The sequence below is a fragment of the Phoenix dactylifera genome, chromosome 11 (genome assembly GCF_051530095.1).
Source record: "Phoenix dactylifera cultivar Ajwa chromosome 11, Ajwa_hap1_PhDact_Kaust_v1.1, whole genome shotgun sequence".
NCBI lineage: Eukaryota > Viridiplantae > Streptophyta > Magnoliopsida > Arecales > Arecaceae > Phoenix > Phoenix dactylifera.
Genome location: NC_143200.1, coordinates 4,548,995 through 4,611,182, shown reverse-complemented (window position 1 = coordinate 4,611,182; position 62,188 = coordinate 4,548,995). Strand labels below are relative to the sequence as shown.

General features: G+C 38.0%; 5 protein-coding genes across 13 annotated transcripts; 3 read left to right on the top strand and 2 right to left on the bottom strand.

Moving 5' to 3' along the window:
- Positions 1–2,447: 2,447 nt before the first annotated feature.
- Positions 2,448–4,332, top strand: LOC103707876 (uncharacterized). The gene is made up of 5 exons (XM_088706555.2): positions 2,448–2,538; positions 2,625–2,919; positions 3,030–3,241; positions 3,351–3,438; positions 3,615–4,332. Exons 1-5 carry the CDS (start codon positions 2,530–2,532, stop codon positions 4,154–4,156), a joined length of 1,146 nt encoding a protein of 381 aa, XP_088562681.1. The 5' UTR covers positions 2,448–2,529; the 3' UTR covers positions 4,157–4,332.
- Positions 4,333–26,999: 22,667 nt separating this feature from the next.
- LOC103707847 (F-box only protein 6-like) lies at positions 27,000–41,214 on the top strand. 6 transcript variants are annotated; one of them, XM_088706550.2, is made up of 4 exons: positions 27,000–27,079; positions 33,234–33,439; positions 36,839–38,076; positions 40,765–41,214. In XM_088706550.2, exons 2-3 carry the CDS (start codon positions 33,339–33,341, stop codon positions 38,049–38,051), a joined length of 1,314 nt encoding a protein of 437 aa, XP_088562676.2. In that variant the 5' UTR covers positions 27,000–27,079; positions 33,234–33,338; the 3' UTR covers positions 38,052–38,076; positions 40,765–41,214. The 6 variants fall into 6 exon arrangements, with proteins under 6 accessions (XP_088562676.2, XP_089782141.1, XP_088562678.2 ...); XM_089926015.1 differs by lacking the exon at positions 40,765–41,214 and having other exon boundaries at positions 27,062–27,079; positions 36,839–38,516; XM_088706552.2 differs by lacking the exon at positions 27,000–27,079 and having other exon boundaries at positions 33,275–33,439; positions 36,813–38,076; positions 40,765–41,063.
- A 148-nt stretch (positions 41,215–41,362) lies between these two features.
- Positions 41,363–49,361, top strand: LOC103707849 (Peroxidase superfamily protein). Its single transcript, XM_008792530.6, has 3 exons — positions 41,363–46,845; positions 48,358–48,549; positions 48,662–49,361. Exons 1-3 carry the CDS (start codon positions 46,639–46,641, stop codon positions 49,232–49,234), a joined length of 972 nt encoding a protein of 323 aa, XP_008790752.3. The 5' UTR covers positions 41,363–46,638; the 3' UTR covers positions 49,235–49,361.
- Positions 49,362–49,551: 190 nt separating this feature from the next.
- Positions 49,552–52,795, bottom strand: LOC149751596 (uncharacterized). Its single transcript, XM_089926016.1, has 3 exons — positions 52,334–52,795; positions 51,836–51,989; positions 49,552–49,819 (listed from the first exon to the last, which is right to left on the bottom strand). The coding sequence occupies exons 1-3, from the start codon at positions 52,529–52,531 to the stop codon at positions 49,743–49,745; spliced, it is 429 nt and encodes a 142-aa protein (XP_089782142.1). The 5' UTR covers positions 52,532–52,795; the 3' UTR covers positions 49,552–49,742.
- Positions 52,796–54,188: 1,393 nt separating this feature from the next.
- On the bottom strand, positions 54,189–61,851 carry LOC103707850 (protein NUCLEAR FUSION DEFECTIVE 4). Of its 4 annotated transcripts, XM_088706548.2 has the most exons (4): positions 61,060–61,843; positions 57,671–57,756; positions 56,448–57,385; positions 54,189–55,120 (listed from the first exon to the last, which is right to left on the bottom strand). In XM_088706548.2, the coding sequence occupies exons 3-4, from the start codon at positions 57,383–57,385 to the stop codon at positions 54,610–54,612; spliced, it is 1,449 nt and encodes a 482-aa protein (XP_088562674.2). In that variant the 5' UTR covers positions 57,671–57,756; positions 61,060–61,843; the 3' UTR covers positions 54,189–54,609. The 4 variants fall into 4 exon arrangements, with proteins under 4 accessions (XP_088562674.2, XP_008790753.3, XP_089782140.1 ...); XM_008792531.6 differs by lacking the exon at positions 57,671–57,756 and having other exon boundaries at positions 61,060–61,851; XM_089926014.1 differs by having other exon boundaries at positions 57,671–61,843.
- Between the last annotated feature and the right edge of the window lie 337 nt (positions 61,852–62,188).

The following is a 62,188-nucleotide window of genomic DNA, read 5'->3' as shown; positions in this document are numbered from 1 at the left end:
TCCAAATCCAAATCCAACCTACTATAACCCAATAAATAAATAATTTAATATTTATATAATATATAAAATAATTAATATTTTATTTAGTTATAATTTTAGTCATATTGAGTAATAGAACTGCAAAAGGTCACAAAGGGTACTATTTTGAGCAATTCCATACTAAAATTCCGAAATCTTTCATTAATCTCAAATTATCTAGACAACTCGGCCTTCATGATCCAACCTAAATTTAGCTTAAGATAGGATCAGGTTGGTTTGGGTTAGAGAAATTCAAACTTGACTTGGAGTTTGGTTAAGACCGAAATTGGATTGTGTTAGGGTTAGCCTTCTAGTGGAACGTAACTTGTTAGCCTTCTAGTGGAACGTAACTTTCGGAGTTGCAATCCAAATCCTATCCAAGGCATAGCCTTCTAGTGGAATGTAACTTTTGGAATTGCAGTCCAAATTGGATTGTTCTCACTTTGTATCAAAGCAATATTTTCTAACCATGTTCTTGGCATGTGCTCTTCCCTAATAGTATTAGTCATCCTATGCCTAACGTTATAATGATGACCATGTTGGTCTAGGTTAAAATAATCTCATCCCAACATACTCTTTGTCAGATAGTTGTAACCTCAACAATAATATTAACACATAAAAGTTTAGATCTTAGAGTCTAAAGTAAAAATCATGGCATCATACTACTAGATACCTAAACATGTGGAAAAGTACTTGCTTGATTGTACTAATCCTTGCTAATTCCTATAGAAGGAATAAATAATGCAGTATAGACAAAAATAGAGAATATAAGCATATATCATATTGGAGAATTTTATATTATCTTTATCATTCTGTTCATATGTAACTTTTCTTTTTTTTAAAACAAAAACTCCCTTGCATGCAGTATTGGATTTGGCTTTTAATTGTCAACTTATGTTTTATTGAAACTGTTTGCTGGAGATTTAATTTCACTCTTAGTTGATGTTTAAGACGCTAATCTGCATGTTTGTGTAATATAAATGAAAACTCATTATCATTGCTAAATTGCTAACTAGTTGAGTATTAGGTTGGTCATTACTCGGGCGTGTTCAAAAAATATTTTTCCTACACATTACTTAATGATTCATGATATAAGGAATGGCACTCATTTGTAATGGAGCAAATTAGCAAGTTATCTAGGGAGTTAGCTTCTAATCAGTCAATTTCTCACTTAAATTTTTTGACCCTAATACTGTGCATGGATGACACGCAAATATCGTGAAATGGTCCAATTTTTTTTTTCCATAAAAAAAACAAGGAGCCTAATAAACATAGCCGTCGATGACTAATATATAAACTTATTAACATTAGTGTATCCGAGGCTATTTTTGCAACATTACCTACAAACTATATGATAATTAATTAATAAGGTCACACAAGCAGCATGAAGCATGAAGATCGAAAATTGCCTTTTACAAGAGAATTTGGCCACCATAACTTTCATTGCAAATTTATATGTGTTTTCTATTCATGTACATTAATAATCCCAAATTTGGACGGCAAACCAATAGATTCCTTCCTTAATTTAACCTCAATACATCCAAGCTTTACAAAATAAGGTGGCTACTGCCGCAACACATTTCTCCAACATTTCATGCTGTTTGGCAAGGTCATACTAACAGACCCACCAAAAGAAAAGGTCACACTATTGGCATGAGCTAAACTAAAATTTACTAAATTAGAAACAATCTAGTGGCAAAACTATTTATTACTTTAGGAGACGTCAGTAATATTTTTGAATTCATTAAATCAAAAACTCCAAATTTTTGATGGCAGAGCAACAGATTACCTCACTTCCTTAATACGTTTTATTCTTTTTGGTATCTTAAAAATAAAAATCTTCAACTTAAAAAGAGAAAAATTATAGCTCTTGAAGCCGTTGAGTGCTTATAATTCCCCCTATCCATGTCTTCCTAGTCCTGCGGTACATCATAACATTACTAAAGCATACCCCCTTTTTTTCCTATACCGCAGAGTCAGCAGAAATGAGATGACATAGATGTGGGGGACAGTGTCATACTATGTTCATAAAATCTGTTCTGAATGATAAGCAGCAAAGAAGACAGTCCAATCTGTAACTCTATTCATATGTATGTATGTACAGTCAAAATAGAGCAGCAATCTATCATCAATCTTTGAATGTTTCTAAGCAATGGGTGGCCATCCCCGCTCTACGTTTGGAATCCACAAGTGTACCTCCTTTTTAATCACTAGGACCGTGAGATCTAGTGGTTTGAAGTGTTCCTGAGGGACAGAGTAGCGAGGCTCGACCACAACGAGGAGAACTCGCCAGAATTGCTGAGACATGGCATAGGACAAGGGCTCTCGGCCGTCTGTATGGCACGTGGATACACAGGCACATGGCACTGCTTCGTACTGACACGTCATCCGGGTTGTCTCCACTTTGGATCTCCAGCCCTCCCCTCAAAAAAAGAGAGTAAGCTAGAGAACAAGGAGAGGGGTTTTGTGTTGCAGGCGTTACGAACTCGGGCAGCGGTGGTCGGAGAATCCATGGGGGAGGTATCAAAATCGCTCATTTCGATCTCATTGTGATTTGTTATGGGTTTTTGTTGCTGGTCTTGGTGAAAAGATTGGATTTTTGGCAGGAGGAGAAGAAGCCGGAGGAGGGGAAGAAGGAGGCGGCGGCGGCGGCGCCGGAGGGGGAGAAGAAAGCGGCGCCGGAGGAGGCGAAGAAGGAGGACAAAGAGGAGAAAAAAGAGGAAGGGAAGGAGAAGAAAGACGGCGAAAAAGGTGGCGGCGGAGACGGGGAGAAGAAGGAAGGGGAGGAGGCGCCGCCACCGCCGCCGCCTCCTCCGCCACCGGAGGAGGTGGTGATGAAGGTCTACATGCATTGCGAAGGCTGCGCGAGGAAAGTGCGAAGGTCTCTCAGGGGATTCGAAGGTATGGAAATTGATCCCAGATTTCGCTTGCCTCTAATCTTGTTGGAGATCGATAAAGACGAGATTTTTGTTTTTATTTTTATTTTTATTTTTATTTTTTTGGGTGGGAAGGCGTGGAGGCGGTGATGGCGGATCACCGGCTTCACAGGGTGGTGGTGAAGGGGCGGAAGGCGGCGGAGGACCCGTTGAAGGTGGTGGAGAGAGTCCAGAGGAAGAGTCATAGGAGGGTGGAGCTCATCAGTCCCATTCCCCCACCAAAGCCAGAGAAAAAGGAAGAAGAGAAGGAGGAGGAGAAACCAAAGGTTGAAGAGAAGAAAGAAGAGGTAAAAGACTAAAAGAAACGACGACTAAGGAACCACTCGTCTATTTCTCTCTCTCGCACACACGGTGCTGTTCTTTTTCCTCTGTTCTCACCATTTTAGTGTTCTGTAGCCCCAAGTGATCGTGGTACTGCTCAAGGTCCTCATGCATTGCGAGGCCTGTGCCCTGGAGATTAAGAAAAGGATTCTAAGGATGAAAGGTTTACTTCTTTTCCCTTTCTTCTCGATCTTCAGCCACCTTTGTATAAATAACGAAAACTGGAAACTAGTAACTATGGACTCGAATTGCTTCGAATTCTTGTTCTAAGTTCAGCATTTTGATCGAGAACTTGGTTCCTTGGTCTAAAAGTTTGTTCTCCTGGGGCTCAAAGAACAGGGGTACAGGCGGCGGAGGCGGACATGACGAGTTCGACGGTGAAAGTGACGGGCGTGTTCGACCCGGCGCGGCTGGTCGCTTACGTCCACAAGCGGACGGGGAAGCATGCGATAGTGGTGAAGCAGGAGCCAGCGGAAAAGAAGCCGGAGGTGGCGCCGGATAAGGCCGACGGATCGGCGGAGGCGGAGGCCAAGGACGAGAAGAAGGCCGAGGCCGGCGAGGAGAAGGAGAAGAAGGAGGGCGGCGACGGCGAGAAGAAGGCCGCAGAGGGCGCCGGAGGCGGAGAGGAGAAGAAGGAGGCCGCCGCCGCCACTGCCGCCGGGGAGGGTGTGGAGAACGAGACTGGAAAGGAGAAGAAGAACGAGGGCGCAGTGAAGGAGGCCACCGTCGTCGCCGTCGTTGCCACCGCCGGCGTGGACGGCGCCGCGGGTAAGATGAGGAGGAATGAGTTCTACTATTATTACCCGAGATACCCTGTAGAGTATGCGTATCCACCGCAGATCTTTAGTGACGAGAATCCTAATGCATGCGCTGTCATGTAAAAATGTAGTCTTTCAAAAGCCCGTATCTTTATATTTGTTGGCGACCCTCAAACTTATCGACATTTAAGAGCAAGCGTGTTCGTTATGCTTTTGTTTTGTTACTTTCTATTTCATGTAGTCTTTTTTCCTTTATATAATTATATCCATCAAAATAAGCATAGAATTATTGGTATGCCTCATTAGTCATTAATGTTGTCATAAGTGGTAATTACAATCCCTTGTTGGTGTTATGATGTGAGTCACTTAAAAAGATCCAATATGCCTTTTGTGTTTCTGCAACGTTTCTTGTGTAGATTGAGAAATCTTTTTTAAAAAAATTTTATTTCTCTTCTTCTAGAATGATATTTTATTTATTGTGATCTTTCTAATGGTGAAATTTTGACATTCTGCAAGGCTAGATTGTTGAAGTTGCTGGAATTGTGATGTTGGGCTTATAATAAATGATAATTCACATACACCATTGGTATCAGAAGACAGCTCGTATGATTATTTCATATTTAAGTTGCAACAACGAATTATTTAAGCTGTGTCGAAGGAAAAAATAAAGTTGATAAGATTAGAGTTGCATGGCCAAATGGTTGATGCTTTAATTTTTATAAAGGAAGTTTTATGTTCAAGATGCTCCATATGTGGTTAGACGGTAGTATGAAGTAGATTGATATGGTTTGCATAGTCAATTATGAAGTTTAATATGCCGAGTATCTTGGTAATAACATCCAAACGTATCTAATATCTCTATTCGAACAAAGAAATGTTGTCTGTTTATAACCGTCGGGCCAATAGAGCAAATATTTCAATAATTTCTGGGCATTGCATTGAGCTATTGACAACTGTTATTTCTTATTTAGATATAAATTATTTTTAATTAAAAATAATAGAGAGATTAGTCCTGATATTCGCAGCATTATATTTAGTGGTTATTCCATTTATTGGTAATTTACAATTCCTAATTTGATTCCAAACATAGTATGAGAGAATATATAACCAAAAATCGATGATGGATCTTAAAATTTCATCCTATATACAGTTATTTCCTTTTATTTCCTCTAAAAAAAAAATCAGCTCTTCTCTCATAATGCTCCCAATAATTTTCTGCTAGGAATGGCTGATGAAAACATTTGCATACCACTTGACAAACAATTTCTTGTTCAGGCCCCTATCAACTAGTGGCATAAATAAATAAAAAAAATTTGCTTCACTGACTTCTCTCGGCAACCATTGTGAAACATTTTTGCAATAGTCTCATCCAGTGCGGGCTTCTTCTATAGAAAAAACAAGAGATTTTGGATGTGTGAGAATCCATGCGAGCATCTGTTTTGTTCTATATCGGTTATTTATCGGAAAGATTTTAAATACTTATACTTAGGAACCTAAAAAATACTTTATGGTTAATTTTTTTTGGATGAGATCTAGGTTGTGACAAATGGTATCAGAGCAGATCGGTCCATGGTCTATATAGACTAGGAAACACTACAATATATATTTTTTAAGACTGACCATATGCCGATTATGGTATATATGATTAGATTTGAATAAATTTGAATCTTTAGTGTAATGAAGATGTTAGGACGTAAATAGAGAGAGTATGTGAAGAGTCGTGTAGATGTGTGTTTAGTGCCATATAAGTTATTCACTAAAAAGATATTGAGTATTTATATAGGCATAAGAAACTTTAAAAAATATCTTCTTCTGACTGGTTTTTTTCAAATAAGATTTTGGATGGTGATATAATGTTTCACGCAACTAGTGAGGATAATATAAGAGCAGGCATAAAGATGCCTTTGCTCCAAATATAAGTATCCATCACAGAAGAGTATTTCTGGTGAAAGAATCAAGGATCCTACCAAAAGATAGAGTTGGTCTTTTGATTAAACTCTTATGATTGTATCCAGAAAACAACTAATAGATTTCATGGATAAAATCATTATGGGTTTAAGGAGGTGTCATGTCTCCAAAGAGGAGAGGGCGTTTTGATTTGGTCCTTTGTGAAGGGAACATCAAAAGCAGCGTCTGGTGTGAGGAGGCGCCGCTGGTTTGCTCAGAGTTTGTGCCATGCGAGGCCTCGTCGTTTGCTCTTCACGTAAACTTTGCGTCACCTCCCTTGTCTTTTTGTACTTTCCTCGACCACGTCCCTTCCTTTCAACCCATTTCATCCATCGTTTTCCGCGAGATCTCAAACTGAACCTAAAAAGCAGCAGTCTTTGGGGGATCAAGGGACAATGCAAGTCTAGTCTGGCCACCGACTTCGTAGCATTAACGGAACCGGTTTAATAAAGTGAACTCATTCTATGCAAGAATTCATTCAATAAATTATTAGTTATTACTTTACAAAAAAATATTTTTTTAAAAGTAATATGTAGGGTGAGATAACAAATTTTTGGATGACCTTATTATTGGATCTAAGTACTAGGTCGACAATATATAAATTTAAGATATCTCATCATATTTATTGAATGCCTGATTCCATATTTTAAATATCCAGTACATATTTATCTAGACTACTGCTTGCTTTATAGTTAGTTCCTCACACAAAATTGTTGGGAACCTTTAAATTTATATTATTTAAAAAAATGATACACATTACTTGAATTTCCATAATATATTTATTTATACTATTATCCATCTCATATTTAGATGGGCAAATTGTGAGGACATGCCCTGAATGGGCCGGATTGGGCTGAAGTCGACAGGCCCAATTGACTTCAGCCCGTGGCATGAGGAAAAGCTAGAATAGAGGATCACGATTGCAATCCTATGCTCCGTCTTTCTTGGAGCGATGAGGCCGTAGAGTCATGGCCAACTCCACAGGTAGTTAGAATAGCTGTCGGCTATCCCGCAGTGCTTATTGTCCGCGATCCTCGCTGGTGGTTCAACCATCCTTGGGCTTATCCATTCGGAAGCCTCTCTATAAAACCCCCCCCCCAATCCTCAGACTAATCCACCATCTTCTTCTTCCCTCCCTCCAGCGGCTGATGTGACGCCGCAACCGAGCTCCTCCGAGCCCTCTCCTCCCTTCTCTCTCTCTCCCTTTTTCTCTTCGTGCTCCAAGATCTCCTCTTTTTGTTGGAAGTGCCGCCGCCGCTAGGTTGCCGATCCGAGCCCCTCGGCCGAGATCCACCACTTTTGACTCACCGTTGAGCTTTCCTTTCCCCTATCCTTCCATTCTCAGCCAAATCGAGATTGTTCTCAGTTTCTTCCTTCTCGCCACTGCTGTCGGTTGGCCGTCAACTGGACGACGACCTCCGACCACCTAGGCCCGACCTCCCCTTCCAATCTCTCCTCTCTCTCTTCTTTCTCTTCCCCTTCCTCCCTGATTGTTTGTTCAATGGGATGGAGAACGTTTTCTGTTGGGCCGTGTCCATTGTAGGTCGAGTTTAGGCCGTATTCTCCCTGTTGAGCCGTGTCCATTATGAGCCAAGTTCAGACCCCATGCACTATGTTGGGCCATGTCCGTTGTGGGCCGAGTTCGGGCCCTGTTCATCCTGTTCGGCCATGTCCATTATGGGCCGAGTTTGGGCCATGTTCGTCCTGTTGGGCTGTGTCCATTGTGGGTTGTATTTACTTTGGATTTGTTCATCTATTGTGGGCCATATTTATTTTGAGCCATATTCACCTTGAGTCTGTTCATCTATTATGGGTCGTATTCACCTTGAGTCTGTTCATCTATTATGGGCCATATTCATTTAGAGCCCTGTTCATCCATTGTGGGCCGTGTTTATTTTGAGACCATTCTTTAGTAGTGTTTAAGTTTGACTTCTAGAATGATGTAAAAATAAATAATATTTTAATAATATTAAATAGGTGTACTCGAACCATTTTTGTCTAAAGTAGGATTTAAAGCGAGAAGTGCTAAGTAACCTAATGCTTCAAAGTGCATTTTCCAAATTATTTGGTAAAATAATTATTAGTGGATTATATTTTGTTATATGTTTTGTACTTAGTTAAGCGGGTCGGGCATGTTAATAATCATTTTAAAATTATGTTATATGTTATAAAATCTAAAAAATATGATTGGGCAAATTATGAAAAATTTATTTTGTATGTGGCATTCTCAACATGGGTATGATTTGTTCTAGCCTCGCCATGGGGAGTATTTGTTAGCCCTGTCGACTTGTAATCTGTGAGAAACTGATTTTGACACCGCACTACCGGTGATTAGAATAGTAGTATTTGGACACTGTTGCCATCGGTGGTTAATAATACTAGTTTTTGGCACTTTGTGTGACACATGCTACTAGGTTACATGACCATCACTACACAAAAAAAGTAAATTACCGACTCTTATTTGCCGACGCTTATTCCAAGCGTCGGCAAAAATTTTTCCCCGTCAACATTTGCCGACGCTTTTTAAAAGCGTCGGCTAATGACGACGCTTAAAAGCGTCGTCGAAGTCAATATGTAATTGACGTGACTTTTAACGACGCTTTTTAGCGTTGTTAAATAACGACGCTTAAAAGCATCGTTAAAAGCATCGTCGGAAGCCAAAAAAACCATCCCATTTTAGTCCCACATCGGCGGATCTGAAAAAAAATAACTGTTTATATAGACAAACCCAATCATTCCGCACGGATGGAATAAAGGTACCGATCGGGGAGGTTGTTTGAATTTCTGAATGGGGGGGGGAGGGGAGATGCAGACCGCAAATGGTATTTTTTTTTGCAAATGGTAATTCGCGACGGTAAAGAGCGACGCTTTAAAGCGTCGCTAAATTGGAATTAGCGACGCTTTTAAAAGCGTCGGAAAATATTTTTTCCACTGTAGCATAGGCGACGCTTTACGACGCTTTGGAAAGCGTCGGGATGGTTTCTACCGACGCTTAAAAGCGTCGCTAATAGCCAAAAAAAGCGTCGCTAATGTTCAAGTTTCTTGTAGTGCATAGCCTATTGATGTTGGGATTTTGATATTATTTTTTTATAAAAATGATAATAAATTTTTTAAAAAATATGTTTATTGATGATTTATTTTTCAGTCAATATTTTGTATTTTAATTAAATATTTGGCATGCTTTGACTCATATTGGGGTATTATGTTGCTTATTGGGCTAGTGTAGCTCACTATCATTTTTTTTTATATTTTTTTTTCAGATTCAAATGTATGATTGCATGGGACTAGAGAGTGCATTAGATTTTCTGAAGATATTTTCAGTTAATAGTGCTCTAGTCAGATTAATTAGAGTATTTAATTTGATTTATATTATTAGTTAGCATATGTTGACACATGTTACCTTGAAACTTTGTAAAATTACTTTGAATAAATTATTGATTAAATAAAATTTTAAGTTTTATTATTGCTTTGATATGATGAAGTAGCCTTGCATGCCTGTATAGCCCACCATACAGGCGTGCGACATTTGTTGCGCTATGGGTTCGGGGCATGACACAAATTATGAAAAAAAGCCTTATATGTATATTATTTTGTAAAAAACATTTGATCTTTCATTCCAAAATCAAAAATTAAATAATTATGAAATACCCATTTCTATTTACAGATTTTGCTATTTAAAGTGATAGTTATAGTCAAGCGTATGTTTTGAATGAGACTGTCCTCTGTGACCAAATTTTAAGAAACTATATCACAATTTAGATAGCCTTATAATGCAATGATTCCATGTCTCCTGAATGGAAATACATTAGTAGTTTGGCTTGATAAGTGTGATTGTCATCATTTCAATTCATATGAAAAATACTAGTAAATTAGTGAATATAAAATGGTTCAGATGTTGTTCTCTTACATCCTCCTATTTCTTAAGTGATGACTGTAAAGATGCAAACATTTTTTAACCCTAAAATTACTTGAAGCATTGACTACTAAGACATAAAAAAAGAATCCTATCAGAGGTTAACCTGAAGGAACAAAACACGAGACACTTTGTGTTGAATTCTGTCAAGTGCCGAGCAAGTAGGTAAACCAAAACCCAAGAAAGTATCAGTTTGATCCTCCATAAGAACCAATTGAAGGGTGATCTGTAGCAAAGGCATTATCAAAATGGGTCATTGGAAGGACAAGACCGATGACCTAGACATGCAAGTGAACACCTCTGCACTAGTGAAGGCCTGAGTTGTCTTCATCTTGTTAACTTTCTACTCAAGGATATGCATGATATTGCAAACAGCAACTCAACTAGTATGGAGGTATTCATGGACCATCACTTCTCTTTCTAGAGCTATTCCCTTCTTGTTCTCTAGTACAAAGGTGGTCCATAGAGACATGGAGGAAAGGTAGAGCATGGTTTGTCAGATTCATGAGATTCGTTTCTAGTCAAAATTTGCTATGATTTTGTAGGTTCTGAAAAATCCAATTCATTTTCATTTTCACAAGATCAAGTTGCATTTATTTTCTACCAAAAGCAATCCATTTTAAAACTTACTAGGCAAATATGCTCTATGCTTTAATTTTTATTTAAACAACAAAACATTTAAGCAGCAGCAGCAGCAATGGAGAGGGTCAAAAAATGTTATTCTGAAAAAAAAAACTTATTCTGAAACCAAAGTTGATGCTGGACAACTGCAGGAAGGAGAGGAAAAAAGGAGGAAGAAGAGAAGAGGAGGAGAAGAAGAACCAGGCTTCTCATCTGACTCTGGTTATGGCTTCACACTAGAGTTTCAGAGAAAAAAATGCTATTTCATTCAATCATTCAATAACCCTAAACAAGTGCATGGACCTATATATATAGGGTTAAGAAATAACAAAAAGACTCCTATCAAGAAAACAATCCCATAAAGGTTTCAAAATGACAATATGCTAACAAGCCCCTAAAAAGAAACTAGTCTCAGACTCTCAAAATAACGAAATATTAAAATAAGTCTTAAAGGCTGTCAAATAACAAAATATCTTAATAAGCCCAAATAACATAAAATCACTCCCACAACAAAATCAAGCTAGCTGGAACATCTTCCTGCGACGACCGTAGACCCGAGTGACGGGTGACTTAGCACTAGTGTCCGCACCAACTAATTGGCTCTTATTAGCTAGTTGTATTTTCAAAATCAGCTCTTTTATTCTCAAATACCATTTCTACTTGTCAAGTTTTGCGAGTCCATGAACGCAGCTGAGCCTTTTGGTGATTGTTCTGGATTGGGGGCAGTAGGAACGAGGTGTAGGCTTGTACCAAACCTTAACATCATGACTACCGCTCGTGGTCTGCGAGTCGACCGTCATTGTGCTTGGCCAATTGGTTTGCGCCATCGGAAACTACGGCGTAGGCTTGTTTCAAGGACACCTTCCATACTGAAAGATGGTGGGGCTTGCTCATCCATGACCTCTTCCGGGGGACCTGGTGAAGAGGTTGTGCTGGGGCCATTGGGAACCAGGAAGCCACTTTCAGCAGTTTTTGGACCTCCAAGTGTTGGCTTTTGAGTTGGTTGTGCAATAGGGAGCCTATTGTGGTTCAAATTTGGCCCGAGGGTGACCATGCTAGAGGAGTCGAGGGAGCTGCTGGAATATTGAGAAAGAGGAGAGCCGCCTCCCACGCGACGGCGTACCTGCACAAAGCCTCACCGGTAGTTCCGGTGAGGGCCCTCCGACGCCCAAGTTAGAGTGGATCTCAAATGGATCAAAAGTCTTTTAGGCGTTACCTGACGGGATTATTTATAGTCCCTGTAGAGGTGCCCAGGTGGCGGAGGTATGACCCGTTCTTATTATGAGAGGAAATGGCTTCAAGCCAGATAGCGCGTAGTTAGAGCTTGCGTGAGACGCACGGTGCAGTTCGTTCTTGTGAACGGTAGGTTGTTGACAGTTGTAGCAAGGTATGGCTGGAGTAGTATAGTGTTGTCCTTGACTGTCGTTGGCCAGCAATCAAAGCATAGCACGGAGGCATTGCAATGTACGGCCACGTAGGTAGGCTCGTGGATGCGGCCGTAGGCAAGACCGAGCTCGGTGAGAGGTCGCATCATATGTTTGGCGAGGTCGGCTTGTCGAATGCTGAGGTCGGCCTAGCATCTCCGATTCCGAAGTGCGCTCGTTAGAGCGCCTCGAGCCTGGGAGTTGGGGTGCATTATTGGATAAGGCGCCCCGAGCTCGATCGGGGCGTGCTATTGGATAAGGCGCCCCGAGCTCGGTCGGGGCGCATCGGCGAATATAAGAGCACCTTAGGCTTGGCTAAGACGCGCCGACGAATATAAAGGACGGCTAGGGCTCGTCGATGAGTATAAAGGGGGCGCTCCGAGCTCGGTCGGGGCGGATCGGCGAATATACCCGTGGTCGAAGGAGCCCTTGGGCTCGTAATCCAATAAGTTGGGCGCCCCGAGCTTAAGCTCGGGTCGTTGCTATAAGCATCAGAAATAGGTTAACACAGATCGTAGCAGCGAAGAGACCTATCTGAGGTTGGCTGAGCCCTCGACGAAGTCCAAGCTCCGATTGGCTCTTAGCGGGACCGAGGCCCGGCTCAATTGGTGCTGAGGTTTACATTTTGCGCCGCCCCCCCCCCCCCCCCCCCCCCCCCCCCCCCCCAGCCTATTTAGAGCTTCTAACTCCTATGCCAAAAGCACTGCGAAAAGACAATGCCAAGGCCACCATGACAGAAAGCATTGCCTCAGTAGCCATTTCTCTTGCGGTTTGGAAACTGGATGAGTCGAGCGAGACCACGAAACAAGACATTATAGGCTTTTGCAAGGGTAGCTGTATAATTATAGAATTAAACTGGCTCTCAGGATCGCTCTGTAGATTTACTTTAAAATTAAAAAAGATCCCCTGTAGATTTGCAGGAACCTGCCTCTCATGTGCATAAAAGGTGTACCCACAAGATGCTGAACAGTGTAAACCATTTTCATGCCATGAGATACAACAAAACTCAATTAGATATAGTAAGATGCTTTGAAAACATTTTAATACGGTGAGATGCACAAAATTTGACCAGATAGAGTGAGATACTCAAATTCTCCAATTGTTATCCACCTGCAAGCCCTTAGGTGGAACAATAATTATTTTTAACTTTAGATTAGTTATTTTCTGAAAAGCTTAATTCATTCATGGATGGATTGCATGCAATTCATCTAAATGGATTCAATTCAAGACATAGGGTAATATGCCATGCTACTAGATTGCATGTATGTATCCCACTCAATATATGCCAAACAGTGATAATCAATAATCACATTGACTACATAGGCTTGTATAGAATGAAAACACAAATATGTTCCAAATGGGAATGAGGAGCTATCCCTTTTCAACCTTGCAGATCTAATGGCAGTAATCTTTATTTGAATATTATTTGATCTTATGCCTTGGAAGCCAATGGAAAGAGGTGAATAAAGGAAAGTTAGAAAACAGAATACATAACACTAAATTTAGTCTCTGTGTTGTCAATACCTCAAGTTTCTAGTCGCACTACAAGAAAGGGTAGAACCCTCACTGGTTAACAATTCCAGGAAAGATTAAAAACTGCCGCCCATTATGTAATAACTGGGCCTTTTTAGAGCCCATGGGCCGGCCTGAAGAGGCCTAGGCCCATCGGCTTAGAGGGTGCCTTGCACATGCCTGCGAAAAGAAGACTTCGATTGAATCACATGAAAATAAGCCCTAGATGAGAAAAAATTGGTTTTTGAAGATAAATTCGTGCCCCGTCAAACCACATATGGGTAATGAAGCATGATGGAAGCCGACGAACCTAATCTCTACTTTTTGAACCATAGGTGGATTTAGTAAAATCAGTCCTTACCACAGGCGGATAATCTGTAATTATCCCAAAAATAGTATAACTAAATTTTGTAGGGCATGATGTGTGAGATGCTATGCCCTGCATTGGACTTTAACAAAATGAGAACAAAATTTAGATACCCAAGGATAATCGAACAATTATAGTTGACTGAACAGATGATTTCAGTTGCAATTTTTCCTTTAATGTTCAAGAGTACATGAACATTAAGATATCTTCTGTGGTACAATTATTTTAAAGAATCTTATAGAAGGTTGGTTTCTACTAATCTTTTAGATAAGTTTCCACTGGATTTTGCTCCTTAAAATACAGTAATAGCCAGTTACCAAATAAGACTCCCTATTGCTCTTGATGCCTCCTTGGAATGTACAAAAACATGTATGTCCTGGCATTTATACTAACTGAAAACATCCTGTGAACATAAAGCTTGTATCTTCCTGGAAGAAGCACATTGAACACCATTCACCATTAGCAATTTCTGCTCACAGTAAAGAAATGGCCTATAAAATACTAAGAATGATGTGTTTGTTAGCCGTGGAAGGGTAATATGACCAAATGTCATGGTTTCTTCAGCTGTGAGTTCATCCAATTCCTCTTTTTGGATTTTCAGCTGTAAGGATCATGTTAGAGAGTAGGCAACAGAATTTTACCTTCTTAGATATTGTGACCTTCAAATTTTAACTGCCACTTTGAAAAAGCTCAGAAAGTAGCTATCTTATAACAACTCTTAGATATTTTTATTCACACCTAAATTGAAATGGCTTCATCTATGTAGGTACAAGGTATCTCATCAAAGAGGGAGTGCAAGGTTATGACATTTTATTCCCATTGAAGTAAACTAAATATTCAGCCTTTGCACAAATTTAGCAAATTCATTGAAATGTACTTGTGATTCTTTAGGCTTTCTTTGCATTTGATTTATTTCTTTATTGTTCATTTGCATAGAGGTTGGAAGTGAGATTGTCCTGAAAAGCTACTAGTTGTCACATAATCTAGTTGCACGAGGAATTATTATAAGTAGAAATTCACTTAAAATGTACTAGCGAATGTGCTTGACATCAATTTTGAAAATACCGGTTAATATGGCATATGTACATCAAGAATCTCTGACATGGCCCGAGTCGATTGAAGAAAATTGTAGATATTTTAGGATATTCAAATACCTAGCCTCTAACCTATATATTACATTAAACACGTAAACTATTTATGTATTTATTACAGAGTTCGCTTTATTTATTTATTTTTTTGAGTTCACTTTACTTAGTATGGAAAATTTTCTTTATCATAAGCTAATTATACATTCTAGTATTTTTGCAGATAGCACTTACTTAGGGATGACACAAGGACCCATCAGCATCAATGTTGACCTTATTTCTGTGAGTCCTAGTGGAGGATGGAAGGGGTTTTGATCTGTAATCAAGAATAAAGGGGATTCCTAGGGGCTCCCACTAGCTCCCACTAGACAAAAATTTAAGGATACAATAATAGAACCATAGATCTAGGAGTCTAAGGACAGATGCATTAATAAATTTGGAGAAAAGAAAATTTTCAAAAAAGAAAATTTGGAGAAAAGAAAATTATTAATAAAGTTATTATTTCCAAGAAAAGAAAATTTTCTTTTCTTGGAAATAAATGCTTGGTTTATTGATATGATCCTCTTGGATCATTTATCATGTTTATTAATATTGAATTCTATTGTCATGTAAAAAAGGTAATTCAGCAGGTGGGTATGGAATCCTAGAGACAAAATTTGGGCTAGAAGAAAACATGAAAATCAGATAGGCAAAATTGTTTATGTTCATCCTAGTTCGGATGAACTGTATTATTTGAGAATACTTCTAAATATGGTGAAAGGACCCAGAAGTTATGACAAAATCAAAACTATCGATGGTATTATTTGTCTTACATTCCAATATGCGTGTAATGCACATGGTTCGTTGCGCGATGATAAGGAATGACAAAATGCATTGGCTAAAGCTTCACATTAGGCGACAACATCTGAACTTAGGTAGCATTTTGTTGCTTTGTTATCTCCTACAAGGTAGTCGATCCATGTAAATTATTAGAAATACATTGGAAGACATTTACAGATGATATCATTTCTAGATTTAGGGATATTTTGGAGCTTTCTAATTTGCAAATTCCTGGACCGCAATAGAAAAAATATGTTTTATTCAAATTAGTGAAATTGTTTTAACAAAAATTGCTTTTCTCTCTCTATAGGATGAAAACACCAGCTACTCCAAATACATTCATGGCACAGGCTTGACATGTTATTGTTGATGGCCTAGCCGATTCAAGCAACAAAAATCCTATGCATGCAAGCTCAAGCCATGTATGCAAGTATTTTCTATGTAAAAGACTAACAGATTTTGAAAGCTATGGTGCTGATAATCAAAGAGTATACTAGAAATTTTAAATTGATATAAGCAACCATCTTTGTAAATCCTTCTAGATGCGGAGAATATAAAAAACTAGTGCTTGACAAACAATTGCTATTGTGAAAGACATCTGAATTGCAAAATGAAATACATTTCAATTGGTCTTTGGCCTTCAACAATGTTGTCCCAAAGAATCAAGAATTGGTGAAAATCAATCTAAAAATAAGGCTGGATATAGAATCAGTATTGATCGTTTTAATACTGCTCTAACAATGACAAATGTTGACTTGGTCTGATTATGGCAAACATTGATATACAGTTTCCATGCAATTAAGACGTCCTCTTAATTCTTGTTTTATCTCAGTCCTTAAGTTTTACCATCTTTGAAATGCTTAATCTTTTACACTAGCAAACCACAATTCAAATGACAGAATGAAACCAATTATTAGAATAGTAGTTTGTAGTGCAGCAGAAGAATATTAAATTTCAATGTTTCTAATCTTCGGATCTAAACATTTTATTTGATAGTTTTTGATAGATACGATTAGTTTGAATTTCTAATATTAAAAAAAAACCCATCAAAATAAATATTTTAGCTGGTCAATCAAGTATTAAATCAATTTCATTAAATCAACGAGATGAAATTGGAAGGCCCTAGTGTTTAATAGGAAGTTTCCATCCTAAGATGGCAAAATGTTAAATTCTTTTTACAGGCTTTAGGCCTTCATTCATTAAAAGCACTCTTTTTAGGTAGCAAATTGAAGAAAGAAAAGATCAGCTAAAGTTTGAGAAAAAATATTTTCTTTAAATAAAGGTTTTCCATCGATCCGTTGTCTATTTTGATGGATTCCGTCAATCTGACCATGAATAATATCAAAACTAGGTTCTGCTCCCTACTTACAAACTTAGTTTTCCACAATATATATAAAGCCTCATTAGACTTTGTAGTGGCTCCTCTTCTAAATACCTTGACTTTTAATTTTTGACCGGCTTAACCTAATATCAGCCATAAAAATCTCATTCAAATTTGCACCAATATCAATGATGAGTTTGCTCTTTGGTTCATAGGCAATAGTTACATAGCATTCTTATAAGTTTTTGTCCTGACTACTATTAATTTCTCGAGAAAAATTACAACTTCTAAATATTAGTAATAATAATGTGCATTTAATTATGAAATTATTCTTGCAAAACGTCAATCTTGATCGTGAACCAAAATATCGATCTCGACCGGGTTGGCTCCTTTTGATATGAATTGTATGATCCAGACCATAGCTTACAAGATCCCAACCATAATGAGTATATGTGTGTAGAACTAGCAACAACTAATAAACATTGTCAAAATCTCCTCTCTCTCACTTTTACTTTATCCACAAAATTTGAGAAACATTGAGGGGCCTTCCCCTATTGTAACATCGCTAAATTTATTATTTATTAACATGTTGTTTTACCTCCTTTGCTACCTTCTAGGAAAACTAAGATCAGAGAAGTGAATTTGGCTTTATTTGGCTATAATAACACTGGCGAGGCATGCATAAAGATCATATATCAGCCTTCTTCCAAATCTATTCTCCCATTATCGGAAAACTTCCTCTTTGCTTGTTTTGTTAGTATTATTTGCTCTATGCTGCCAACAACTAGATGAAGAGCAAATAGAGTAATGATCAAACAAGTCATATATTAAAAAAAAGAAAGCTATTATTACTGGAAAAAGGTAATGTTTGATTAATTTATTAAACTTTTGATAAGACTACAGTTACATGAGAAACCAGATATGTGAAGCCAAGTAAATAACAACAACAAAGCACTAGGTATTTATTAGCTAGCCGCATTTTCAAAATTTGATGTTGAGCATATGCAAGCTTTAAGGATGTTGGCTTCTCAGGAAGCTCAACTATTTTATCCTTAAGTTGCTTTTATATTTGTCAAGCTCTGCAACTCCATGAACGTAGGCAGACTATCTAGTGATTATTGTTGGTTTGGGCCAGTTGGAACGAGACGTAAGTTTCTACCAAAACCACCTTCCATCTCGAAACCATGATAGGTTTGCAAGTTCTTGAACATAGGTGGACTATCTGGTGATTGTTGTTAGTTTGGGCCAGTTGGAATGAGACATAAATTTCTACCAAAACCACCTTCCATCTCGAAACCATGATTGGTTTGCAAGTCCTTGAACGGAGGCGAACTATCTGGTGATTGTTGTTGGTTTGGGCCAGTTGGAACGCGGCGTAAGTTTCTACCAAAACCATCTTTCATCTTGAAACCATGATTGCTTTGCAAATCCATAAACATAGACGGACTATTTGGTGATTCTTGTTGGTTTGGGCCAGTTGGAACGAGACGTAAGTTTCTACCAAAACCACCTTCCATCTTGAAACCATAATTGGTTTGCAAGTCCTTGAACGGAGGCGGACTATCTGGTGATTGTTGTTGGTTTGGGCTAGTTGGAACGCAGCGGAAGTTTCTACTAAAACCACCTTTTATCTCGAAACCATGATTGCTTTGCAAATCCATAAACATAGACAGACTATTTGGTGATTGTTGTTGGTTTGGGACAGTTGGAACGCGGCGTAAGTTTCTACCAAAACCATCTTTCATCTTGAAACCATGATTGCTTTGCAAATCCATAAACATAGACGGACTATTTGGTGATTGTTGTTGGTTTGGGACAGTTGGAATGAGACGTAAGTTTCTACCAAAACCACCTTCCATTTCGAAACCATGATTGGTTTGCAAGTCCTTGAACGTAGGCGGACCATCTGGTGATTGTTCTTGGTTTGGGCCACTTGGAACGTCGCGTAAGTTTCTGCCAAAACCATCTTCCATCTTGAAACCATGATTGGTTTGCAAGTCCATGAACGTAGGCGGACTATCTGGTGATTGTTCTTGGTTTGGGCCACTTGGAACTAGGTGGAGGATTGTGCTGAAGACGCTTTCAATAGTTTCTAGTCCCCCTCTAATGCCAAAAGCATTGCCAAGAGACAGTGTCAAGGTCACCACAACAGAAAACACAACACCTGTTGCCATTTCTCATATGCTTCAGGAATTGGATGGGTTGAGTGAGACCACAAATCAAGACATTTATAGGCAAGGTCTGCCGAATCATCCAGTTTTGATCCTTATCATTTTTCTTTCCCTTTTTCCTTCTTTCCTTACTTTCAGTATTTTTTTTGTCCATATATTTGTAAACTTTCTTAAAAGATCATGCTAATATCGAGGACGGAGCTACGGACGGTGTGGGCTAGTCCGGGTCACACCCAACGAGTACGTGGGCGATTTGGCCACGATAAACGGTTGGATCCAGGGGGTCACTGATGGCATGGGTGAGTGCCATCCCTTATTACATGCCGATATGTGCATGTAGGTTAATCATCGCATAATGATTGATATATCTAAATCATTTGAACCTAAATAGAGCCCTTGACTCATGTGATTGTAATTACTATCATGCAAAAAATATTTGTGGAAAGAAATTATTATATAATGGCTGCCTTTTGAATCATGTGATTGTACTGTTTTTATCCTACGGGCAAGGTCAAAGGAATCGTTCCTTTTCCTTCTTTTCTTTTTCTTTCTTGTGTTCTTGTATTTACAATGATGCAAAAAATATTTTTTGGAAAGAAATTATTATATAAGGATGTTTCTTTGAATCACAATTCACAACAACCCACTGTTTTTCTTTCCTGTTCATCAAATACTGTATGCGCTATTTGTACAGGCTGTGCTGTCAGATTTACACACAACAGTGGGAACAATTAAATGTCACATTTGATGACAAATTAATTGGTTGAATGACACATTTATATGAGTTCGTGCAACCAAAAACAAAAGGAAGCATGTTAATTACTTCTGTTCAACGCATTTTGTTTCATTTACAGGCTTTTTTCTCCATTTTATGCTTTACATTTAAGAAAAAGAAATGATTAAAACCAAACACTTGACATCTGTCTACATAAAACCCAAATGAACATGTATCTGTTCATGTTTTCCCAATAAAATAATTGGATAACTCAGAAATCTCATTCTAAAAATCACTGGGAGTTATATAATGGCTGTCCTTTTGAAGCATAACAACCCATAGTCCTGATTTCCGGTTCATGAAGTACTGTGTGCGCTAGTTTGTTCAGGCTGTGCTATTACATACACACTCAACAATCAAAATTCTCAACAATTAAATGGCATATTTGACAACAGATTAATTGCTTGAATGACACATTTATATTAGTTCATGCAACCAAAAATAAAAAAAAGCAAGTTAATTACATCCGATTAATGCATTTTGTATCATTTACAGATTTATTTCTCCATTCTGTGCTCTACATTTTAAAAAAAAGGAAATGATTAAAAGCCAATATGCATTGCATCTGACCAATGGGTTTTGTACATTTACAGGCTTCTTTCCCCATTCTATGCCTTACATTTAAGAAAAAGAAAGGATTGAAGCCCAAATATTTGACATCTGTCTGCAGAAAAGCACGGAATCCAGCCTAGCTATCACTAGAATCCAGCCCATTTTCTTAGGGCTCGTTTGGTTCGCGGGAAGCATTTTTCCCCTAGGAATATGATTTCTGGGAAGAAGATTCTTGGAAAGAGAATTCCTGGAAATGTACTTTTGGCATGTTTGGTTTAACAAGGGAAAATAACAGATTTTTAGAGTGCTTATGTTTGGTTGACCATCCACTTTTCTGAAAAAGTTATGTGTAATTCCCATTATACCCTTAATAAAAGTTAGGTTTTTAATGCCTTTTTAATGCTGAAGGGCCTTTTTGGAAAAAAATAAAGATGGAGTGCTTCCTGCCTTATCGGAAAGTAACTTTCCCATGAAATGTGGGAATCATATTTCCATGGGAATACAACTTTTCCATCTCTTTCCTTTGAAAATTCCAACCAAACAAAAGGCATCTTATTACTTTCCCGTTGACCACACTTTTCTCCCTTCTTTTTCCGCGAACCAAACGAGCCCTTAGTTGGTTTAATGACTCAAGATCATCAGGAAGTCCTTCCACCTGTAACTAGAATCCAGCCTGGGTCTTTCACCTCCGGAGCAGGAGTTAGCCATGCCTCCAAACTAATATATGAAACCTCTACTCTACGTTGTTTGCACCACAGAATGTTGTGCAGTATTTGATGGCCACCATTAGAAGATGGATAATTATCAACATCGATGTACTATGTATGGCATGTAAGACTGCTTTGTTCGATAGCCGTCCATCTCTTGATGGTAGCTATCAAGCATTGCAAGCACTCAGCAAAGCAATCCTTGCACCGCAGAGGATTCGTGCATAACAACTATCTGACTGACTACGGATGTCAAAATTAAAGATGCCAAATAGGAACCTTGGCTCTCACCATGCATCCATTTACAACCTCGACAAATAACTCCAACTCAACATGAACCAACTTAATTTGTTCCGGAAAGGACTGGACTGTAAGGAACCGGACCAGACAAGATTAAACCCAAGCATCCAACCAAACCAAGCGGACCGGTCTTGCCACAACCATCAAGTATTCCCATTCCAAAATCAAGATGTTTAACAGCTCAAAAGTGGATGGAAGGTAGGGCTCATGTAAACAGGAGAACTACTCATGACACCCACCTCTCTTTCTACCCCTTCCTCCCCACATAGTCATGACATATGATTACCCACTGCATATGTTCTTGGGTTTTTGGGCAAACTAATCATTAATCTTCCCCTACTTTCTCCTTAACAACTGTGCCATCCCACGAAAAAGACCACCATGCCACCAATTATTTTCCCTACCACCTACCTTTTAAAAAAAACCTTAACCTAGGTCCAATCATGTCATCTTCTTGATTAAAGCTACATTTGGCCATCCACCTAGACACATCTAGTTTGCAAGGATCCAACCAAACTAGGTTCAATCTAATGTTTAAACCTAGATAGAACCAATTTACTTAACAAATTGTATTGGAGCAGATCCAACTCAGAAGGCTGGAGTTAGGTTGGATATAAAGTTCGATAATTAGGTAAGGATCCATGTTCACCAATAGGTTTGAATTCCCGGTGGATTTGGTAGAAACCAAAACCAAATGACGCTTGACTCTAGGTCTCATAGATCTCCCCACATTCCTAGATACTTCATCCAAACTAGATTGCCAGACAAAAAAAGAGAGGAAAGAAGGAAAGTGAACCCATGGTGATGTGATCTCCACCTAAAGAAAGAACATTATTTGGTTGTCATTATTAGTTTCCTGTTAAGAAAAGGCTACTATGACATTGTATCATGTGGAAGCTTCCTTGATAATTATATTGCTAATAATCATGGGGATAAGGAATATAATGATGGATGACATCCAAAGATGAGTATGGCAACAGGAGCTCGAGATCAAAAGCGACTTGGCAACTAAATCCTGACTGTCGGTTTGGTAATATCTTTGCTTGAAAGAAACTATACTGTTGATTGTACCCTATTCATACGTGAGAAGCACGACAAATACCCTGTTTTATTCGTGCCACTCTCCACACATCAAAAAGGAAAAACTATAGCCTACACTGCATGCACTAGCATGGTCGTGCCCACCACCAATCACCGAGGTGCATTTGTGTAAGCCAATTACTAAGACAAGCACATGATGAATGGAACCTACAGTAATATGCCTCAGTGCTTGGTGGTGTGCACGGCCATATGATGCATACAGAGTAAAGAATAATTTCTTCTTCTAAAGGGTCGATGGCTATGGTCATCTATATTTCAAGAGTGAAAGTGCCTTATTCCACATGCATGAGGCCGCACCTTTAATAGTTCGATGAGGAGGAGAAAACAAAAAGTTTACACTATAATATTTTTCTGCTAGACTTGGTGCCATGTCCAAATGCTTGAATGTGTGACAACTGAGTCCATGAACTTTGCCGAGTGACAACTAGCTTCTAACAAAAATCATAAGGCTAGCTGCATCACATCATGGGGAGTGGATATATTTCTCCTCACTTTTGTAATCATGGATGTAAATGTCACTCATTTGGCCTACTTCATGTTTCAGAACAAATAAATTGAGACTCATGTTGTCAACATTTTTTTTTTTGGTACAACTCATGTTATCATTTTGGAAGGCCTCTAAACAACGCTGTAACATGAATGCAGCTGTCCTTTTGTTTTGCTGTTATTTTGCTTGGAAGGAAAGAATTTTCTTTTTTTTGAAAGTCTTTGGAAGGAAGGGTCTTTGTCTTTAAAATATGTTTCTATGCACCCTTGTACAGGTTAGCATCAACTTGAGAGCGAAAAAATATGTTGATTCATTATTGGAACCGTCACAAAGTTGCAAGTGTGCCTCATGACAAGTCTATATGACCTAATAGGATTTTTCTACGGTACTCCAAAGAGCTATTTAGTCCTTTTTCATCTTTCATTCGATCTAATTTGGATGATCTTGATTTATCTACTAGTAACCCGTTGTAGCACGTTAATGTCGTGACCGATGTTGTGAATTTTTTCGAATAAATAACTGATGTGGAACTAAACAGACATTTGCATGGGTCCGCACATACTCTTCCTGTTTAAACCTCAACCCCGAAATGGCGAGCCAGAAGATATTATTTGGATTTCTTGATCCTGTATAAGTATATAAGATCTACCCAATAAATAACTGATTTGAGACTAAACACACGTTCGTACGGGTCCTTATAGGAACTCTGCCGCCAACCACCTCACCCTCTCTGGGCCCGATGTTGAACACCAGCAAAGAACTGACGTGGGACTAAACGCATGCTTGCATGGGTCTTCCATATCTCTCCTCTAACAAGTAAACATGCTTTACTTTCATCAAACCACGACTAACAAAGTCCTATCAAGCCTAGACCACTTTTATCTTGTGTCTCTAATAAGATCAAAGCTTAAATTCATTTGTTGTTCACAAGAAATTTTTGACATGAATTGAAGGATTGGGTAAGTTAGTTCGGTCAGATGCCAACCTAACCTGCAACCGATTAATCGAATCCCGAAAAATATTTCAACATGTTGATTTGTTAGGCATCATAGTACAAATGCATTTGTAGGCGATGGCCATGATAAGAAACCTAATTAATGTAATATCTAGTGGCATGGCCGGGTTTAGAAGGCATGCATTTCTCAACCAAACAAACCTGCCGTAGCCAGATCAAACTCTACTAAGTCTAGGCCACCCAAGTGGATTCATGTCCAATCACCCACATTCTTCCATCTCTCTTGTCCAGCAAGATTCAAACCAGAATTCTTTGCTTCTCACAAGAAGTATTTTGGCATAAAATCTTTGAAAACTTTGTTGTTAGTCATATTTCTAAGATGCAATAAATATTGTTCTATAATGAAATGCAAGCTAGTGATACCATACACAAGCTACATGCTTGCAATCTAAGTATCAATAATATCTAGACCACCTTGATGCAATATGTGTCAAGTATATGCACTTACAGATGATTGACACCGCAAACAACTTAATGCACACTTCCTCACTCATCCCAACAAGAGTGAAAGCATAAATTTGTTTATTTTTATATTTTCTTTAATATTTCGATAAAAAAAGAAGATATATTTGAGAAATTAAATGCTATACCATATGTATCATGTTAGCAGTGCACCACAAGAACAAACCAAGATAAAGTGAGATGGAAGCAATTTGAGATGAGTGCACCCCTATATGGCGCAGGTTGTGTAGCGTATAATTTCTCATTACATCTAGCAGGCACTCCTTTACCCTGGGCCGGATAAAAAATTCATCAACCTAAACCTGGCTATTTATTAAGTTGGTCAAAAATTCAAGTTTGAACCCAACCTATTTAGTAAATAAGCAATCCGATCCGACCCACATGACATATTTATTAAACATGATAAGTTAGGTTAAATGGGCTAAATAAATTTTAATGAATTAAATGGATTTAAATGTGTTAAATAAGTTAAGCGGATCATGTTAAGCAGGTTTTAAATAGATTAAACAGGTCTTAATGAGTTGGATCACAACCTGACCTAATTATTAAATGAGTCAAACAGGTTAAACGAACCAAGGATCCAAACTTGAGCCCAACCAACTTAATAAACAAGTCTAAATATATTGATCTGTTCATGATCTAAATCTATTTATATCAAATTCGAACCTACTTACAGCAAATTGTTCATATTAAAGGATTGGATCATAAATTACTACCCCTACTACATAAGGTTGCTGCCCAATTTCTGTACAAAAATTAAAGCTGCAGGCGCGTAACTTCAATATGGCAGTGCAACTACTTACTCTGGAAAAAAATTCCTATATCTAAATTCTATGCATACATTAGAAAATAGCATTCCTTCTGCTGAAATAATTGCAAGGTTCTTTATGTGGCAGAATAAACTGAAGTACATGAAGCGATAACCTATGGAGGCATTAGTATGGGGTGATCATGCCAAGATCAAAGATAATATGGGTGGAGATAATGAGATCATCGCGTTTTCTTGCATCGCGGAGATTCTACATGGTAGTGATCTCAAATCACCTTCACTCCTCAAATCACCGCCTAGCCTAGTGATAGAATACTTATCATTGACATTAGGAATCCAAACTCATCTTAGGGCAGTGATCTTGGGCTAAAAGTTGAGGACAAAAATGCCCTCCAGTCTAGCGAAAAAATTGATATATCAATATACTGTTAACATATTATGTCAATATTATATATACATATATATAATATTATATTAATATTATATATTTTATAATTATGATATTTATTATAATATTATATATTATTAATCATATTATTGTCATGTTATTATTCAATAATAATTTTAAATTATAGTAGAAAATATATTATTATATTTTATATTTTTATAATGAAAGTATTTAATATATTACTTCTATTTGCCTTATTTTTTAATCAAAATAATTATTAGTATTAAAAATAATATATTTTGTGTACAAATAAAATATTGATTCTATAATAACAATTAATATATATTTATAGGATTAATAATTTATAGGACTAATAAATATATTTTTATAAAATGTATTAATAATTAATATATGGACAAATATATTTGATATTTTATTATAATATATTTTATATGATTAATAAATATATTTTTATAGAATATATTAAGAGTAGTTTTGGTATTATATGGTAAGTAATTTTGGATTCTTATAGAATGCCAAACATGTTTCTCATAGATACTTTTGAATCATTAATCACTAGAACATAGCATACCAAATATGGTAATATTAAATTATTAAAAATTAAATTATTTTAAGATAAGGATCATCAGTGATCTAAGGTTACTTTGGTAATCTTATTTGGATCACCAAACGCCACCCATTATTTATTGTTTAGTATCCCATCAAACTTCGGTGCTTCATACCTGATTTTTTTTTTTAAAGAAAAGGTGTCAGGTGTTTCTTAGCTTCCTAAAAGAACATTTTTCTCGCTTTTATTCCACCAAGCAATATGGCAATATTTTCAATTATTTTGCCAGCTCATTATTATTTTGATAATAAAATAGATTTATTGCTTATTATTCCTCCATTTCCTATCTAATGTTATTTTTAGTAGTAGCCCAATTCCAGAATAATTCTTCTTTATTTATACAATATAATAAAATAAAAAGCGAATAAAAGGAAATCTTCTCTTGAATTGTATCGAAGATAAGAAAGTCTGGCTGGAACTGGTCACTTATTCCTTCTTTTCAGGCCTCTTTGAAAAGAATAAAACTTATTCCAGACCTTATTCCTATTTATCAACGAGAACCTAAGATCTGCCGTTCAACTCATACACGCATAGAATGTAACATGCGAACACTTGCAGGATAACTCCGCTATCTAACTCGCCGGTTTCCAGGAGGGAGGGGATCTTGGTGGCATTTGGGTAAATAAGGGCGACCACGGAGCGCCAATTGGAGAGGGGATATGGGAGTTGAGAGTTTTAGAGGGTTGGTTCTATATACACCCCCCCTATTGCTCAGGACACCCCCCAAAAATTAAAAAAAAATTAAATACTCTCTACACCCCCCCATTTGCTAAGGACACCCCTAAAAAATTTAAAATTCCTAAATTACCCCCCACCCTCCCCACCCCCTCACCTAAATTGCTCTCTACACCCCCCAAACCCCCCCCACCCCGCTCTTCCCCTCCAAAACACCCGCCGGCTTCTCCCTTCCGCCCAAAAAACCTCGCCTCAAGCACCTCGCCGGCGGCCAAACCCCCTCCGTCTCCCTTTGAACTGTTCCGCCCAAAGCACCTCGCCAACGCCCAAAACCCCCCCGTTCCCCCTTCTCCCTCTCGTCGCCGGCATTCTGTTCGGCTGCACAGAGCCGGACAGAACCCTTCTGTTCGGCTGCACAGTGCCGGACAGAAGCCTTCTATTCGGCACTGTGCAGCCGAACAGAAGAGTTCGGTTGAGGGTTGCCGAACAGAAGGCTTCTGTTCGGCACTGTTCAGCCGAACAGAAGCCTTTTGTTCGGCGATCCAGTGCCGAACGGAGCACGAACCGTGAAAAAAAAAAAATTTCGAAACAAGGTGGAACACGTACCTTTGCGGCCGATTCTTCGTCCCAAATCACTAGTTGCTTGTCCATGCTTCGAATGGGGCTTAAATCTCCTTCAAAGATCGCCTAAACGATGTAAATGGATCGAGGGGTTTAAGGGGGGTTTGAGGGGTGTTTTTTTTTTTCTTTTCAAAACGAAACGGAGGAGGAGGAAGGGGGGTGTACTGAGAAAATTTTAAGGGCAATATGGTAATTACACTAAAGGTTAGTTTGGGTATTTTTTTTAGTTTTTGGGGGGTGTCCTTAGCAATAGGGGGGGTGTATATAGAACCCCCCGTTTTAGAGGCGGGTGGTTCTATATACACCCCCCTATTGCTCAGGACACCCCCCAAAAATTAAAAAAAAATAAATACTCTCTACACCCCCCCATTTGCTAAGGACCCCCCTAAAAAATTAAAAATTCCTAAATTACCCCCCACCCTCCCCACCCCCTCACCTAAATTGCTCTCTACACCCCCCAAACCCCCCCCACCCTGCTCTTCCCCTCCAAAACACCCGCCGGCTTCTCCCTTCCGCCCAAAAAACCTCGCCTCAAGCACCTCGCCGGCGGCCAAACCCCCTCCGTCTCCCCCTTTTCCCTCTCGTCGCCGGTCGGTGCATTGCACCTCGCCAACGCCCAAAACCCCCCCGTTCCCCCTTCTCCCTCTCGTCGCCGGCATTCTCCCGATCTCCGACCACCTCGCCGGCTTCTCCCGGAACCACCTCCCCGGCCATCTCCCGAGCAACGAGCACCTCGCCGGCGCCTCCACGACCACCTCGAGGTAGCTCCCCCCACCCCCCCCCCCCCCCCGCCTCCAGTGCTCCGTTCGGCACTGGATCGCCGAACAGAACCCTTCTGTTCGGCTGAACAGTGCCGAACAGAAGCCTTCTGTTCGGCAACCCTCAACCGAACAGAAGCCTTCTGTTCGGCTGCACAGTGGCGAACAGAAGCCTTCTGTTCGGCTGCACAGTGCCGAACAGAAGGGTTCTGTCCGGCTCTGTGCAGCCGAACAGAATCCTTCTGTTCGGCACTGTGCAGCCGAACAGAAGGCTTCTGGTGCCAAATCGCGTGCCGTGCTGAATTTTGTGCCGAACATTTATGTATGCAATTGAATTATTTTCTTTGATATAGCCTAACATTGAATTTCTATATTTTCAGACATGGATCCCCGTCCCGCCAGAGTTAGACCTACGGCGTCAGCTAGGAGACGTCGTGCTAGGATTGCTTCTCCCGAGCCTGCTCATATGCCATCGGACTCTCCTGAGTCAGAGCATGATGATATGCCCGCTAGGGGCGAAGACGATGAGTCCGTTGGACCATGTCCAGGAGGTCCAGAGGATGAGTCCGTCCTGATCAGTTTCAGGACGCATATAGCAGCTTCCATCTGGAGTCAACAGGTATTGTTTATTTGTTATAGCATTATATTTTGTTTATTGATGTTTTATAAAGTAGTAGTAATTATACATTTATATTACAGGAACGAGCTCCACTAAAGTACTGTTGCTTATCAGAAAATCCGCCTCAATCATCAAAGGCAAACATTTAAAAGATGCTCTACCACCCCCTTAATTTCTCACTCCCCCAAATAAAGCGCGCAGCCTATTTGCGCTTCGCTCACCTGACCAAGAACATCACAGAGCCCTCTTTTCCAACAAAAGAAATGATAATGCCTGCTCAACTTTTCCTTCAGAAATGATGATGCCTGCTGTAACGTACCCTGATGTAACATACAACTAGATTCACTGACCCAAAAACAAGAAAGTGAGATGGTGCAATCAGAAGTTCTTCCCCATGATACACTTCACAAGGTCTAAGATGCGAAAATAATCATAAACAAGAGATGAATGTTTACCCTCCAGCCCATCACGACTATAGCGGTTGCTACCTGAAAGATTATTACATGGACTTCCACCAATAACCAGATCAAACCCACCAAATGTGTTAATCATCTGCTCAAGCTTGTCACCGTTAAGTTCTTGTACATCAGAAAGGTCTATTAGTTCCCCTGTGTGCTAGGATTGCTCCCACCAGCTCTTAAGTATGTTTCTGTTTACATCTGAAATCTCAACGGAAACAACAGTCTTCATATGTATTCCCAGCTGATGGAGAGCCACCTCAGCACCCCCAATACCCGAAAAATGCGAAGACAGATATTTTTTGATTTATATTGATGATGGAGTTTCACAGTACATGACTCTAAGAGCTCAAAAAAATTTACAACTTTCAAAAATTGTACATATATAAAGAATCAATCTAACTCTACTGTCTCGCTAGTTATAACATTAGGTGAGATGCTCTCTTTGAACTGTTGAATCCGTGCTTCATATGAATTTTTCCATCCGGTAGCACAAGGAAGATGATATTTTCGCCAGTTGGTCGCTACTGGCGGAACGGGATGTCCCGGCAACAAGAACACCTTCAAAATTAGAAATAAGAAAATATTAATAGCTACAAAATTATAAATAAGCAAAATTAAATAAGCAAAATTAAATATTCGCAAGTGTTGTGAACGTAGTACCTCAACAAAATGATTTCCATTTACGAATCCGATAGCGATATCTTTGCGGGATAGAAGAGGTACTGGCACAGAACGGAGAGGTAGGAAGGTCAGACATTGTTGCAACGAGAGATGGTATAGGACAACATTATAGCAGGATGCTATAAGATGACCCATGTCCGGCATAGTCATCCATCTGTCATATGGTGGACAATCATCATAATATGATAATGCATGAGTGATCTCAGCAATCGTCCCTTCCACACCATATAATGTGCGATAGTGGTCCGAATGACATTGCAACTCTTGCAATAAATCCTTCCTAACACGCACCCAGTCATCTTCTCCAAATCCCAATAAGTCAGCTATTGCCCTAAATCCGCAATTCCCATCAGCTTTTACATCCTTGATATGCTGGATGTATGGTCTCAAGGCAGAAGGAATAGCATCAATATAGATAATGGGCGTATGTGACTGGGCTCTAGTACGAAAAACCTGCAAATAATATCAAATGATAGAAAATATGTAACAATGGCAGAAATATCCAAATAGTTATATGTAACAATGGCAGAAATATCCAAATAGTTATCCGTCTCAGCACTTCCCGTACCGGCACGGCACGGCACGTCCCGACATGTCCCGTATCGGCACATCTCGGCACGGCACGTACCGACATGTCCCGTATCGGCACATCTCGGCACGGCACATCCCGTATCGGCACATCTCGGCACGGCACGTCCCGACATGTCCCGTATCGGCACATCTCGGCACGGCACGTCCCGACATGTCCCGTATCGGCACATCACATACCGGCACGGCACGGACCGTCCTGTAGACGTTGTGATACCTATTGTAAGGAAATAAATATTTGGTACTTACCTTTTGCTTGGGCCGCCTCTTTTGAATCTGAGTAGATGGATTGCGGATGGTAACTTTCTCAACACCAGGTGAATAACTATCCTGTCCAGATAGAACCAACTCAAACGCAGACGGGTCACGTCGAGTAGACGTATCAACCTTCATTGAAGCGCGCCCACGTGAACCAGTCTTCCGTTTTGCAGGCTCTAAAAGAGGTGTACTATCTGGACTTGCAATCTCTCGTAACTTCTTGATCATCTGCAATTGAGAAGCCCCATCTAACTTCTTGAATCGTAGCGCAATCAAATCTAACTCTGCATCACAACTCAACTGAATTGGCTGCACGGGGGGGTAGGCAGAATATCAAGTTTCCTCCAATGAGGATCTATGCAGTCGAGAGGAATGGGCCGACCTTCCACCCTGTACCGCGCAATCTGGTGAGCACATGGTATACCATGTGTGCGTCGAATAGCGCACCCACAATTTGAATCATCAAACCCAACTGAATTGGCTCGTTTCGATTGGGCGAGGACATGATTTAACGCACTTATAGATATGAAACCTCGCAACTCTTTGAATTCAGCTGGCTTGAAGTTGTGCTGCACTACCAATAAACTCTTCTCCAATGAGGCTTTAACGGAGCTGTGCTGCAACTCAATCAATCCATATATTCTAGTCCAAGATGACTCGAAACTTCCTTGGCTTGATCCAAGCTGCTTTTTGAGCTTTGCATGTGCACTCTCGACCCTAGTAAACAAATGAAAGTTAGATATAAGAATTGAGGCAAATTAAAATTAAATGAGTCTTTATTTGTGATACCTATTTGTCGTCACATTTCCGTAGTGCCTGCATGTATCCGTCCATGCCGCAACAAATCTTTCCTTGTATTTGCTCAGCCAAGTATCTGACACATACTGTAGTGCATCTGGATAGGTACCGAACTCTCTCTGCAGTGCACTCCAGCGATCATTATACTCGTCTTCCGTGGAGGACAGCACTAGTATATTCCAACTCATAATAAATTTATCCCATTTCTCCTTCAATTCGAAAAATTTTTTGCACTTGGCCAAAACATTCCTACTAATATGCCATCTACATAATAAATGTCTAGCAGTACCAGTAATATCCAATCATCCGCAGTATCCAATTTCTTTCCTCTTAATGCAAAAGGGCATCCACACTTCTTTGTCCCACAGGCAGTCTTTATTCGCTTTTCTTTTTTGGTTCGGTACGTCCCACCCCTCTCACAACCTAACGTAATTCTGGGTTTCTTAGAAATGGTACCTGCATCGGATGATTTGATTACAACAACAAAACCATTTCGCCTCCCAGCTTCACGACACCAATTACACAAGTCCTCTCTACTCTTGAAGATCTATACATTAAACAATTTATGTAAGTACACAGTTGTAAAAATAGCTCGCTAAACTATTACAAAATTGCACAATACATTATAATACCTCGTAAGTTGTAAATTCGCTTGTGTAATCCAGTACAAATTCTGATCCAATTATACTCGATTCGGTTGTAGCATAGCCCTACATATAAAATAATTTATCACCAAGAATTAATGAATCAGAGGATCTGTTCGGCACAAAATTCAGCACGGCACGCGATTTGGCACCAGAAGGCTTCTGTTCGGCTGTACAGTGCCGAACAGAAGCCTTCTGTTCGGCAACCCTCAACCGAGCAGAAGCCTTCTGTTCGGCTGCACAGTGCCGAACAGAAGCCTTCTGTTCGGCACTGTGCAGCCGAACAGAAGGCTTCTGCTCGGTTGAGGGTTGCCGAACAGAAGGCTTCTGTTCGGCACTGTGCAGCCGAACAGAAGCCTTTTGTTCGGCGATCCAGTGCCGAACGGAGCACGAACCGTGAAAAAAAAAAATTTCGAAATAAGGTGGAACACGTACCTTTGCGGCCGATTCTTCGTCCCAAATCACTAGTTGCTTGTCCATGCTTCGAATGGGGCTTAAATCTCCTTCAAAGATCGCCTAAACGATGTAAATGGATCGAGGGGTTTAAGGGGGGTTTGAGGGGGGTTTTTTTTTTTTCTTTTCAAAACGAAACGGAGGAGGAGAAAGGGGGGTGTATGAGAAAATTTCAAGGGCAATATGGTAATTACACTAAAGGTTAGTTTGGGTATTTTTTTTTTGGTTTTTGGGGGGTGTCCTGAGCAATAGGGGGGGTGTATATAGAACTACCCTTTAGAGGCCGAGGGGGAGAGGGGAGAGGGGAGAGAGAGGGAAGGGGGGGGGGGGGGGGAGGGCCGGCGGCGAGCGGCGGCGTCGTGGTCGAGTACGGAGGTGGCGGGGAATGGAAGGTGTGGCGGTGCTGAGGCAACTCGTCGGCCAGATCCAGGAGCTCTGGGAGCTCTACGGTTCTTTCTCCCTCGATCACCCCCACCTCAATGCAAGGCAAGCCCCCCCTCTCTTTCTCTCTCATTCTCTATGTTTTTCTCGGTTTGTTTTAAGTTTTCGATGGATGTTTGGGTTGTTGGGAAGAGGTTCTCTAGGGTTTTTGTTGGTTTGATTCCGGGGGAAACGAGGAGTCGATTCTTGTGAAGTAGGTTGTGTGCTGTATTTTGGTTTGGAAACCAAGACGTTGCTTAGGTTTTGGATATCTGAGAGAAAGCGGAGAGCTTGAAAAGGATTTATTTATTTGGGTATGTTTGATTGCGGAAATTTGTCATTCAGTGTTTGCAATTTGAGCGCTTTTTGCGGTCTTAATCTGTATGTTGTGGTATTTTATTGCATGCTTAAGGAGTGTTCGATTTCATCTTGCTTTTATGTTCTTCTTATTCTTATTCTTGACAAATATTTTTCCGGTGATTCTGTGAATTAGCAAAATTATATTTTTCAGATGGTATGTATGTATGTATGTATGTTTTGATCATACTGTTTACTTGATGCTAGGTTCATTTGGCTCTTTGCCCTCTATCATTATGGAATTATCAAGTACTAGTATTTTTATGATTTACTTTTGTAAAATTATTCTGGAATTCTGTAGGATAATTTTGCCTTTGGATGCACCTAACTCCCCATATTCCCCTCACTAAAAGGACAAAAATCCCTTGAAGAAAGTTCAAGTATAGCAAGGCCTCTCAAACCTTTGACTTACTTTTGGAAGGGAAATTTCTAAATGATTTCTACTCTTCTTGATCATATTATAAGAACCTTGTGCTTTGACATGTGCTAATTGGACTCTAGTCAGCTCTTTGAGTTTGATTTATGGGTGTTGCATCAACTTTTGGAATTTACAGGGGAACTTATCAATTGATCTATAAGTATGATATAACCTTTTTTCTCTTTTGTTGGTATTGGAAGCTGATATGACCAAGAATAAGTTAATTAGATGCATTGCTGTGCTTGCTTTATTATCTGAATACTGAAGCTCTTGTTGTTTGCAGTTTTTTGTGATGATCAAGGATTATGGTATAGGCAACCATTTTTCAACTAAAAGAAGTTCATATTTGTGATGCTAAAGAGCTTCACATTCGTGCATCGGTTTGCATATTCTAATGCAACATAACTAATTTCCTTTCACATTTATACTGCTCATTCCTTTGTTTTAAATTCACCCTCGACTCTTGCATATTTTTTTCAATTTAATTAAAATTGCTTTTTCTGAACCCCACTTTTGTGTGATTAGTTTTTTTTATATTAATTCACTGTAACTTTGTAGGTTCCATATTAACATCCACCTAGACCTCATATCATCAACTAGTATAATATTTTATATCAGCATTCTTTCAGGACCCCAACTTTGAAGAAGCAATTGAATGCAACAATAACAACTATACCAATGTAACGGCTTATAGGTAGTGACAGTATATTGCCTTCAAGAACTCCCCAATGTTTTGTTTCTATTACTGTCAGAAGAAAATGTAGAAATGACTAGCACGTAAGAATAAATAGGAAGGTACTAGTTTTGACGAAATCCCTTGGAAGGTGATAAGGGGGAAAAAGAAGAAAAAAAAAATACCAAAAAAGGCTCCTGGCAAGTTTTTCTTTATCAAAATAAGGCACTTCATTGCCCTTCCTAAATGTGAGCACCCTTTGTTCTTGATGTCCCTTGCCATTGTTGGAATCCATCCTTGCAGAAGCTTTTCTTCGTATCCTTTTGTATCTAGCACCAAAAGGAATGCAAGAAGATATTTCAAGCGCTCCTTCATCAACACTTGAATTATTGGATGTTATTTAGCAATCTTCCAGCTCCAACCAACCATGTTTCTTTCAATGGGAAAGAATAGCTTATGTTTTAAAAAAAATCTGCCTTGGCCATGTAGATGGTCTGCTAGGTGGGGCTGTCTAGATGGCTTAACATTTTCTGTTGTGTTTCAAGTGGGAGGATAATTGTTTTATAAATTAGTACTGGACATCGCCAAGTTGATAGTTCCTTATGTTTCATTTATAAGATATAGCTCGCCTTTTGGAATTTTCCTTATGTTATTTTTATATTTTAAACTTATATATTTGGAACATTTTGTCCTTTGGGTGCCCACCTAGGCATCCATTTAGCACCTAGGTTCTGGGCAGCCACCTAAGGAACCTAACTGCCACCTATAATCTTTTAAAATTTTGAGAATTGCTAAATTTTTGAGAGGATTTAGACTAAATATTCCAATGAAAACTCATAGTCTTACAACAAATGCGAAACTCCTTGCTCTCACCTCAAGTAATGCATCCTTTGTACTTGGATATGTAACAAGTTTATGTACGATATGCAATTTGATGATATGAGTTGCCCCCATCATATCAAATACCCATATAGATACATCACAAGTTAAACAGGCCGTAATGAGATGGGCAAGGGCTGGCTAGTGCATCACTTTAATATTGACATGAGGACGGGAGAGGATAGTATGATTTTGGTGGTATAGTGGAAATAATTAAGTTTGTAATGATGGTTATTGAATAAGGACTATTAGAAAAAACTTTCAAAGAATTTAGTTACATATGCACACAATTTGGATAGATGAAAACATGTTTGCAAATAAAAAATAATGGTGGCAATATTCGAGACATGAGAAAATTATGTTGGTAAAATATATTTCTAATGATTTCATTCAGATCTTTATTAAAATATGTTATCATATTAGTTTCTCTTGTTGTTATTGATGTTGTTGTTTTCATTGTGATCATTATTTGCTGTTATTATGATATTTATGTTGTTGATTTGGTTTTCATTACCCTTTAGAGCAACCATTTTCACCATTTGAAGGTGTTATGCATCTGTATTGAGGAACGTCTTGTAATAGCTTACCTGTGATTCACAAGCTTGCCTTTATATGTCTTACTTTTTAATTTTCATTGATCTTCTTGAATAGGTTATAGTTATTATGGATTACTGAGATTGCTAATGGTATACATATGTTTTTGCTTTTTTGCCAGAATGTATTTGGTTCATTCAATCGATTGTACTACACCTTTCAGCTATTTACTTCATCAATGTACCGTAGTCTCTATCTTTTGACTTCCCTTTTTAACCTTGTTATTTTGGTTTAGTATAATGACTATCCTGTTCTTCATCAATCTAGCATAGTCTCCATGTTTTTTTTTCCTTTGGATTTTGAAATATTTGCCATGAACACAGCTTGGTTTTGGCTTATAGTCATGAGAAATAGACTAAGTCACGATTAGGTGCACTTATGCTTCTTCATATGTTTATTGGTTTTTGCTTGTGTAACAGTTTGTTCTATAGGCATTTGACTGTCAGTTGCTGTACTGTTACAATATGAACAAACAAAATAACTGATCTGAGTTTTTGCTAAACACTGGTTTTTAACAGATGGTATTTACTTGATCTTGATACAGCTTAATGGAGGATGATTACTGTGGTCTTATAATGGAAGAGAAGTCTGAGTACCTAAAGATGGTGGAAGGTAACAAATCTCGACCTTGCAAGAGATCACGAAGAGAAAAGAGTTGTGAAAGGTCACTTGCTTCAAGTTCAACTGAGATGGAACAACAAATATGGAAAGAATTTCCTGAAGATCTTTTTGAAGCTGTTATTGCAAGACTTCCCTTAGCCACATTCTTCCGCTTTCGCTCTGTTTGCCGAAAATGGAACTCTTTATTGACGTCAAACAGCTTCTCCCAGCACTTTGCTGAAGCTCCTCGCATGCATCCTTGGTTCTATACAATAAATCATGAAGATCTGAACAGCGGAGCCATGTATGACCCTGCTATGGAAAAATGGCACCACCCATCCATCCCATTTCTGCCTGCAAAGATGATTATTCTTCCAGTGGCCTCAGCTGGTGGTCTTATCTGTTTCTTGGATATAGGCCATAGGAACTTTTACATTTACAACCCACTAAGCCACTCTTTCAAAGAACTTCCACCAAGGTCGGTCCAGGTATGGTCACGAGTGGCTGTTGGGATGATACTAAATGGGAATACAGCCAGCAGCGGTTACAAAATCATGTGGTTGGGATGCAATGGGGATCATGAGATCTATGATTCAGTAGAGAACAGCTGGACACGTCTTGGTATTGTTCCACCAAGCGTCAAGCTCCCTCTTTCGTTAAATTTTAGGTCACAAACTGTATCAATTGGTAGCACGCTCTACTTTATGCGTGCTGCACCAGATGGCATTTTGTCATATGACGTGGCCACTGGTGTTTGGAAGCAGTTTGCCATCCCATCGCTGCTGCACCTAACTGACCACGCACTTGCAGAGCATAGGGGGCAGGTTATGCTTGTGGGTTTGCTGTCTAAGAACGCTTGCATGTGCGTCTGCATATGGGAGTTACAGAAAATGACTCTCCTGTGGAAGGAGGTGGACAGAATGCCAAACATCTGGTGCTTAGAATTTTATGGTAAGCACGTGAGGATGACATGCTTGGGCAATCGAGGGTTACTGATGCTCTCATTGAGGTCTAGGGGGATGAACTGTCTTGTTACATATGACATGGCAAATAAGCAATGGCAGAAGGTGCCAGACTGCACACTTCCTTGTGGAAGGAAAAGGCAGTGGATTGCAGGTGGCACTGCATTTCATCCATGTCCTACTGCTTTGGCCTAACTGTTTTTTCTGGCTCTGGCAATAGGTATGAGTTAGCCTTCTGGTGTGTGCAATACCTGCTGGTTATTTTTCTTTATATTTTTCTCTCAACTTTCATTTGATGCTTTTGATATTGGGTGGTTATAACGACCTCTTCTTTGGTGGTTACACATAAAAAAAAGACTTGCTAGCATATCTACATACCTCATGAGGCAAGATTAACTAGCTGTCCTGTGATTCCTCATATCCATGTTGCTGGTTCCATAGAATTTTCATGCCTGAGAAAAGGATGTTGCAGTTTCAGAGATGAACACTAATCTTATCTGCCTGAAATGTTGTGTCATGTAATCTATATCTTTCCAGGGAAGCTTAACTTGTTAATGTAATATATTCCTTATGTATTTTATGATATTAATGTACAGCAGAAATGTAGAGTAATTAAAGCAATGTGTGGAAGTACTAAATATGATATCTAGTTAATAGAAATGATTGCAAGATACAGACCTCTGGAAGTCACTTCCATAGATTTAATGTTACTGGATTTGCACAACCTTGATGGTTCTACCAACCATCAATCCATGGTTAACACCCAGTGGCTCATGAGTGTTTTTTGGGATTTTTAGCAAACTCCAATTAAGGTAATCATGTGGATTGCAAAATCAATTGATTTATTTGCCATTTTAGGATATCTTGCTGCAGTGCCTCATGGCAATAATCAGTTTTTATTACTTTAGCAAGTTGTCAGTTGTTGTGATTGCATGTTAGCCATTGAGAGATTTTACTAGAAAAACGAGACCACTCTTATCTAGTTAGCTGCACTGACAAACTTCAACAAGTTTTGTTGGAAGAGGTCTTTAAAACAAATTTCATAAATTCAGCTGTCTGCTTATCTGCCCATTATAAGAAACCTCATGAATCTACTCTCTTGGGGCCTGTTTGGTATCATGCAATTGAACCTCTTTCCAGTTACGTGAACATCTCTAATCAACTGTTTAGTTTCATGCAGTTCAATTGCTAACATGTAGTTTTCTTGTGGATAAAAAATACCCAACATGTAGTTGCAATTGCATATTTGGCCTGAAATGCAGTATTCTGAACTGCAGCTAAAATGACCACACTTCGAATTATACTTTTTTGGTTGGTGCAAAATGTCACTTAAAAGACTCAAGAATTAGATCGCCGTAATATCATATAATATTTATAATAATAGTATTAATTAATATTTTAGTGATATCATCATTATTTTAATTTTTTATAATAATTTTATTGTATGATATATTAAATAATAATTATTAATGTTATTATGTTATATCATTATATATAGTGTATATAATGGTATCAAAAATATATGATATAACATATTAATGTTGGATTTTTTTTTCATATGATTCCCCATATCCTTTTCTGTTGTGCATATTAGTCCTGCTAATGTTCCTTAACCAAACTGTAGTTAAGGGTTACTAGAGTGGGGAATGACGAAAACCCTTCGAGGTTGCAGAAGTGAAGAGGTTAGAGGGACTTAGGTTATGCTAAGTGCTTTTTCTCCCCTTTTCACGTGCAGCATTTTTTTTTTTAAAGTATTCTCCTGAAGAGGTTATTTTCCTAAGAAATAAAAACTTATTAAATTTTCTTGTAAGGGCAAAAACTTTCTAGTAAAGTAACATCATTAGGGAAATAAAGATGCAAAGAGTAAATATTCTGTTCAGGTCTTGCTTGGTTAACCAGAGTTACTTACATGCAAAGAGTAATAAGATTGCAGGCATTAATATGCAAATATGAAGTTTGCAGGATTAATTTGCAAATACAAAATATGGTGGACGCATATGCAAATAACCCTAATATATAATGTAATGTATCTTATAATGGACTAAGTATATATTGTACACTATATTGGTATAAAAACGTATGACATCACTATAATATAATGTTAGATATGTAATGCATTCTATGGTATCTACTATTTTTTTAGAAGCCAAAGCTTTCCATTGGTAGACTGCTCCTTTCAAGTTCCTTTGCAAATGGACTTCTTAGAGTCTAATTCACTTAAAAGATAGAAGTAGAAAAAATTAGAAAAAATGGTTCCACAACATAAAAGGGAGACTTTGGCATTTGAATATTTGTTCTTCACAGCCTGGAGAAATTCTAACAATTCAGTGCTTCCTTGCATAGGCATCACACCAGCCAAATACTAGTTATGAAATTATAAGTGTACTTTGATAACATAATTATATATTATAGTAAGAGTATTATGTCATATGAATATATCTATATTACTCTAATACTTTAACATATTATTAGTATGTCAGTGTAGTACAATTTTATGATAATTTGTCACAATTATATTATAGTAGTATGCTATTCTTTTGGAGGAATGATAGATTTTTATGCAGTATGAAATTATGAAATTCAAAATTACATTTTTCAGTGATATCTGGCCTAACAATGTTTTTTCCATGTTACGTCAAATACACTCACAAACAAACAGCTGTCAGGTATTTTCTTCATTTTTTATATCATGTATGTAAATTCACATCTATTCAAGTGACTGGAGACACAGATGAAACTAGATTTGTCTTTGATTTTTGTGTTTTTTTTTCTTTAGCTTTTATCAGTTTCATTCTTATTATAACATGTTATAGGTGGAAGAAGGTGTAGAACTTTACAGTAGAGGCTTCGGTCCCTGCACAAAAATAAAAATTTTCCATTAATACCAAAGTTATCCTTGGTTACACAGATTTTTTGATTCCAAGACCGCAAACCCTAGCAATTCATCTTATGTGGAAGGATTGAATCTCGTCAGCTTGTTATCAAATTTAAGACATTCTTACCCAAAGCTATGGGTGAACTCTGAGAGCTCGTGCATGGATCTACTCCATGTCCTAAGCAGAATAAATGGATCAAATGAAGCTTACATGTCTTTTTGTTGTAAATTAACTTGTTGCTTTTAGGCAAATCCAACTGTCTTTCCTAATGATGTCTGTTTCATAGTTTCCTTGAGTTTGGAATCATACCCTCGGAGCCTACTTTATCTTCTTCAATGGGGTTGATGCTTGTCCAAATTCCAGTTGCAGTAGATGTTGCTTCATGTGTCAATTTTTGGTTAATTTTACTTTCTCGAGTCATGATAGTTGCAGTTACAATTTGTCATTTCAATTATATGCATTTTAACAGATGTTCTTTAAAAGTTTTTGACATTAATCTTCTGTTGGCTATATGAAGGTTGTGATAACCTTCCACCCTGAACTGATGAATTGATGGTAGTATATCATCAATGTGTAGAGAATGTCCTACAGCTTCCCCAGGAGAAACTTGGGTTTTCTGATCAAAGCTAATGTTGTAATTACTCCAGAATTTGAGATTGGTATCCTGACGACCCTAATTATAGAACCTCTTAAAATCTTAGTGGCCCTTCCATAGTTTTTCCTGGCTAGTTCTTGCAACCGGACCAATACTTTCTGGAAGGCCACATAATTGTTTCCTTGAAGAGAGAAACTTTCATATGTAGAATTTGCACAGGAGTTGTTCCTGGGACCCTAGTTTTGTGGTGGGATTTGCCTATGTTGAAGATATTTATCTAAATAAATATTGAAGGATAGAGTTTATTCTATAGATTAGAAATTTTCTTCATTGGGATGGAAGGATAAGTGCATGCATTTAATGTACATTAAATTTGTCCTCCCATCTTCTTGTATGTTTGGAGAGTGTAAAAAGCCAAAAAATGTAATTGGAGGGATAACTTTTTTTCTATTGTATGGTATAAGTCTTTTCCTACCAAAATGGTGGAATAGAATTAGGGCTGAAATCGGATCAGATACGAATCGGATATTGGTATATCCATATTCATATCTGTTTTATTTAACGAATATAGATATGAATATAGATATTAGGTGGATGAAAAAATTTATATCTATATTTATTTTAAACGGATACAAATATACATTAAATATTGGAAGTATGGATATAAATACAAATATAAGTCGAATAATTAAACTTTATGACCACGGAATCAAAAATATTACTAGTTGGATGGTAAATTAAGTTAATAGTATGTTAATATGGTCATTTATATTTCTTAAAAGTTCATAAGTGCTATATAAAGTTAAATAGAGTTGCAAATAAAATCAAATTTCGAATATGAATTGAGTAGTTGTCTATTCATATCTATATTTTTTGGCATATATTAGTTAAAATTTTAAATTTCTATCCATATCTAGGTAGATTTGGAGAAAATTGATCTAGACGGATATTATCCGGTCTACTTTCAACCCTCTCCTACTTGTACTATGTTAGAATGTGAGGCTGTTCATGGACTAAAAAACAAGGGTATTTGGTAGTATAACCACAGAATAAAACCTTTGTTCCATTCATTCCGTGGTTGGAGTGCCATCAAACACTGCCTAAATGTCCTAAGATTATATTAATAAAGAACTTTATAATGGGTTTGATGTAGGACCCTCAACTGTTTTAGACATATTTGCAGCGACAATTTTGATGTGTGACAGGTGATAAGCTCTTTTAGTGACAGCCATTCCCTATTGGCAAAAGAAAACCTTTTCTGTTGTTCATTTGATTAAAATAATAATCTAAATTCAAATCTATGTTTCGTTATATCATTGCATGAATAGACAATATAATCAGATGACATTGTTATTGTACTGCTGCTACCTGTTATTTTTTTATCTTAAATCTTAGTGACTAACCATGTTATTGGGGTGGAGATGAATAAAAGTGGGAGTACAATTTGTTAGAATTATGTAGGTGAATACTTGGTAAGTATCTCGCAAATTAGGCACAAAAATATTGTGCATGAGTTGGAGGAATTCTGTTCTAGAAGGCGGGTAAGTGCGGTTTGGTAAGTAATACAATTCAACAATAGTTTGATTCAGTTTGTGGTTTTGGGATTAGCATATTTGGAGCCATTGATGTGGAGTGAGTGAAGGAGGAAAGGAAGGAGAGAATGGATAAGGATGAAGGAAGGGAAGCTAATGATATAATTGAGGTTGGTGGGACAATTGACATGATAACAGATCCAAAACCTACTGTTCAAACACATGATGCCAAGATTACAAGAAAAACTAAACAAAAGCCAACTTCTACCCATGTCCATTTAAAGCTTGCACATAATTAGTTAAGCCTTTCCTCGGCATGCATCAGAACAAGATTAGCTGATTGGTTTTGATCAAGGACAATCCAAACTTAGCCCTCTTATTGGCTTAGCTGATGGAGGTGGCTATAGATAAGAGGTTAGGTCAACACTCAAGAGTGGAATCTACAAGAGTAATATCCACATGAAGATGTGGATAGGCAATTAGAGTCATGGTAGAGGAGGCCATTTCCAAGCTCTTAATGTATGGAATCAAATGACCTCTGGTTTTATTCTTGAAAAACAGAGACCTGATTCGGACCCAACTTTTTTTTTGCCTTTTTTCCTTTGACAAAGGGGAGGGAGACTCACCTGGTCTTTAATTATCCAAGTACATACTTGGAGATGCATCATCAGACTTGAACCTGAAACCTCCTCTTGTTGGAATGAAGAGTGTCATTGTTGGGGAATCAACTTTTTCACAAGAAACCAACATGGCATTCTGTAATAGAATTTGTCCTTAGTACCAAAAAGGCAGGCTGATATCAGATTCTCTTACAATTAATTGAAGATGAAGATGATTAAATCAAGTATGCTTTATGTTAACATTTAGACTCCAATCGACTGAATCCTTGCTTTTTTAATATTTTGAGCAAACAACCATCTGCATTCATTGCAATAACTTTAATAAGTTTCTTTAATGATCATAAAAGGGTGAGTTACCTTGCTTAGCAAGTTACGCTAATTTGGGATCTCCTTAATATTGGCCGATGATTCTTGTCATTTGGCAATAAAAAAAGGCATAACATACAAGAGAGAAATTTTTCTTGAATTTTTTTTTAAAAAAAAACTGTTCTAAAATAAAAAAAAAACTGTTCTCACAAAAAAAAAAAAACTGTAGTTATAAGTAAATGATAACATTTTTTTCATTCTTTCTTATATAAAAGGATAGCACATTAGTACAAGATCTTTTCTTTCTGTCGAGATGGAAATTGCGTCAAAAATGATGAAAAATTTGAAGACAAATTGAGAAGTTTTGGATGATTTGAGAAACCATCACCGCAGGCTAGTTCCCTTGAGTCCTTTTGGAATGAGAATTTGTCATGTATCTTGAGCTTGATAATTTGGATGCAGTATTTTTTTCTTGTATCCTTATATGAGTCTTAAACGGTTGGAGGAGCAAAATTTTAGCATTTGATCACTTGAGCAAGTCGAATAGTGATTTATAATGTCGATATGAATTTGGTGAAGTGTAGCGACTTTATCATCTCCTTCATTTCTTGGAATGTTCAAGTCCCTTTCATCTCTTGCTAATTTCCTCATTAACAATCTCTTATCATAGTCCTACTCATAGAAGGCACTTGGGAGTGCCTTATGCTTGCAGCACAACCTTGAAGTCTAATTTTTGTTTCTCGCTTGGTGGGGCAACCTATTCTTTATGTTCTAGTTGTTTTATTCCTTCAACTTGCCTGGTCCCATGCACCACACTTAGCTAGCTGTGTTTGATGGTTACAACTAATCTTAATCAAATTAATCAAACTATATAATCGAACATTATTGGCTCCTTTTCTTTTGATGGAATCCAATCTCTACATCAATATCGTTTTCTCATTATATCAACTGCCCTCTTCTTCCCCCTCATGATTTCATTATCAACTTTAACAAGCAAGCTCCATTCGAAGCATAAGTGAATAGCTTTATTATTCTTCAAATTTTAGAACCTCAAAGGGCCTAATTAACCTAGTATCAACACTTTCTGTACTCATAGCTAAATACAACTTGGGGTATTAAGTGACTTTTGAGGTAGCTGGTATCTATTCCTTTAGATTCATGCAACCAGGTAGCAACACTTTATTGAAGAATTGGAGAAGTCCAAATGGAGAGGGAATAAAGCAAGTTTTGGTCCATGGAACACCACCATCTCTATTGCATGAACCCCATGAAGAGGGAAGAAAGCAAGTGTTGGTTTGTGGAACACCATCATCTCTATTGCATGAACCCCATAGTTTCCTAGTGTCCTTGAGTGGTGTGCTAGAAGTGGACAAATAGCTTAGCAATTTAACTACAAGGTCAAATTTGATTACAAGAAGGGACCATATATATAATTCAATTCTGAACGTAATGATCTTGTTGTAACTCAAACAATCACCATAATTATCTCATGAGCAGGATGTATCCAACATTAGAACACACTGTAATTCAATTGCTTATAAAAAGACAAAAGAAAACGAACAGTAATTCAAACTGCTTATTTGTCTGATTATATTGGCGATCGTCAAAAGTCCTTAAGGATAGAGATACAGAGTATTCTGATTCATAAGGATCACATTTAAGTCAGATGATCTATGAGGACTTCTCCAAAGGAGTATTTGCAGATCAGTCTACAGCCGAAGTATTCATGCCAAAGCATACAATCAGCATCAGAACTGTTGAGCCATTTAGACGTAATTGGTCTCGCCCTATCATTAGAGTTTTTAGAGGATGCAAGACCAAATCAGGACAAGATGATCACCTAAAAATTCTGGTGCCCCTCATAAGATCATATATGTGATGAGATTTTTCTGCAGCACACAGCATAAAATAGGCTTTGCCAGCTGCAGCTTCAATTTCTCAGAAGATACCAGTGTGCTTGCGTAAATTTGTTTGAAACATATGTGGCTGCTTGAACATCTCAAATCCCAAACCAATCCTCTTATAGAATTCAGATGAAGATAAGGTAGGGTTATAAACTATCTGAAAACCTCCCTCAATTAGTTGCAATTGCACTGTTCAATGCCATGAAACTCCGGCATGCGCATTGGAGATGAAATTCTGAGCGAGTTTATTATAGTTCCATCCATCAATCTCGGCATGTTATTCGCTTCTGAAAAATGTCTCTAACAATCAGCACAATGTCAGATTCCAAATTTTTCCCTACTCATGCAAGCATCATGTGAAGTTGGGTGGCAAATGGACTAAAACAATCAGGTTCATAACATGTCCTAAGCTAGGGTCATATAGTGAAATTAATATAACAACCCAGTATTAGCTGGAGGGTTCTTCTTCTCTCTTACGTAACTAGTATAATAATGCTATCTTGACATCAACAAACATAAAAAAGCACTTGTCCGTTCCATGAACATGCAAAGCCCCTCAATCCAATCAATGAAATTGAATAATGTTCAAGAAAACACAGCTGGGTTTGCAAACTAAAGAAGCAACCTTTTTGGACTTTGGACTCAACTCTTAGAAAGTGTAAAATAATAGACCAAGCATATTAATTAGTGATTTCATGTGGTAGGATTTTGTTGAACTGGCAACAGTTTACAAAGCCTAACACATGGTCAGTTCTGTCTAAAAGGGATAAGAAGCAAATTCTCCACCCCTCCATTCCTACTATATTGTCTCTCCTATCAAATCCATTACTATTGCACTCTTCCCCACCTCGTCATTAGGGCATGCCCTTTTAGTCTTTCTTCCTCTTTATATGTCACACATCAGTGTTAAGGAGAGATCCAAGAGAATTTAGCATTAGAAGCTATAGAGATGGAGTGGTGGAGATGTCTGTTTGTGGGAATGGTGATGCTGATGGCTGCAGGGAGTGGAGAAGCACAGTTATCACCAACCTTCTATCAGTGGACATGCCCGAACGTGGAGTCCATGGTGAGGGAGGCAGTCCAGAAGAAGCTAAGTCAGACGTTTGCGACGGTGCCTGCGACCTTGAGGCTCTTCTTCCATGATTGCTTCATCGAGGTAAAATTTTAAGCATTCCGTCAGGTCAGAGAGTTCATTCGATTTCACTGGCTTGCATGGGTTGAAGCAAGAAGTGCTCTTCCATGTCATGTCTGGTGGTTGATAATAGCATGAAGCCCATGCAAAGAAGAAGAGAGATACTGAAAGACTTGGTTTGAGTAGAGAATGCCATCTAGTCTTGAGACTAGGATGCTTGGTCTGTGTTCTTTTTATTATAGAAGGTAGGATGGCTTAGGCCCTGTTTGGCGGAGCTTTTAGAGGGCCAGAAAACACTTTCTGGCCCTCCAAAAGTACTTTTGGTTGGGAAAGAATGTTTGGTAAAAATTTCGAGAAGCTGTTTTAGTTTTTCCAAAAAGTTAAAAACAATTTTTTGGGAGAAGCTCCATTTTGGAGCTTTTCGAAAAAACTGTTTTGAGCTTTGCCGGAAAGCTATTTTTTTGATCAAAATATATATAATAAAATATAACAATTGCATATTTTATCCCTTTATAAATTAAAAATCTGCTGGAGCCCTAACAAAGAACTCTAATCATGGATCAGACTTCCTGTCGTGCAGGAAAATGTATTCTTATTTTCTATTTTTGTATGTATTTTTTGAATCATGTTTTAGAAGAATTTTTTTTAATATTATGTTATATTATAGAAAATTAATTTACACTAATAATTATAATATTTTATACATTATTATTATATTATACTATAAATATAATATTATATTACATTATATCATAATACATTAATATGTTATATTAAATAATTTTATATTACGTTATATTAAGGAAAATTAATGTACACTAATAATTATAATATTTTTTTCTTTATTATTGTATTATACTATAAATATAATATTATATTACATTATATCATAATACGTCGATATGTTATGTTAAATAATTTAATATTATATTAAATTATTATGCTATAGTATACGATGTTATATTACTATATTATAATAATATTATATTACATTATAGTAATATTATATTATATTATATATTTATATATTAATATATGCTATATTTTATTATGCTCTGTTGTATAATACTATGCAATATCTTTTATAGTAATTTTGTCATACAAAAGTACTTTTTTAGTTTATTAACCAAATACATGTTAAAGTGCTACAATACTTTATAAATGTATTTATCAAATATCTAACAGTTTTTTTATAAAAGCTATACTTCAGAAAGCTCTACATCCAATAGTTTTACTTTCAAAAGCTCTACTGCCAACAGCTCCAAAGAGAGCCTTAGAAATTCTGCCTGGCCCGATTTTGGAGGAGAAAACAATGAGCAGCAGCCAAATGAAGTTTTAAACTAGGGACCCTTACTAATATATGCAATGACCAAGATTGCCTTCACTTTTTTGGCCTACTTTTATAAGCCAGGTTTCAAATTTCTCAACCAAAATAACAGCCTTCATCTTAGAGAAACTGACTTTTTTTCTCAATCTGTGTCCAAGAGATTACTATGTTCAAATGCGACCAAAAAGTAAAAAGCTTGAGACCTGCAGGGTTGCGATGCATCGATCATGATCGCCTCTCCGAGGCATGACGCCGAGAAGGATGCACCTGACAATCTCTCCCTTGCCGGCGATGGCTTCGACACTGTCATCAAAGCCAAGGAAGCTGTGGAAGAGCAATGCCCAGGCGTCGTCTCCTGCGCTGACATCTTGGCAATTGCCGCGAGAGATGTTGTAGTTCTTGTAAGTAACCGGTCCCATTTCGGCCGAAACCAGAACATCAGATTGCATTACAATGTTGAGTTCTAATGAATCCTTCTTGCCATCTTGGGCTGTAAATTTGAACTTCGGCTAGTCGGGTGGCCCGAGCTTTACAGTGGAGCTTGGCCGGCGTGACGGCCGCATCTCCGAGGCTGGGCGTGTCTCAGGGAAGCTCCCAGGCCCTGACTTCAACCTCGAACTCCTTGCTTGGATCTTTGGAAAGAACAACCTCACCTTGTTCGACATGATTGCACTCTCCGGCGCCCACACTCTAGGCTTCTCCCACTGCAGCCGCTTCGCCAAGCGCCTCTACTCCTTCACTCCCTCCTCCCCTGTGGACCCGTCGCTGGATCCCAAGTATGCCCGGCAACTGATGCTCGCATGCCCGGAGAACGTCGACCCTAACATCGCCGTCGGCATGGATCCGTTCACGCCGAACACCTTCGACAACGTCTACTTCAAAAATTTGGTGAATGGTAGAGGGCTGTTCACCTCCGACGAGGTGCTGTTCACCCAGCTGCTGTCCCGGCCTGCTGTGTACAACTTTGCAGTCAACCAGGAAAGCTTCTTCACGGCCTTCGCATCGGCAATGGTCCGGCTCGGAAGGGTCGGTGTGAAGATAGGTGATGAAGGTGAGATTAGGAGAGATTGCACAGCCTTCAATTGATCATAGGCTGTAGCATGATGGTATACATGAACATTGTGACCGTCGTTAGATGATGGACTTTGAGGTCTAGATCTATGAGATGGCTGATAGTAGAGAATAAGTTCCAATACAGCAACTGCTTTCCTCATCTTCCTCCAAAACTAAAAGATGGATAAGAGGCCATGGAGAAGGCAATTCATGAACTCTTCCTTCATAAAAACACTACGCCTTTGAAAAGCACTCTATCTTGGGAATGAAAGCTGAAGCAAAGGAACAGATGATCGACAAAGCAAATTTAAAATTTTTACATGCATTAGATAACCACACTGCGAGATTCATAAGCTCAACACCTTGATCCATAATATTGAATTCATATCAAAGAGCTCCATGTTGCTGTTTTGCTCAGTCACCGACAGCAATCTATTTACAGTGGCTCAACAATAAAATTCAAAAAGATCCAGCTATGTGCCATAGCATGGCTAATAGTATATAAATTAGCTGTGTTGACATATACGAGGCTATGAACAAGTCATATAATTTGGAATTTTAGAACCAATAGCTCCATCATGCTTCCACATGGTGAGGTAAAAATCATCTGGATGAGATCTGGTGCAAAAAGAATAGCACTTCAGTGAAGGCATCAAAATTTATCACGGACAATATAGACAATATACAGGCATGGTATATTCGAAAAGCCAAATAAAAAAAAAAATCTTTTGAGCAAGGTTAATTTGTTGTTTCTTTTTAATCTTGCCAGGTCCGTTCGTCGCTTGACTTCTTTTAGCTTTCACTTAGTTGGAAAACAATATTCATAACGTGATGAGGAATGTTTCAATGCCTAGTAATGCGATACAAGGATAGGAGTCCAGAGCATTGAGATTAGATGCTAAGAATCACTTACTAAGAGCAGCTTAGTCATCAGGGTTTCTCCAATACCTGCCATGCTTCTCTAAACAGCAGAGATCAAGGCTTACTAGAAAACATGGGATCAATATTAAATATATTATCTCCATTCCCTGTTTTCCACCGATCACCAGGCTGCAATTCTCAAGCATACCAGAACTTTAACAGTAAAACAGCATTTGGAGATTGGACATGCTGGTGTGCTATCTTTTCTGAGCTTCTAAAGGGGAGTCTGAACATCCCTAGTGCATATACTAATGCTGATTTAAAAGAACAGAAGCACAACAAAGTGTTTAAAATATGCTCGGAGTGTAAATTTTTGCTTCACTAAGGAGTCTTTCGTTCACGAGTTGTTTTCCTCAAACAGAAGAAATGCTCATGCAAATGACCTAACTATAAACAACAGCAGATGAAGATTGACAACAAACTTTGAAGAAGCTAACTGGATTTGCAATTTCAGATTTAAAGAAAATTCTGGTAAAAAAGGCTTACAAGATCCCATCAGGAGAGGAAAAGAGAGAAAAAAAAAGAGAGAAAACAGAGTTTACTTGGATATTCATTATCTTTACCTCTTTCAGAGCCTTACTAGTTATCAACATGCAGCGCCCATTTTAATGCCTCAACATGCCATGCAAGAGTAGATGTCAGAGCATTCATATAATATAAGATATTTCTTGTTCTTTTCTTGTTTTTCCTTTTTGTTTGTTTATTTTTTCCCCTTAGTGATAAAGGATACACTCGTAATGGCCGAATGCTTGGGATCAATACATAATGGTAGTTTGTCAGATTATTTGGAAGAAAAGGAATGCTAGGACCTTCACTAGGAAGATGGATCATGCTTAAGTTTCAGCCTCAGTATACTTGATACAGTTTGCTGAATGGGCTGCTGCCTTGGTCCCTCTTCCTATTATTCTTTTTTTTTTTTCAGGTGATCTTCCTATTATTCGTATTTGATTATCTCAATTAAGTGAGTAGTTCCCTAACTATCAAAGAAAAAAATAAAATAAAAAGTAAAAAAGTGAGGCAGATCAATTTGAGCAATTTATGAATAATATAACATGTTAGACAATGAACCTAACTACTTTCCCTAAAGAAAAAAAAGGAGTAAAGCTACTTTTCCCTATAGAAAAATATATCACTCCCTCGCAAGTGGGACATAATTCTTTTTTTCCAGGAGTGAAGCTGTGAGGGATGTTAGCTAAAATATTTCCGAGTAAACCATTCCTATAAGTTTGATGCTTGAGGCCTCTACTAGTAAATTAGTTCAAGCAAAAATATCCAAGACCATCCATATAAACCTAGATGACAACTAAAATGCCAGGATAATTTATAGTATGATATTCTGATGTATAACCAGTCTCACTGTTTTCTCAAATCACCATCAATTCTTCCCACCTATACATAAGGCAGTGGTGGTTATTTATCATCAGGTGATCTGATGCTTTGGGATTAATGATATATTTTGTGAAACATAATAAAACATCCAAATATCAGCTAATGCATCCACTAATGCTCATGAGAAAAAGGCACAATTAAATGTTTCTGCCATGTTTCAGAATGCAAGATTATCTTTAAATACAAACAAATTCCGAACTAACAAAGAATGTGATGCTCAAAAAGTATCAAAGAGTGCAATGAAGATCAAAATCAACAATTTCGGAAGCTAAGCTGGTGATGCCTTTTTTTCATGAAGAGATAAATTGGATAAGAGATGCTTACAAGATCCGATCACAGCAATGAAGACCCCAAGCACAAGTGGCTTGATTGGATAATCATTTCTTTTTCTTATACTTTTTTCAAGTACTGCTCCTCTTCTAGGATTTTCATCATCAAAGCCTTCTACCATACTATCTGCAATGCGTCCCAGCGTTCTCTGAAAAAATGATTTCTAATAGTGATTTGCAATAAGCATGATAAGAAAATCCATGTAGCTTAAAAATTTTTTAAAGAAAACTGGTAAGTCTTGTCATCAAGATCCACCACTGAGTACTTTCACTACATTATGGTCATGACCTATACCATCCCACATCGTGAAAAGCTTTGAATATCATCCCCATATTGGTCGAATAGTCACCTTATTTCTTCATTCCATTTTTTAACTATTGCACCTCTTTCTTCCACATGTAGTCCATTAGATTATAAAATAAACATAGCAATTATGCTCATTAAAAAAATATATAGAAAAGAAAAAAAAATCTAATTCTGAAAAAACAATACCTTTTCATCTTCATCGGATAAATCATCATCATAGATAGGTCCTCGAATCAAGTTTATTGTGCCTTCTTGTGGATTGCCATCTGAAGAGTCTTCCTTGTCGTTGTTAGGCTCTGCTTTAATCGTGCAGATTTCATTATGAACAGGAGATATCTTGTCACTACCCATTTTGCTTCTATCAAATGGATTATCTATACTCATCTCCTCATCCTCATCTCCTTCATCAAACACAAGCGGTTTATCCCAACTGAAAATTTCCTCTGCCTCAGTTTCCAACTCTGCATGGATTTCCAAGTTCAAGCTTTCTTCTTTTGAAGCTCCTTTCGCATTTGACTTCTTCCGGTGGGTTACTATGAAGTCTTTGAGGTACTTCAGCCTTTTCTGTATTGATCCCAAAAAGCTAAATCGAGTAGTATGATTATTATGTTTTCTCGCCCTTACACTCCAGAACAAAGAGAATTTGTGATTCTAGTTGATGAAGCAGAAAATATCTTGAAGCTAACCAAGTAGAAACTGAGAATCAAAAATAGAAATCATGATTACTAATTGAATCTCTCTCTCTCTCTCTCTCTCTCTCACTCTCTCAGAGGAGAATCACTAATTTGATCTCAATCATCAGAATAGTATATTATAATCTTGCAATGTTGGTACATAGTATATTAAATGTAACAACCCAGGACCTCACCCAAAATTGCTAGCCAGAAGATATTATTTGGATTCCTTGATCCTGTATAAGTACCCAAGATCTACCCAGCGAATAACCGATATGGGACTAAACACACGCCCGCACGGGTCCTCACATACTTTCCCCGTTCAAGCCCTAACGTCCTCGTCAGGCTAAGGGTTCATATCTATTCAAATCAAATCACAAACACCACGATTGGCCCGTGGTCAGCCCCAATGAATCCGTGCTGCAGTGTCCCCTAGTCCACATAGGTTATGGGCCGGGTCCGCTCTGATACCATTTATAACAACCTAGGACCTCACCCAAAATGGTTAGTCAGAAGATATTATTTGGGTTCCTTGATCCTGTATAAGTACCCAAGATCTACCCAACGAATAACCGATGTGGGACTAAACACACGCCCGTACGGATCCTCACATTAAAGATCTCATCTACCTCGTGGATGGTCCATGGCTTGGTGAGAGACACTATAAATGGGTTGTTGAGAAAGTGATAGAGGAAACATGGATAGCACATCAGGCATTGGCACAACATCGATAAATGCGAAGCTGGAAGATAGCTGTGTTCACGAAACAGCTATCTATATCCATCTATGAGGATCGGTTTTATGGATTAAGGTGGCATATTTTGAAGCTCGAGCATATTGTGTTCACAGACAATACAACACTAGGAGGGCATGCTTGAATGCCAGAGAGGAAGACAAGAAGGTGCACCATTTAGAATTGCAGTCTCATTGCATTCAGTGGCCTTTATACCTCAAGCTGATGGAGGAAAACCAAGAAAAATGGTGGGACATGATGCACTTTGTTCATATAACCTCTGCTATGATCTCTAGAGTATCAAAATTGATCAGGGGATAAAAGACATTGATATTGCCATGACTTTATCATGCAATGATTCTACTTTCATCAAACAAAGGACTTTCTCGCTTGGGGCATTGATGGCAGCAATGGTTGGTGATCCCATGACTAGACACTCAATAGTGATTGTTGTATCTATGATCTGATAACAATGTTAATGAGAGCAAAAGAAAAGTAGCAATGGCTGCTCATAAACCCATTGCAACAAACACAATCAACATGGAAATCTTCTGGTGCATTCAAACAGTTTCATCAGATATATAAAAAATACTTGCTAGGCAAGAGCTTAAAACAGAAAATGCAGAAAATGTTATTTTACAATAGACAAGAGATATTAAATTATTTATGTACCACTCAAAGGCTGTATCACAGGTTATACACATGAACAAATAATCCCAAACATTGAAAAACAGAGACCTGATATGTGGCGGTACTACCACCATAAGGACAATAAATCACATCGAAAAGAAGAAACAATGCATCAATTTGATTATACTCCCAGGACTTGCAGAATAATGGGCAGAAAATAGACATAAAGAAATTTGTGTTATAGTATCGAATGATCTATCTTTCAAGAAATTCAATGCAGTTGCTGTTCCTTTCTGAGGAAGACCCCCAACCATTTGAGCTCGAGTTGAGGAAAATGGTTACTTCCATGTAGAAGATTTCAACCATTGCCTATAGAAAAATCATAATCTCGAGCATGAGATTGCATACTTCCTAATAAAGAGAACTCATGTGCGAGGCTTCTCATAGAGGTGGGCATAGACAATCTTGGTCCTATAAACAAGGATCAAGCTCAAGATAACTGCAATGATGCAAAATCCTGACATGATCAAGGAAGAAAGGAAAAAGCACACAGCTCCCTCACATTTTAGCGGCTCTTCATCATGAAGTTGTGCTCCAAAAAGCATTCTCCCAAACAAAGATCTTGTGTTATGGTGCATGTGTGCTTGTTTTTCAGCTTCATGGTCATAAATACCACTTGCAATTAGACCTGAGAATACCAATGAACCTGCAGGATTAGCCACTGTGAGGAAATTGTATAAGGCTCCAAAACTTTTCAAGCCAAACAGCTCAGAGGCAGCAGCTGGCACAATAGACCAATGAGATCCATATCCGAGCCCAATCAGCAATGTTCCAATGTACATTGCTCCAGGCCAACCCATTGCAAAGAAGAAGTGTCCAACTGCCATTAAAACCTGAGTCACTGCCAAAACCACCGGCCTTGGATATGCATGTTCCCTGGAAAAGACAGCAGGAAAACTATCAATTATGAGTTGAAGAGGATTTCTGTTAAGTCTTAACAGCCTTCCATACAATTCAGAATGTTAAAAGCAAGAGTTAGGTCATTCACTGTTAGGGTGAAGGTACCTTCACTTGGTATTACCAGTACCCATATATTTCAATTTATATTGTTTTGAAATGCTTTAAGTGAAAACAAAAAAACTATTTGACCATTTGGTTTTCACCATGTTTAATTTAAGTTGGTATATGTTAATAGTCAGAAACACTATTTGGATTCTTATGGTAGACTTGTGCCAAAAAAACACTCCACCTTTGCTATGGTTATTTGAAATTGGTATCTCAAAATAAGGGTTTCATGTTTGTAAAACCATAAACAGCACAGTACCATACAGTTTTTAATCTCTTAATAAAATAGTTATTTTATTTTTTCTCAAGAAAGATAATTAATTTTTTCTTCTAGATGCAAAAGGCAATGAAGTTTGATCAGCTTTCTCTTCTTGTTTTTTACCCTCTATATTGATGCTGTCAGATCAAAGTTGCACCATTCTTCAATAATGCATGCAAATCAATAACAGGTTATGAGTATATCTTAGAGAGTTCTATGACTATATACTACACACCTTGAGGGACTGAGTCTACCTAAAGGACAATGTCATTATGTCAAAGTCACTCTCCTCCACCTAGGCTGCTTCCCAAATCATATGTTTATTTTAGCTTCCTATTTAATTTGATATACTATAAATCTTAGAAACCCTGAAAAAAAAAATCATATACAACATTCTTAGCCTAGCTTATCCCAAGCTAGGCCTGGACCTGATAATTTCAGTGCAAAGCCAGGCTTAGGCAAACCTCGGCTTGGACCCAGCAAGCGTGTTGATACCCCTAGTAATGGTGGAAATGAACAGGAGATGTGCAACTCTGCATCTGATATGGATGCAGGAGCTCCGAAGGAGTCTTGTGGTTATTCTAGTGCTGGTACAAATGATTCATGAAGCCAATGGTTTAAGATAAAAATCATTATAAATTACTTTTTTTGAAATAATAACATAGGATTTTACCATAACTTTCTCAAAAATGAATATATAAAACATTTTACTATAGAGTTGTAATTAGAGACATGCAAAAAGATTTAAAGAGACAAGCAATTCAAAAACTTATCCAATTTTAAAGTCTTTTTTATTAAAAAAAAAAAAATAGCTCATCTTTATGTTATTGCAGATGGATTTAAAACTGCTGATGCAAGCTAATGGTTGAACACTGCAGCATACTATGATATACTTAATGCTCATATATCTGGCCTAATGCGGTGAAATGGCAATCATACCTTACAATAATCTCAGAAATATAGCCTCCACCAATGCGGCCAAGAAAGTTCCAAATGCTGATCATGGAAACGAAAATATGAGTCTCACTGTAACCCAAAGATTGGCTCATTTGACCCAAATTGTCAATGACCGTCAAGCCAGACCCTGATCCAAACAACAAAGACAAAAAAAGAAGCCAAAAATCTGCCTTAATTAGTGCCTGTATCAGGGTGAAGTCTTCTCCTCTATGAGGACCTTTCCTCTTTTTGACCCTTACAGCTCCTACAGCTGCAGCTTGAAACAGTCTTGCTTGCAACTGTGCAATCCTCTTCTGCCTCTCTAATGAAGGAAGTAAGTCAACTTCCTTGGGCTTTACATCTTCAACATCACTCAAAATAACCTCATGTTGTTCTGTTGATTCTCCTGATTTACCTGCCCCTTCTTTCTGAGGAACAGGTAAAAGAGACTCTTGAGCAGGAGAAATTTCATCAAAATAGCAGGTTAATAGCAAAGGTATTACAATAGGAACCAGTAGAAGAAAGAGTAACACCACTGTGCACAAGGTAGTCACTGTTTCACTCAAGCCAATTAAATCTTCAAGAAGCATGACACCCAACAAATAAGCAGCCAGGAGCAAGCACACACTATAGACAAACACAAAACTGGAGTTATCTGAAGGCCGCATTTGTCTGTGGCCTCCAACAGGCCTGATGATGAACATCAAGGCGATAACTACCATGGTAGGTCCAACTGCAACCATAAAGATGAGAGCTGCATGATCTGGTGTGTGAATCATGGCATAAATTTGAGTCAAGATAGCACCACTTAGGCCAGCAAATCCCTTCAGGATACCCACTACAGGTCCCCGGCTCTTGGGGAAGTTCTGCACACATGAAACCAGTGCAGCTGTGTTGAAGTAGGTTTCTCCATTATTGCCAACAAAAATGAGAATACACATCTGCAAAAGATACACCAACTGCATGTCAACTAACCAAATTAAGCTGAAGATGAGTGTTTGATGAATGAATTCAAAGAGAACATGACATCCTAAGTAGCATTTGAAAGTTTAGGAGATACAGTTTTCTGATAGAGAATGTCTTTGCCAAGTAAATAGCTCATTATATATTAGCAAACGAATAAGAGGCTAATATATGTAAGAGATATAAGTCAATAATCTTCACGAATTACTCTGATGGAATTCATAATAATTAACTCTTAAGACACAAGGAACAGGAAAGGGTACCGAATTCTCAAGATGAAGACAGCCAAAATGGAATGAATAAGCTTGGAGTTGAAACTTTATCTACCCAAGAAAAAACCTGTATTTTGCTGTGACGATTTGTAGGAAAAAGAAAGACTTAGAAAGATCATGATTGATAAGGGAAATAGCAAGTATCTACTAGCCCAATAAGTGACCATATGTAATGACCAATCCATGTTACCATGAGAATGAAAAACAAAGGAGAAAACTACGTTATGTTAAGGCAAATTCTGTTGAATTAGTTGTTTCAGCAATATACAGATGCATTTTCAAACAGAGATATATAGGTTGTAGACATAAGCTAAATTAATGAAAATTAAGTACATATTATGATAGAAAACGGGACAACAAATTGTTACAAGAGTGTCTTCTCAGAAAAAGCTAGCTACAAGAGTGGCAATAGAATGGTGATATGCTGGAAAAGCTTCAGCAACAAATTTGACAGTATATAATACATACGCTAAAAAGAGTACTCTACACAATTGCCAAAAGAAGGGAAAAATGGAGAGCAGTCGATATATGTAGTCAGTAGAAATGGTACTAATTGTTCCATAGCCAAATCTGGATATGATCATAAAGCTTATTATCTCATATTATCGGCAAACCATGTAAAAGATCCATGCATAACAGCAATAGTCAAGTCCATAATCCAAATAATGCACAAAAAGAAAAAGAAATCGCTGTTGCAGTAGTTAAGAACTAAATGAAAAGGTGTACCAAGCAGCTTGTTATGGTGTGGTGCGGGATAGCACACCTCGATACAATAGTGTACAAGGTTGTTCATATCCAGTTCACCAAAATCAGTGTGTACTAGGGTCCCCTATACCGATCCCAGGACAGTACATGCGGTAAGCAGCTGACAAGTACCGAGACTAGGCCAGTACGAGCAGTTTTTCAATCTTGCTTGGAGTAACATTTTTAATTAAAGAATCAATCTAAATTGCATCAACTCCTTTAATCAAGCCTTCTTCAGTATCCAGTTTTCCATGAAATAACTAAACCATTTTTCCAATTTGAAACCTCTATAACATATGGGTAGCATAAGTAATAATAATTGGCATCATGGGGTGAATATAAGGCTTCTTTCAAGGTTTGTATTTCTCATGCAACTTGCCCTAGTTGATTTACATGTTTCTTTTATCCCACCCAATGCCACCAGGCTCTTTCTTCTTTTGTTCCATGCGCAGCTTGCCTGACACAACTTCCCCATTCAAGTCATAGAAGCACTAATTTTTATAAGATAAGAGCTAAGCCAACTAGGGCATAGAGAGAAGAAGACATACTTATGGAAAAATCATATCAGTTTTGTGTCAAGTACCACATCCAAAGAGTCAAATAGGGTCCCTTGGGATAAGGGTTGAAGGATCATAACTAAGAGACCAACAAAGTTTAGATGGATAAAAGTAGAAAGATTTGAATGGGCCTTTCCTGTCAGAAGAACACCACTCAGAAAAAAGCAAATGAAAAATTATAATTCATTCAGCCAACCCCAAATTATATCACTTCTCAATGCAGCACTTAAGCTCCCCAAAATACAACTATTCTAACTCTGCATAATTTTTCCACACTCCTTACTCAATATCCTTGTTAAGTTCAACTAATGTTAATGTTACTGTTCTGTTTTGCAGCACTCAAATTTGTATAAATAGGAAGTTTTGACTGATGAAGATTTCTTTTCCACTTCAACATGCCATGACCATACATTGCGCTAGAATTATTACCACTTCCATTTTCCTAGATCAAAATCTTTTAGAAATGGTTCATAGTTTAGTTAGATTCCAAACAAGAGAATTTCAGATGTCTCTTGGTCACTGGATTGGAGAAACATTCATTCCATATCTATTTTCATAAGAATTATAACACTAGAAGAAAGAATAAACATATAAGATACTTTCTAGCTATTAAACTTCAAGAGAAAATTAGAAAACTCAACTGCAGAATTTAGTTCCCTAGTGCTTCATCAAGCAGCAAAACCAATTCATATCACAACTTCTTTGGTTCAAAAGAACTTTCAAACAGCCAAAAATAAGCTATTCACCACAAAGAGAAATTTACGCAGATAAGAGGAAAAGATTAAGAAAAAGTAAGTCCAAAAATAACTAACTCTTCCAGAAAATTTGTACCAACAAAATTAGAAGCAAGAATTCAGCTAGGTTCAGAAAAGATACCTTACTTTGGTGAAAAAACTCATGGAAAACAACCCAAGAATTCAGTTAGGCTCAACAAAAATACTTAGCTTTAGGTGAAAACTCATGGAAAACAACTACTAATGGAACATAATTCACATGTGCTGAAAAAGAAAGATAAAAAATTACAGGGAACAGCACCAATCATAGGAGAGAAAATCTCATGGTGTTTATATGAGCAGACAGGGGGAAGACAACAAAGAATATAAACTTTCACCCAAAAGGAGAAAGAATATAAACATGGGGGAAGAAAAAGCAAAAAGACTTCCAGATTACTAAACCAAATTCCAAGCCAGTGAATGTCTTTGCTTTTTGGCACCTGCGCATCACATCTAGGACTATGATTTTCATTCGCATGTCCCAAAAAATATCATCAAATATTTAAGAGGGAGGGGGGATTAGCTCTTCTAGCCAAGCAGGCGCAAATTGGCAATCCATTAATGCGACCTTAAGCTAAAATTCTTTAGCACTGCACCGTGTTCCAGAATCCCAATTTGAATCAGCACTTTATTTTTGGGAGAAAATTTAAAAGGATTTTAAACAAAAATCCATAACTTATTTACTAGACAAAGCGTAACTCATCAAAACAAATAAAGGTTTCAAAGAAAATAATTCTATGAAAAAATATACTTCAGCCGTCAAAACCATATTAAGATATAGAAACTAGTAAGATATCCAAAAAAAATGAAACACTATCTTTTGAGAGGGAAAAAAATGAAAGCTATTAAAATAACAAAAAAGAAAACAAAGATGCTGATATAACACAACAATTAGGAACTTACAATTCAACAGATTAAAAAAAAAACAATAAGAAAAACTCCTACTTCCATTAATTGATAAGCGGCACTATATCACATCGGAAAAATTTTGCAGTGATTCTATGAGAGGAATTTCAGATAAAGACCTCAAAATCAAATTATTGTACTAAAATTTATTTCTTGAAAAAAGAAAATAAGAAACACTTTCGAATAACAGATCATCCAACAACTCCATAGTACTTTTTTAATTTACCCAGCAAAAATCAGTAATGCCTCATCCTCATCTACAGGAAAATTATATCAAACCCAGTAGCAGGAACTACATTTAACGTGGGAAATTACGTTAAAAAAATATAAGTAGCAACCAAAGTATGGTCTAAATTAGAAAACAAATGAATGGATATGAAGAGCACCCATTTCTACTCACCACCCAGAGAGGCAAAACGGGCACTCGCCCAATGACGACAAGCCAGACCCAGCCATAACCGATCAAGTTCTGCAGCGCCCCGATGAGCAGCGCTGCCCAGAGGGGCAGGACCTCGCAGAGGGTGCCGGCGAGGAACCCGACGCTGTCGCCGAGGTCCTTGGCCACACCGAGGCTGGCGAGCTGCCGCTGGTTGTATCCCAGAGAGCTCTTGATCACCGGCGAGATGCTCCCGAACAAGTAGCCAATCCCGGCCCAGGACTGCATCCACATTGCCGCCACAAACACCAGCCATCGGTTGTTCAGGAACGACCGCAGCTTCCCCTGGAGCGTAGACATCGGTTCTAGGATTAAGAGCACCAAAGAATCGAAGCAAAGATTGGATCTTTTGCTTCTTCTTCTTTTGGTGATTCTTGAGTTCAAAAGAGAGGAGGAAAGGGAACAAGTTGGATCCTTTCTTCTTCTGAGCCCTGGAAGGATTTCTCCACTCGTTCTTGGATAAAAGGAAAGATCTTTTTGGAGGAGATTACGTACATAACTAATGGTGGTAAGGCGAAAGGACAACAAGAAGGTGGTGAGATTTAAAAGAGTTCCAGAACAAAATAGAGGAGATATGGCAAAGAGCACAGATTTAGGAAAGAGAGTTTTAGCTAGAACCAAATGGAGATTTGATACTTTGGATGGAGGAAATCAGGATGTTTCTTAGTGAAAAAATTGGAAGAGGAGGAGAAATAGGAGAAATAAGAGAAGGAAGCAGAAGCAGAAAGCTGGGAGAAGGATATTGGCTGGTTGGAACTTATGAGGCTGACGTCTTTCAAAATAACTAAAAAAATTCTTTTTTTGGTAAAACCGGATTTAGAAAAAAGGGGAAAAAAAATCTTTGAATAAGGACCTATACCTAACCCCTAACATCTATTATCTATTTCATTGCATATATCAAAATTAGAGGATTAGCTTATGACCTATGTAGGGCTCCCCATGTCCGTCTGATGTCAATATTAATATAAATTATTATATTTTATTATTTGGTATACAAAATATATTAATAATACTCGTATTAATATGTTTAGCCATCATTAAAAGAGGAGCCAACAAAGGAGGAAAAAATCCATACTTGGTGCATTGTGCAAGA

Excerpts from the sequence above, each read along its gene's own strand:
- LOC103707876 (XM_088706555.2), top strand. Across the intron at positions 2,920-3,029 it reads GTCTCTCAGGGGATTCGAAG|GCGTGGAGGCGGTGATGGCG; the intron begins GTATGGAAATTG and ends TTGGGTGGGAAG. Across the intron at positions 3,242-3,350 it reads TTGAAGAGAAGAAAGAAGAG|CCCCAAGTGATCGTGGTACT; the intron begins GTAAAAGACTAA and ends AGTGTTCTGTAG.
- LOC103707847 (XM_088706550.2), top strand. The coding sequence starts at position 33,339 with ATGGAAGGTGTGGCGGTGCTGAGGCAACTCGTCGGCCAGATCCAGGAG. Across the intron at positions 33,440-36,838 it reads CACCCCCACCTCAATGCAAG|CTTAATGGAGGATGATTACT; the intron begins GCAAGCCCCCCC and ends ATCTTGATACAG.
- LOC103707849 (XM_008792530.6), top strand. The coding sequence starts at position 46,639 with ATGGAGTGGTGGAGATGTCTGTTTGTGGGAATGGTGATGCTGATGGCT. Across the intron at positions 46,846-48,357 it reads TCCATGATTGCTTCATCGAG|GGTTGCGATGCATCGATCAT; the intron begins GTAAAATTTTAA and ends TGAGACCTGCAG. Across the intron at positions 48,550-48,661 it reads CGAGAGATGTTGTAGTTCTT|TCGGGTGGCCCGAGCTTTAC; the intron begins GTAAGTAACCGG and ends AACTTCGGCTAG.
- LOC149751596 (XM_089926016.1), bottom strand. The coding sequence starts at position 52,531 with ATGAGTATAGATAATCCATTTGATAGAAGCAAAATGGGTAGTGACAAG. Across the intron at positions 51,990-52,333 it reads TATCCGATGAAGATGAAAAG|AGAACGCTGGGACGCATTGC; the intron begins GTATTGTTTTTT and ends TCATTTTTTCAG. Across the intron at positions 49,820-51,835 it reads CATTGCTGTGATCGGATCTT|ATCTCATCCAGATGATTTTT; the intron begins GTAAGCATCTCT and ends TTTTTGCACCAG.
- LOC103707850 (XM_008792531.6), bottom strand. The coding sequence starts at position 61,395 with ATGTCTACGCTCCAGGGGAAGCTGCGGTCGTTCCTGAACAACCGATGG. Across the intron at positions 57,386-61,059 it reads CCGTTTTGCCTCTCTGGGTG|ATGTGTATTCTCATTTTTGT; the intron begins GTGAGTAGAAAT and ends TATCTTTTGCAG. Across the intron at positions 55,121-56,447 it reads ATTTCTGAGATTATTGTAAG|GGAACATGCATATCCAAGGC; the intron begins GTATGATTGCCA and ends TGTCTTTTCCAG.